At 38.2% G+C, this 72089-nt stretch overlaps 1 protein-coding gene across 1 annotated transcript; it reads left to right on the forward strand.

The window, feature by feature from the left end:
- The first annotated feature begins 24023 nt into the window (after positions 1-24023).
- LOC124370144 lies at positions 24024-26282 on the forward strand. Its single transcript, XM_046828433.1, has 2 exons — positions 24024-24274; positions 24556-26282. Exons 1-2 carry the CDS (start codon positions 24039-24041, stop codon positions 25970-25972), a joined length of 1653 nt encoding a protein of 550 aa, XP_046684389.1. The 5' UTR covers positions 24024-24038; the 3' UTR covers positions 25973-26282.
- The last annotated feature ends 45807 nt before the right edge of the window (positions 26283-72089 follow it).

The following is a 72089-nucleotide window of genomic DNA, read 5'->3' on the forward strand; positions in this document are numbered from 1 at the left end:
TCTTATTTGTAGTTCTGAGATTGAAAATAATGTCAGGCCTATTGATGTAACGAATCAAACTGCAGAAACTTGGGAAAAAGCGGAGAGAATGATGGAATGGAGTTTGTACATAGTTTTTCTTTCTTAGAAACTCCTGGTCAAGGCACTGTAACTTAGATCCAATGACTGCCAAGCCTATAAGTTATTTTAGTTTATTCTTCACTAGCACTCTGTTATAACTATTTGTTACTGAAACTAATAGGTATGCCACACAAACCCTTACCTCAAGAGGCAACAATCTCTCTCCTCACAGTAAGTTTAGATCTTGGGTTCCAGTTTCACTAATCGAAATAAAAGCATTCATTGCGGTTTTGTTGAACATGGGATTAATAAGGAAACCAACAATAAAATCTTACTGGTCTCAAACTAGCTCCCAGTCAACGCCTTGGTTTTGTAAAATGTTTGTGCGGTCAAAATTTGAGTCTATACTCTCATTTTTCCATATGATAGACAACAGTAAGCACCCGAAAAGCAATGAACCTGGATATGAACTCAAAAGTTTCAACCCCTGCAAGACCATTGTAACCGCATGTTTCAGTATTTCTATACTGGACATCAACAACTGTCAATAGTTGTTAATACTACGAAAAGCCTAGTATTAACTGTCAATAGTCGAAAGTCTTTTTGGAACAAAAAATCAGACCAGTCTTATGCAGTACATGCCTAATAAGCACCACCACCGCTGGGGCATAAAACTTTGGGTTTTGTGCGATGCTGTAAGTAAGTACTGCCTAAGTTTCTTTTGCTATAAAGGAGCTAGGTCACAGGAAGATAAAGATGAAATTAAAAACAAAGGCCTTGCATATACAGTTGCGTCTAAGCTTCTATCACTTTGTAGTTTAATAGAGGCTACCAAATGTTTACAGACAATTTTTTTACCACCATTCCTCTTGCTCAAATGCTGTATTCTAAAAACACCTTCATGACAGGAAATGTCGGCAGGAACCTGAAAGGTTTGCCAAATGAAATAAAATCTCAGTTAGAACCTGGACAATCAGTCTACTTAAAAAGGAGAATACTGTCATGTTAGCCTACCGCCACAACAAAAATCAAAAGCGACCAGTTCTTCTCATGTCTTTGAAACCAGATGTTAGAAACGTAGAAATAACCAAAAGGAGACGAGGGAGAGAAACAACAGAAATGAAACCTGCAATAATACAGGATTACAATAAATACATGGGAGGAATAGACCACTTTGACATGATGCTCTACAGTTACTTAGATGAGCGAAAGACCATCAAATATTGGAAAAAAGTAACGTTCAACCTTTTTGCTAGGATGGTTTTGAATGCCTATGTGCTGTACAAGGAAAATTCTACAAACAATAATATAATGTCAAGGTACCAATTTATTGTCAGTATTATTGATAGCATATCAAATGAATGGTTGACATTCAAACAGCAAAATATTCCTGGCTGTGGTGATGGCAATGGTAAACATCTTGGACTTGAAAGGTTGGCTGTAAATAAGGTAAATACCTATTGGGTATGCACAACAAAGGGAAAGGACTACAATAAATCAAGGAAAAAAATCAAGATTATAGTGTGCAACCGATGTAAAGAAGGATGCCATTCAGTTTGTTTTGTCAAAAATGTATGCAAATAAATATAAAGCAAATGTGTATATAGTGTAAATAACTTCTGTGAGTTAAAAAATTAAACGGTTTTTTTCTATAAAGACAATAAATTAAGAAATAGATACTGACAACTTCATAGTACAATGTAAGTGTTTCCAGTATGTTTAAATAAGATGCATGTTGCATGTTTATGATTGTGTACATTCAATAAAATACCAAATATTTTTGTTTTGCAAATGTGTGTACCATTACTTTATTTATTATACAAATAACATGTTTTTTTTGGCATTCTTACTCATTATGTGAGGGGGGAATAAAATAGTAGTGTTTCCCACGGTAAAAACATGTCTTGTCTTTTTGTTTTATTACAAAAAATGTAAATTTAGCAAAACAAATTTTTTTAATTATACAAATTTTAGTAAGTACTAATTTTAATTTATACTACTATAGTATAATACTTATGGTTTTCCATGCAGAATTTAATTCCGAACACAACAGTACCAAAATTATAAAGATATATTGAATACAAGTCCAGATATGATTGTTTTTCCAAATACGTGTATATGTACGTATATGTAATGTTTTTCCTCATTGGGTACTGAGCAGTTTTGGAACAAAGTGCTTAGAAAACATGATATATTTTTGGCACACACTAATTTTTTGGCGCTGGTCATAAAAGGGTTAAATTTTACGTTGTCGCAGGTTAAGTGTAAGAAAGGGCCATGCGGCCCTAACTTTGCCGGTATACAAATTCATTTCATTTATATAGGCTAATATAGGGCCTCTATCACTTCAAGCATTGTTCTTTTCTGTTTACATAACTAGAAGTACTAATATAAATCAGTATTATTGGTTTTTTTTACAGGTATGCACCGATATGACGCAGGGATGGTGGTACAGATCTTGCGTCATTATACTGGTGGCAGTGGCCCGAATGTCCACACCAGGCGTGGACATCACAATGAGACATTTCATGTGACAATGGGTGACATTATGTTGTTTTATCTCTTAAACGTATTACTATTTCAGTTTGTTTTGTCCTTTTATCAGGAGATAAGTGTTAACTCTGACCATTTCATAATAAATGATATTTGTAACATAGATATAAAAGGTAGGAAGGCCTAAGTTACAACAGAAACAGTGCAAGTAGATGAGAATGAAGTTTGGGTTTGGTTGGGAAATAGTGTAAACTTAACAAATTTTTTACTTCTTTATTCTTTTTATTTATACAAGTTTTTTTTTCTTTCTTTCTTTAGTTATACTTGTCATTTTTAGTGTCTTGTTGTTTTTGATACTATTATTTTGTGAAATTTTGAAACAAATTTCACATCTACAAAATAACTTATTCGTAATTTTCAAGTAAGTATTATGTTTTTCTTACCTTAGTTTAAGCATTATTAAGATTAGCGACTTATTAGAAGCCTAGTATTACATTATACAGGTTAAGCATATGTTTTTGTTAAGAAAGGTTAGATTTTTCATTCTATGGGGAGACTTTGCTCCAAAAAAACTACCCACTTCACTATATTTTTTACTTCTGCAAAACATGTTATATGCATTGATGTTTTCAGGTGTAAAACATCGACATTTAACATCGATGTTATTGAGCCATCGATATAATGTGGTCAATATTACCACCAATGTCATCGATGGTAATAAGTTGGCACATCGATGTCAACTACTACTGAGTTCTAAAAATCTGGTTTTGTTTCAGAATGCCAAGAACGTACAAAAGAAAACAAGGATCTAGGCGATATTGTGATTACAGTTTAGATAAGCTAAACCATTGCTTAGAAGCACTAAAAAACAAAGACATTACTCAGCGACAAGCGGAGGCAATCTATAAAATACCCCGTCGAACTCTAATTAACAAGCTCAAAACAGGTACCGGTAATCAACATGTGAAAAAAACCAGGATATCAACAAATATTCTCACAAGAAGATGAAGATGCTTTTGAAAAATATATTGTTGGATTTTGTGAATTCGGCTTTTCTTTAACAAGTTATGATTTACGGATGATAGTATATTCATATTTAAACAGAATGGGTTGAGTAATTAAGAGATTTACGAACAATGTTCCAGGCAATGAATGGGTGCAGTCCTTTCTCAAACGGCATCCAAAACTGAATGGCTCCAGGTTGGCTTCTAACATAAAAAGAAGTCGGGCTCAGATTGATGCTGATGTTCTCTGTGAATACATTGACAATTTAACTCCATTGCAGCTGGTGTACCTCCATCGAACATTTTTAATTACGATGAATCAAACCTTACAGACAACCCTGGGAAGAAAAGAGTAATCGCAAAAAGTAAATATTCAGAACGGACTTTAATAGCAGCAAAACCAGTATATCAAATAATGATGTGTGGAAGTGCGGCAGGTGATCTACTTCCTCCTTACGTTGTTTACCGTTCAGGTAAACTATGGGATTTGTGGACTGAAAATGGACCAGCTGGAGCCCGTTAAAATAATAGCACTTCTGGATGGTTTGATTCCAATATATTCACAGATTGGTTCCAAAGTTTACTTTTACCGAAATTGAAGAAATTAGATGGAAAGAAAATTGTTATTGGTGATAACTTGTCTTCACACATTACTCCTGAAGTATTACAGCTATGTGAACAAAATGAAATATCGTTTGTGTGCTTACCCTGTAATGGTACACATCTAACACAGCCACCCACTTGATGTGGCATTTTTTCCCCCGATGAAGAAAGCTTGGCGAAAGATTTTAACAGAATGGAAGGAAAATGCTGGTATTAAAAGTGGAAATCATGAAAAGTCAGTTTCCTCGTCTTTTGAAAAAGCTTATGGATGAAATAGAACCAATTTCAAAAAACAATATGATGTCTGGTTTTAGAAAATGTGGAATCTATCAAATTAGCTTAGAAGAACTATTAAAAAGGCTTCCACAAACAACTAAAGATCCTGAAGGATTAGTTGAAGATTCATTTCTGAAATCCTTGGAAGAAAAACGTAAGCAGTGGATGGAAACAACAGGGAAAAAGCAAAGGAGAAAGGCATTGCAAGTTGCTGCCGGAACGAGTATTGGATTGAATGATTTGAACACTCAAAATAGTACTAATTCTCCTTCTACATCATACAAGATTGTAAAAAGAAAACTATCTGCCAGTAAAACCCTATAAGAATGAAGAAATAAACTTAACATAAGCTCTCATTCTTAAAGAAAACTAAAGAAAATAACTATTGTGATGACGACGATGATGATGACATAGACGACCTCTTAAATGAAGTAGAAATATTTGATTCGGAGAAGGCGGATGAATATAATCTAATTTCTGTGGCTGAAGGAAACAAGTCTGTAACTGAGCTTTTACAGTTGAAAGAAGTTTTAAAAGAAGTTGGTGAGCACGTAATTTTCACATATGAGGGTGAAATTTTCCCAGGGAAAAATTTGTTGGTCATAATGACAAAGAAGTAAAAATAAGTTCGATGCAACGCTCACTGAAGTCCTGGAAATGACCAACCGCAGAAGACAACCATAATTACTTATGGGAGGACATACTTGAAGGAATAAATGCACCAAAGAAAATTTCCAAGCGTGGTTTCTATTAAGTACCAGAGCTAAAACATAGTCTTTGGAACTAATTTATGTTGTTTTGAAACTATTTTTATGTTTTCAACTAATTACTTTGTGAAGGTTACTATTTTTTTCATCACCAATATAAAAATACATTCAGTATTACAATTACATCTGGAGCATTCTATACTCTATTATCACCCTACAATGCACCTAATATAAGTTTTTGGTTGGTTTTACTGATACTTGTTATGTTGAAGCAAAGTACACACCTTCCATTGGTAGGCTTTGCTGCAATTTTTAACAATTAATAAATCAAGCTTTTTAAAAATATAATACAAAGAAATTATCATAGATTAATTAAGTGACTCATATATAATTTAACAGAATTAGTTTTAAATTTTATACAGTTTTAAATTTAACAGAAATTAACATTTTCCATCTTGAGTATCAAGAAATGGAGCAAAGTAACCCCGATTGACGGTACTGTACTAGTATCCTATACATTTATTTTATTAGTTTAAGTTGAAATTTTGGCTAAAAGTTTGAAGTGGCTAAAGTAAATAATTACCAAAGTTTCTAGTAGGCTAAACAAAGAATTTCAATGTCAATTAAGCACTTTTATATTGGACATGTAGAATATTGAAAAAATTATATATGAATGTTAATTTTAGTGTACATCTTTTATGATTGTTTTAGGTTTGAGATGTAAAATGTAACAATATACCTGCATCTGTCACAAACTTCAACTCAAATACAATTGCATTTTTAGTATATTTACAGGTCTATCATTACATTGGTAACAAGGTTTATATATATATATATCGTACAATACACCAAAACATGTTTTCTGGTTAGTGTAAAAGTGGGATAAATTCTCTTTCATGATTTTTCCTAAAGACAGCAGCACTGTTTGTTTACACTTACAAAACCTAGTTTTTATTAGAAACAAAGTTGTATAATTCAGACTTCCCACTCTGTAACCTTTGGGCGGTTATATGGCAAATCCCATCAGCTTTAATGTCTTTCTATCTTGATAAAAGTTTGAAAGATATTCTGGGAATGGAAGATACAAGTGACGAAGAATATGATAGTGATAAGGATAAAGAGTATCAACCAAACTTCAGTGATAGCAGCTCTTATTCTGCAGGTAAGAGTATATTAATTTATAATTAAGTGTTAATTTATAATTAATTAATTTTGTAGGTTATGTTTCAGATTATCAACATTGTATTGAACTATTTTAAACAACTACCCATAACCCTTGTGCCCTTTAAACAGTGAGAAATCTATACAATATTAGGGTTATTGTTGAACCCAAAAAATACCTTGGCCTACGCCTTGTCTAATATCATTGATTTTTTCAGATGAACATGATGACCATAGCTACAACAGACCTATTCGATTGTATCATCCGAAAAAGCCGTCAGAAAAAAGTGTACCAAGTTGCAAAGGCCCTTAAAACTCATCAGATGTTTGATGCCACCCACTATGCTGATTCTGAGGAAAACTTGCCTGGGCCCTCAGGAATGCAAAATACCAATGGAGATGTTCCTAAACTATCAGGTAGGCTCTTAACACTACTCCTTGATATAAGTTGTGTGTTTCTGACAGTAATGAACAAAAATGAACTAGATAAGTCCTGTGTTGTTCAGATCAAATTGGAATTTCCCAAATTGTAGTATCGCTTCCGGGTATTTTCTCACACTGTTTACTAGGCTTATCTTACAAACAAAAATGTGTATAGGCCTATAGGTCTATATGAATTTGTATTTGTTTCAGAAAACTAGTTTACTGAAGATCTCCTGAGTACTGATGATTCTTCAGAGACACCAAATGAAAATGTAGCTTCCAATGACCAGTTAGGCAGATCTCACATGGGTGATGCTCCACTACATGTTGAAAATCCACATCCTTTGCCGGTGCTCATTGAAAATGAGGATTCTGGGGCTCATAAACCTCGCAAGAGATTTCGAAGGTCTGATGAATCTAATCGTTCTACTGCAAAACGCCTTAGGAATTCTGGTGAATCTTACAAAAATTATAAAGGTGCTGAGATAGAAGGTAAGGTCTTTGAGAATAAAGATTGTAAATGTCGCCTTAAGTGATTTGAATCTATAACCTATGAGCAGAGGCACAAGAATTTCAAGAACTTCTATGGCATGGCTGACTTTACTAAGCAAAATGCTTATCTCAATGGCCTAATCCATCAAGCACCAGTAGCTGTAAGAAAGCCCAAAGATGGTAGCAAGACCGAAAGACAGGCCTCTAATAAATATTTCATACAGGTTGCAGGAAAAACAGTCAATGTTTGCAAGACATACTTTTTAGATACATTTAGTACCTCAAATGGCAGAGTTTCCAGATTATTAACTAAAATTTACAATGGAAAACCCTCAGGCGAAGACCTTCGGGAAAAGCATGTTCCAGTAAAGAAGACTCCCGAAAACAAAATACAAGATATAGTTGATCACATAAACAATTTTCCAGCTTTCCAGAGTCATTACACTCGGAAAGACAATCCCAATAGATAATACGTCAGCCCAGAGCTCAACATTAGAAAATTGTACCAATTGCACAGAGAATGCTGTACAACACTTGGTTTTTTACCCGAAAAAGAACACATCTACAGATATATTTTTAACACCAAATTTAACCTTCACTTTCGCGTCACCAGGAAAGATACATGTAAGGTGTGTGATAAATTTAAAATAACAGCAGATGTAGAAACTGGCCCACAGAAAAAAGCTACCTTAAAATTTGAGCATGAAATCCATTTGCGTTAAGCTGAAAAGGCTAGATCTGCAATGAAGAATGAAGGAGACACGGCCAAAGAAAAAAAGATGAACTGTTAGCATTGAGTATAGATCTCCAGAAAGCTCTTCCCTTTCCTAAGCTGACAGTGTCTGATGCGTACTACAGGCGAAACATGTATTGTTATAACTTAGATGTGCATGACCTTGCTAACAATAATGCTGCAATGTATGTTTGGGATGAATGTACAGCTTCTCGAAAATCTCAAGAAATCGCTTCTGCAATTTTAAAACACTTATCGTTGCATGTTAGCAACCAAAATCATATAATAATTTACAGTGACACTTGCACTGGACAGAATCGGAACATAAAGGTTGCCCTAGCTCTGATGAAGTTTGTTCAAGACAGCCCCTCTGTTAATATAGTAGAACAAAAATTTCTTGTATCAGGACACTCCTATTTGCCCAATGATTCTGATTTTGGTCTCATTGAACAATGTGCAAAAATGGTATCCATCTACGTTCCTGATGATTGGTACAGCGCAATGGTGTCAGCAAGAAAAACAATAGTTTCAGAGTAGTTCAGATGGCAGCACCAGATTTTCTTTCCACTTAAAATTTAGAAAAGGCCATTGTTAAGAGGACTAAAAACACAGCTGGAAGTTAATTGGCTATCGTTTCAGTGGATTCGGTATGACAAAACTAAACCTTTTGAGATCTTGTACAAGACAAGACTAGATGATGACGAACCTTTTAGTACTTTGAACGTACGCCCTAATACATCAGCTAAGGGTCGTCCTAGGTCTCTCTTGCCCGATCAAGACCAACTTTACAAAGAACCCAGAATAATTAATACTTTGAAAAAAAGCATGATCTTCCTCCTAAAGTATATTCCTCCAAATCACCATGCCTACTTCAGGAACATAAAAAGTTCGTACACAGCGGAAGACACCAACTTTCTGAATGTCGAAGAGGACATCCTAGAGGACACTCCAGAGGAGGAAGAAAATTTGCAGTGAAGCCAATAAGTTTTCTTCTATTGTAAAATATTTTCTGTAATTTTTGTTTCAATTTTTCATTTAAATACAATCAGCTAAATATAAATTAAACAGGTTTAGTAGTTAAAACTTATTTTTACCTGTTACATTTTGTGAGTTTTATTTAGAGTAAAAGTGGTATAACTCATTTGAACACACTATTATTACGGTTATCTGTTAAAGAATTAACAATTTCAACAGTTCCATTAGTTAAAATAGACTTTTGTTACCATCATCCAGCAATTAATATATATATATATATATATATACAAAATGTGGGAGGAACAATTTACGTAAATCAGTTGTTGTTCGTGTGAGACAAACACCAGTTAATGAGAAAATAAGTGTAATAACTGGAAAACTGATCTTGAATAATGTTGGCGTAGAAGATATTTGCAGATGTAATGAGTAATGGCAATACTGAGGAAGCAAAAAATGTGTTAAAGAGATTTTCAATTCTCTGCACATTGTCAACACACACAAAAATCATAGAGATAATTAATAAGATTCATTAGAAAACATATAGATGAAATAAAGTGTAACATAATCAGACAGAAAAATAACATTTCGTCTAATGTAGAGCCAAATGCAGGTGAGCAAGGAAACATAGAGATAATTTGATAAGATTCATTAGAAAACATATAGATGAAATAAAGTGTAACATAATCAGACAGAAAAATAACATTTCGTCTAATGTAGAGCCAAATGCAGGTGAGCAAGGAAACAAGTTTGCAGGATCATGTAATTCGTATAATGAGCTTGAAAAATCAAGTAGTTCTTATGATTGCAATAATCTTACCTTGGAAGCCAACAATGTATTACATTTTAGTACTACGTTGCCAGATACTTCAATTCAAAATAGTGTAAATCATTGTGAAGCGAGTCCTAAAAGCACACCTTGTCCTTTTAAATATGAAAATAAGGCAAACAACGTTAAAATAGTATGTTTGGAAATTGAAAACAACAAACATAGATTACTCGACATGAAATCAGCTATCTAGGTTTTGTACTATGTAATCATTGTTACCTGGACGATGAACTTACGGTTACAAAAATGTACAAGTTATTTATAGAAAAATATTTTGAGCTATTAGGAATACTACCTTTACTTTACTTTAACTCTTTAACTACTTTAACTCTTTGCGGCACAGTGATGCAAAACATGCACCACTTAGTACTTTAATTTTCTGCTTGGAGAGCTGTAAGCCAGCCATGTTCCAGTTGGCATTTAATAGTTCCATAACCATCCGCAAGATGGCAGGAACTGTCCATTGGTGAAATAAATCAGCTGATTGTCTGAGTTTCAGTGGTGCATGTGCTAAAACACGTGGTTGAAGACATCAACACAATTTTTTTATTCTTTTCGGTAAGTATAATAATAATTAAACTTAAATAGATTATATGTAACTTACTGGTGCTTTAGGCCTACAAATTACTAGTTGTAAGCATATAAAAAACTGTTTATAACTTGGTAATTTTATGTTTTCTGGTGGTGCAAACTTTGCATCACTATGCATCACGAGTACCTACATAGCTAAATTAAATTCCTGTGTTTGGAATATGTTTTGCCATTATTCAAGTTGTTTTATAAAAGTAATAAGTTTCAATAGCTGATTTATCGAAAAAAAAAAAAAAAAAAAAACATTAAGGTCTCAAAAAACTGTCTAACTTTTATTATTTTGATGGAAACACGCAAGAAATAAACAGAAATAATGGGTAGCTTACACAAAACATTTATTTGGAGGAAGATGGCGCAAAACCATCTTACACAAAGGGACATTGAGAAAGAACTAACTATTTGTCATAACATACCTTCTGACTGTGAATCTGTAGATGGTTTGTAGGATGATGATGAGGAAATCCCTGAGGCTATATGCGATAACGCAGTTGGTTACAACTTATATGTTGACATATCATAAACAGTTGATTTCAATTTTACAATGGACGAATTATTAAGCCAAGACATGGACAATGGCTATGCTGATGTCGATACAATAGCTCATATTGTAATCGATGTTCCATCGAGGTCATCGCAAACACATGAAGCAATTTCTGATGTAAAAGGCCAAGTTCCCTTGGACATTCTGCATACCACTAACATCAACTACTCCATTGCAGAACCACACTCATCAACAATTAACCCTTTAGTGCAGTCCTCTAGTACACACGTTGCTAATGTGAATGATAAGAATAAACAAACATCTACAAAAACAATCCTATCATCCAGCAAACGAGCTTCTAAACGAAAAAGGAAAACAAATGATACGCACTCACCATCCCCATCACATGTCAGAGAAAATATAAATGACACCTCTCCTTCCAATGCCAAGATAGCTAAAAAAACCCAAACCTAAGAACTCTCGCCCAGACCCAATTTATGACACATAAATATTCCTTCTCCATAAGGTATTATGGATGGACCATCAGGGCCTGCAAAATTTATTTGTGATTTGGAATCTAAAGAACCTGTTGACCTTTTCAGACACTTTTTTATGCAAATCTAATTAATCACATTACCTTTCAGACCAATCTTTATGCGCAACAAAGAGGTAAAAGGTTCACACCAACAACCAATGAAGAAATTGAAATATTTTTGGGAATTAATATCTTGATGGGAATCAAAAAGCTGCCTAGTTATAAACTATTGGTCTGTTGATGAAGATCTCCATGATCCGTATATCAGTAAGCTTATGCCTGTCAATAGATTCAGCTGGCTTCTTGGTAACATTCATCTGAATGACAATTCCGTAATGTCTGGCAGAGATAGTCCAGATTATGATAAACTGCTTAAAATTCGTCCTTACTTAGATAAAATGACAAAAAATTTCAAAAACCATTTTGAAGCTGGGCCTGTAATTGTCATTGATGAATCAATGATTAGATTTAAAGGAAGGTCCTCTTTAAAACAGTACCTTCCTAAGAAGCCCACCAAAAGAGGGTATAAACTATGGATGATGGCTGACAAATCCGGTTATTATCTAAAATTTTGCACAAGTGTCTGCCTGTAACACGGGTTGACCTCAAAACATTTAGAAGGAAGATAGTTCATGGCCTTGCAAGTAAAAACATTGTGCAGGTTAATGCCAGGCTGACCGAAGAAATAAATTTTAACAGGAATAAGCCAAATGTCCCTTTGGAGGTGAGGCACTCAGGTTCAAGTCACCAACCTTCCAGAACAACAAGAAGACGTTGTGCAGCCTGCAGTACCAGAGAAGAACCTGCTCAAACAATGTGGATAGGCACCGTTTGCCAGGTTCCTTTGTGTCTGGGAAAGAATAAAACTTGTTTCCAGAAGTACCATGGACAGAAAGTATATTAGTTAAAACTTGAGGTTTAAAAATTTTATTGTTTTGAGACTCTAAATAAATTATGTTTAATTTAGTACAATTTTGATATCATGTAAATAAATATTTTGTTATTTGTAATAAACAAACATTTTTTTATTAATCCTCTGCATTTACGTAATACCATTTTAATTTGGTTAGATGTAAGAATTTGCGTTGTTTCCGTAAAAATAATTAAGCCCATGGTGATACATGAGTCGTCAAATTCCAAAACGTCCTATGTCCATTTTTTTTGGAAAGTGATGTTTTGGTGGTTTATGGAAGCAGAACATCCACTGCATAAGTAACAACAGCATTTGTATTCCAAAACGTCCTCTTTCCTATTTAAAATTAATATTGAAAGTGGCACCAATTTCCAAAACGTCCTTTGTCCACTTTAACAATTCCAACATGGCGGACATAAACTCTACAGAATCAAATTGTCCTATCTTCAGCTTGGTAAGTATGCCGTCACATCCTTCCAGTTTCAAAGTGTCCTTTGTTTAAGTAAGGGTATGCTGTTGGTTTTAGTACTTATTTCTCTAACAATGTATTATTTAGAGCATTATTCATGTTTAAAACATGTAGTGGCAACCCTGCTGAAAATAAAAAAACAGCTGTAAAGATTTTTAGACGATGCATGAAAGCAGAAAGTAAAACTGAACATAACCTTTCTTTCGGTGTGTTATGCTAGTATCTTTGAAGATTACTAAAGTTTTCTTGCTGAATGTTTAAGTTGTTTTGTGTTATCTCGACAAAATACTATGTTTATTGAAAACTAAAGTAATTAAACAATTTGTACTTTTAGTGTCCAGTGAAAAGAACTAACAATAAACAAATGGATAGTCAAGAAGAGATTGAAGTTCTCCAAACTGGGAAGGTGCAACCAGCGGCCGAAGGTAAAGCTAGGAAAAGAAAGTTAAATGTAGAACAATGGAAAAAGAATCAAAATAAGAAAAAAAGATACTCTTCTAAGCAATTACCTACTTGCCAGCACAAAAATGCCAAATTTAAATGTACTACATTAACAATGCAAGATATCCGCAAGTTTCGTGAATGTTTTTATGAAACAAAATCTAAAATTGATCAGGATAATAAAATAATTTTGTATTCTTCATGCGAGTCTCCTGCAAGATATAGAGCTAGAGGCGATAGGAAACATGTCAATGAAGTTAGCAATGCATTTTACATTCCAATTTCTCGACAAGGTGTTAAAAGTAAGGTTCAAGTTTGTAAGACAGTATTTTGTAAGATCTTGGGTATTACTGAAAAAAGAGCCCAGAGAGTGTGTAAACGGCATTTTAGTACAGGCTCATTAGCTACTGATAATCGTGGAGGTGACCATCGATCTCAAGCGATGGTACAACAGAGAGGAGGTGTGAAAAGGTTTATTGAAAATTTAGTTCCTTTGGAAAAACATTATTGCAGAGCTCGTCAGTCCTGGAGAGTGTACTTACCCAGCCATTTAACTATAAGTTCTCTTTGTGAAGAATACAATAAAACCATAGAAGATCATATTAAAGTTTAGTATGAATTCTTTAGAGGTATTTTCATTAAAGATTACAATATTGGATTTGGATCACCAGCGACTGACCAATGCTCAAAACGCCTTCAATTTAAAGAAAGGTTTAAGTCTGGAGAAAACTGTTCAGTTGAATACAATGTGCACAAAAAAAGAGCAAATTCATTTTATGTTTTGCTAAAGGAAGCTAATGAGGGTGAAATAACGTTCACCTTTGATTGTCAAAAAAATTTGGTACTGCCAAAAGTCACTGACCAAGCTTGTTATTACAGCCGTCAGTTCTACTTGTATAACTTTACTGTTTGTGAAGGCACTTCCAAAGAAAATCTTAGTAAAGAAAAAGTGTCAATTTTTACATGGACTGAAGCCGATAACAAAAAAGGCTCAACACAGATTGCATCAGCTGTGTACCACAAGCTCTGTAACACAAACATGGATGGATATAAATTTGTTCGTCTTTTCGCTGATGGAGCTGGCGGACAAAACAAAAATTCTATTTTGATTTTCATGTTGATGCATTGGTTATCAAACCGTGCTCCTGGTAACATCAAAGGAATAAAGTTAACCTTTCCAGTGGCAGGACATTCATACTTGCCGCCCGATAGGATTTTTGGACTCATTGAAAGAGACCTAAAAAAAATTGAAACAATCATACAGCCTGAGGAGTACTATAATGTTTTACAGAAGCATGGGACTGTTCTGAAAATATCTACCGACTTTGAATTTTATGACTGGAAAACACCAGCCCAAACTGTCATGAAAACTTCGGCTAACTGGCACTTTAGTTTTGCTCCTACAAAACGATTCATTATCACCCGAGGGAAGGCTCCACCAACTTCAGTTCTTGTCCAAGGAGAACCTGCTTACATGTTTGATACTGGAACTGCTAAAAAGGTTTTCAAGCCATCAATGGATGTAAATAGTGCTCCAACACTTGAAACAAAGTGTCTTTTGTCCAAGTTATACAGTTCCAAAATGTCTTTTGTCCCTCTTACAGTTCCAAAACGTCTTTTGTTCAATCTTACTTTGCTTTTTATGAACAACATACACATAATTAGACTATTTAATCATATTTATTGTGTTCAAATATTTATTTGCTATTTTTTAAAACATAATTAGCTTATTTTGAAGTGTAGAAAAATATTTTAAAGAAAAATCTTGATTTCCCACAAATTTTACTAAGTGGACAAAGGACGTTTTGGAATTTGACGACTCACATATTTTACACCACCTAAGTATTCAGCTGGCGTGGTGATGCATTTAATGCATCACCTGGTTGTTGCTATAATATGCATAGTATATGGTAAAAATGATGTTCACAGCTTATTCTTAAGGCCAACCAAACCAAAAAGTTAAGTTTTACTCATTTTTATTACTATGACATTTTCCGTGCCACATGGGGGTTGAAATGTCTTCAATATCCGTGCCGCAAAGAGTTAAGACAACTTTAACTACAGATTTGGACGTCCCCCAACTTGATTGATGTATGCCCAACTTGTGAGGAATTGAACACAAAAATAAAATAACTATTTTTAAATGATGCAGCAAAACGTGTGGCCGTAGCAGAAATAATGGTCCATAAGCGACGAGCGCGTAAGTTTTACATGAAGTATGAAGATATAATAAGAGGAAGAGAAGGAGACAGAGGAGAAAATAACATGAGGCCGAAAATATATAATCTAAGAAAGGCGAGATGGGGAATGCTGACAAGAGATTTAAGAATCATGAATGAATCCCTGATGGATAATACTATGGAGGGGAAAGATGTAAATAAATATGTTAATATAATGCAAAAGGAGATTGTAAGAGCTTGTGACAGGGCTATACCGTTAAGTACTGGGAAGGAAAAGATGGTAGAATGGTGGACGGAGGAGATTAGAATAAGAAGGAGTGAGACAAGGGAAAGGAGAAGGATATGGCAAAAAAAGAAATTGGAAGAAGATAGAAGGATGCATAATAGAGAAAGGAATAAATATATAGAAGAAATTAGAAAGGAAAAGATGAAGCTACGGGATAAGATGGTGGAAGAAGGGGAGGAAGACCCATGGGGAAGGATGAATAAAATAATTATGAAGACAGAGAAAGTGGCAACGAAATTGATAAGTTTGAAAAAGGAAGATGGCGAATTTACGAAGGATGTGAGAGACATAATGGAATATATGCTGGATAAGTTAATTCCAGAAGATGATGAAGAGGCAGATACAGAAGGACAAAAGGAACTAAGGAAGAGATATTAGGAGGATGGTGAAGGAGAGGATGAAAGAGAATTTGTGATGGAGGAGCTAAATTAGCAGTTAAAAGAATAAAGAACAAAAAAGCACGAGGTATAGGTATAGATGGAATTAAAGGTGAGATAATAAAGAGAGAATACGAGACAATAAATGAGTGTGTGCTAAGAGCTCTGAACAAGATGATGAGGCAAGAGATCTTTCCGGATGCTTGGAAAGAGGGAAATCTAAAAGTGTTCATAAAAGGTGAAGGTAAAGACGAAGCTGAGGTGAGATCTTAAAGACCCGTGACGCTGCTGCCCGTACTGGGCAAGTGGCAGAAAGGATGATTGGGAATAGACTGGGGAGTAGAATAAGAGAGGAGGGGAAACTGAGCTTGGAACAATATGGATACAGAGAAGGAGTTGGGACAATAGATGTGCTGAGAAGAATAAGAAAGATAAGAAGTTATTTCTCTGGAAGAAGGCTGAGTTTTGTGCAATTGAAGACGAAGGTGGGAAAGGTGTTGAAGAGAGGGTGCCCCCAGGGATCGGTTCTCGGACCGCTCCTATGGGCGGTACTTTTTGATGGCTTACTCAAACTTGATCTGGGTGAGAGGATAAACATCTTAGCGCATGTGGATGACGCTCTTGTGCTGGCAAGAGGGAGGTGGAAGCAAAGACGAAGACTGCAATGGAGGGAACCTTGGAATGGTTAAAAGAAAGTAAACTGATGTTATCGGAACAAAAGACTGGCAGTTGTGTTGAAAGAGAAGATGGAAAGAAAACCGGTGATTGAGGTAGATGGAAAAATAATAAAAACGGATACAAAGACGAAGTATCTGGGAGTGGTGATTGAAGAAGGAATGAGATATAAAGAGCACTTAACACAGACAAGACAAAAAGTAATAAATATGATGGGAGTGATAGAAGGCATCTAAAGGCGAAGAAGGGTCTACCTGATTCGCAAATGATGACTATATATAAAGGTTTGGTTGAACCCGTAATGCTGTATGGTTGCGAACTGTGGGGGGAAAAGATAAAAAAGAAACATTTAGCAAGAATTACCAACTCCTCCACTAACTCCCATTCATTCACCATATCAATCACGTTACTTGTCACCATCGTAATATCAATATTTGAGCTCCTCCCTCTATCCTCAAAGGTCAACCATTCCATCTCTCTAATACAGCTGTCCATCTGCATCATTTCCATGTATTCTTCCACTTTTTCTCCTTTCTCATCAGTCCTCCCACTGAACCACTTCTCCGATTTCGCATTTATGTCAGCACAGCATATAATCTTTCTCCCTCCTCTCTTTATCCTTTCTAACTTCCTCAATTTCTCATCAAAATACTCTGCCGGACTACAGTAAAGGCTTACCACTGTATCTGAATCTGCTGTTTCCGACTCTGTCTGAGTCAATCCTCCTCCTTCCTTTAATCTTCTTCTTTCTCTTGCTCTTATCTCTATTTCTCTTCTCTCCGCTTCACTTGGAGTTCTTTTCTCTCTCTCAGCCTCCGACTCTCCCTCATCCTCTCCTTCATGTCCTTCTCCTTCTTCTCAATAGGTGCAGCAGTAACTGTATGAGCCGGAACTGGTCTATCAGTAAAACATGATGGCATGAAATCTGCGTCTGTAAATATATCTGGATTTAAAGGCCAAATTCCCGATACTCTAAATTGTGACATTATGTTATTTGAGGAGGTAACATTCAAAAGCTCACATGTCCAAAATTGAAAAAAATCGAGCTGAGCACTGATTATAAACTGTTAGTGAATGTCTTTATGACTACACATCTTTTCCAGTCAAAAGCTCACACAATCTATTTTAAATCAATATATAAATATCACTTTCCAAGCAAAACCTCACTTATTTTATTGACAGTTCCAAGCAAAACCTCACATGTACCAAGAGCCAATAGGAGCACGCCTTGCAGGTCACGTGACCTGTCAAAGACGTGTCAGCTGTTTTTTTATAGCTGTCCATCAGTTTGAGGTTATGCACTGTAGATTTTGCATTTACAATAGTAGTCATAGTGTTTTCATGTGAAAATATGGAAAATATTACCTGTGAAAGTGGTGTATTAGTTAAAAATACGTCTCAAGGAAGTAGGAAGAAGTTTAAGAAACCTACAAAGCGTGAAATTGCTAAGAATGTAAGACATTCTGCTCCATCTGGTTGCAATGTTTTTACCCCGTGTAAACATAATACTAAGGTATTTCAGTGCTGTAAAGTGCGCCCTCAGGATGCATTGAACTATCGAAAAAACTTGTACTGTTCTTCTAACAAACAACTACAAGATCAAAAAGTAAGTAGACTTATTTCACATTCTGGAGTAAAGCGTCAGAGATCCCGCACAACTAATTGCCTAGGCCTAGGCCTACCTAAAAAAAGTAAATCTCACAGCTTTTCGGCTCATTACGTGTTTCCTGTGGCTAATGGAAGTAATATCACAGTCTGCAAATCATTTTTTCTGCACTTAACTAAATTCAAATCAGACAGGGTTAGGCAAATTTTGAAGAAACTTCGTCTTGGCAAGGACTTTGTAGAAAACCGAGGTGGGGATCGAGTAAGTGGTAAGAGTATTCTAAAGAAAAATTCTGTTAGAGAATTTATAGGTAATTTAAAAGGTTCAGAGAGCCATTACAGCAGGAAAAAAAACCAAAAGAGTCTACCTCAGTAGTGACCTGTCAATTAAAAAGTTGTGGACTATTTATGATAGCTCTACAATTTCCAATGATCTTAAAGTCACAAAATCTATGTTTAGACGTATATTCTGCAATGAGTTCAATATCGGATTCAAATCCCCAGCATCGGACATCTGCAACAGGTTCAGAGTCTTCCACGAACACCTGTACAACAAGCATTCTATGCAAGGCAGCTGAGCCTATACAATGTTTGTATTACGGATGTGAATACAAAGAAGCCTGAATTTTTTATGTGGTCTGAAGAGCAGGCGGGACGTGGATCTACAGAAGTTGGGTCTGCTCTGATAAATTTTTTGAGCTCCTACAAATTCGATGAATCTATCACCCATCTTAGACTTTTCTGTGATGGGTGCACGGGCCAAAATAAGAATAACCATATTTTGCATTGTTTGATGTACTTTTTGGCTAAAACGGAAGGGAACTTGGAGACAATTTCAATTACTTTTCCTGTCCGTGGACATTCTTTTTTACCCGCAGACAGAGTGTTTGGCAGAGTAGAAAGAATATTGAAGAAAAAACCAACAATAATAAATAAAGAGGAATATTTGGAAGAGTATAGGAAAGTGGGTCCTGTCAAAGTTCTAGGCACTGACTGGAATCTAAAGGATTTGAAGAGTTTGGGGGGGAAAGAAGGTTTTCTCAAACCATTAGCTATGATCAGTGAAAAAAAGAGAATATTTATGACAAAGAAAGTATCCTCTAAAGGCACCATCTCAGTGAGGGTAAAAGCCAACGAATATTTTAGGTTCGAGGATGAAAACCTTAAACAGTTAACCCTACTAAAAAAGGGAATGAATTGGGCAACTATTTTAAAGGCTCCGCTTCGAGAAGTGCCTTTGATTCACCCTATTACCAATGCAAAGAAAAAGGATGTTGATGGCCTATTGAACATCCTGTTTGGTGAACATTGGGGTAGGGATGAAAGCCTCTCCTGGTACAATGATATAATACACGGAGAAAATACACCAACCATTGAGGAAGAGATCGAGGTGCCCCAGTGTGACTGCCTAGAAGACGATTGTGCGCTTCACATTTAGTGTAAAGACTTATTAAAACACAATGAGAGATTTTCATTTCACTTTATACATGATTTTTTAATTCCTAGAATATAAATTCAACTCTTTAATATTCTTTAAGTAATTTATCTTTTTGGTATTTTAACTTTGTGGTGTTAAATAATATAATATTGTAATCTGTATATAATGTTCTTATTAACCTTTACCTAGACATAAATTTGTGCTTACTTAAGTTTAATTTATCATTCAATTACTGCAAATGAATCCAGTCAAAACAACACAAAATGAACCTCAGTTCTGAACAAAAGCTCACATGTCCCAAAGATTCAAACAAAACCTCACATGTCCAAAATTTAAACCTAAATATTTAGTGAACCTAGCACATTTTAGGCTCGAAAGCTTTAGAAAATGTGTTTTGGGGACAAGGAAAAGGTGTAGGGCAGCTTATTTTTTGTTTCAATTAACAAGGTTGCTGGAGAAGAGTTTTTCTCTTTTCGTGTAAATTTTGATTTGATGGACATGTGAGGTTTTGAATGTTACCTCCTCATTTGGTGTTAGTGCTAGTGGCGTTGCAGTTGTTAAAATAGATGGAATGTCATATATTGTCAAGGGCCTTGTATTTGAGGATATCCAAGAATCACATGCCGTATTGATGTATTTCTTTAAAGGTCCATAAATACACTCCGGTCCAATGGTTGCATTTTATGGCTGCAATGAGGTGGAAAAGACAACAGTGTTATACCATTTTCTTTACAATAATCTAGGACATCAGCGGAGAGATGAGAGACGTGGTTGTCTAGAAGGAGAAGACATGGGCGATCCTTAGAACACCGGGCGTAGTCCACAAAGTGATGAGCAAATTTAAAAAAGTTTTGTTCCACCATCCATCCTGATGGATTTGCATCCCCGGCACAACCAGTGGGTCCGTCACGAATGAAGTGGTCCTTGTAGTTTTTCCTTGGAAACACAATAAATAGAGGTATGCTGTTCCCGGCAGCGTTTACTGCAAACGCCACCGTGATCAAAGATCCACGCTCTGCAGAAGTCATTTTTCCTATTTGTCTGAAGCCACGGCGGGCTACAATCCTGTCTGGTCTTTGGACAGCTGTCACTCCCGTCTTGTCTACATTCCATATATCGTTTGCACCTAGCTTTACTCGCTTCAGCACAGTTTTAAAATTAGGGAAAAACATGTCAACGTTATTTTTGTTGAAACTGGTAGCACAGGACATGATAGCTTGTTGGTTGTGGAGATCTAATCGAAATTTGTTTCTTTTAATAAATGTTGTGAACCAGTCTGGGCCTGCCTTTCTTGTCTCTGACCAGTTAGGTGGTATTTTACGATTGCATGCAACTGCGTATGTGTAAGCAAAGCTCCTGACTTCTTTGGGGGACAGACTAAAGTAGATGTCGGTAGCTTGTATTAAAGTCAACCAGCATCTTCTCTTGGTCGGGATCAAACACCTGCACATATCAAACCCAATAGAATTAGTTCTCTCATAGGTTATTTGTGCATATGCGTCATAACTTGCTCCCAATAACAATAAATTATGGTGCTAAGTATTAAAAAAAACTAACCTAATTCATAGCTCTAATTTTAATAAATATTAGATAAAATTTTAAACTAACTTACACTGTAATTTCTGGCGTAACCAAATATTGCCCATGGAAGTGGTATGCCCACCTCTGTTGGAGCATCAGGGATATCATTGGAGCCACCAGGTGTTTGTCTATCATCCGGTGTAGCAGCACTCGCAATAGAGGCTACTGTACGTTTTGTGTACTTTTTACAGTAATTCATAGGTTCTGGCAACTTCTCGAATAGTTCTACCTCCATGAACAACTTTTACAGCTTCCATCATGACGTCAACTGTATAAGTGCCTCTTTTCGTCTTTCTTTTGTAATTTCGGATCATGATTCATCTGAAAATAAACCTTATATATAATAAAAATTTTTTTGATCAGGTGATCGGGGCACGTTTTCGAGCCCGGGGCAGGTTTTCGCGCCCCGAAAACTTGCCCCATGCTGTATTCGAAAACCTGCTCCGTTGCCATTGTTTGACTTCAACTTAACCTCAAAAATTACACAATCGTGTTTATGAAAAATGGGAATATCATTATGTGAAGGAGAAAACGCTTAATCTAGTAATACTAATTATAAAATGTTAACTAAACTTTTAGATGAATAAGCTTAATTTATGTAAATGATCAACATTTACTCACCAGCTGTAAAACAACAAAATTCACGACACTGTCCGAACGGAGATTTCTAAACATCTGAAAAACACGTGGCCACTGCGTCCTGGATCGATAAACCCCTCTGTCCGACTGGTGGCGCAACCTGTCCCACGATTGACGAACTATAATCGAAAGAAAACTTGCCCCGTGCGAATATTTCTTTTCTATAAAAAAATCTAAAAAAAATTATCTTTGGAAGAGAAAGGTGTAAAAAGGTTAAGAATATTTCTGAATTTAACAAATGGCATTATAGTAAAGGTAAAAAACAAGCACATTGTAAGGAATGTATTAGAGAAATCTTTTTTAGACCAGTTCATTGCGTTCGTGGAAACAAATTCAACAATTATATGATCTTCAAAGACATTTACAAACAAAATATCATTCAAGATTTTAGTAAAATTTAATAAAATTATCATCATGTAATTTCAATATTTTATAAATTAGTCGAGATTCTATCATATTTGTAGTAAAATGATTTCCGTTGTATAAAATATTTAAAGATTCTTTCATTTGATTATAAAGATTTATACTATTTGGATAACCAAATGTTACCATTTCTGGGTAATCAATTTCAAGTTCATTCAATCTTTTCGGTATTTCTCTTTTTTGAGCTCTGATAACATAATTAGGATATTCTGAGCCGGGGCTCAGTTTGGACATTTTTTGTCTTTTACCTTTCTCACCTCGGCCACCTTTGTCAGTCGGTGGGGGAGTCACTCCGTCAAAGTATTGATTATTTTCTGCCTGGATGGACTGATTGGTCGAGGTCAGGTGGTTGACCTTGACTGTTTACTGACCAGCTGTTTACCGGCAGCGGCTACTGTTCGGAGCGGTCGGACACGTTCGGCAGAAGCGACTTGATTCTCTGGCTGTTCACTGCTCGTCCTGATGCCCTTGGCTGGCTAATTCTTCTACTTTCGGCAGGGTCCCCGTGAGTGCCGTTAACGGGACTGGTGCGGCGAATCTACCCAAACAGCACTGGACCCAAAATTGAATGCCCGCGCCCTGCCAGCGCTACTGTACCGGCATCCAACTGGAGTGTCTGTATTCGTCTTGAACAAGGTTGGATCCAAAATGTTTTTCTTTCTTCTTGCACTGAACTTGAGAGGATTGGGTTGTATGGAGCGCTGCCAGATATTATATCTGGAGGAGGGCCAGTGTTAAGCTACCTAGTATGTATTTAGTTTACTGACATGATCTGTAGGGGAGGATTTCACCTTTAATTCGGATTTGTGGAGGCAACTAAGTCCCCGCCTGTTTTGAAAATCGGCTTTAAATATTTTTTTTAATTTTTTCCGCTACAAACTTGAAACAAAATTACTTTTAAAAAATAGGGGGCCTGGAAATTCTACAACCTTTTCCCTCCCCTCAGTTCATAAAAAATTACCAGTTAAAAATTTTATATTTACTACTGCCGTACCTGATATTATGTTATTTATATACCAAATTGCTGTATATTATGTTATTTATATATCAAATTTCTATTTATTATGTTATTGTTAATATTGGAATTATACCTATTGTTGTTATTTAGTTTGTAAGTTACGCGGTGCACCGTGGTGCTGCAGTTAATTGTATTTTGTATGAAAATGTTTGCCACCTAATAATTGAGTCGCCAAATGCCAAAACAGGCTAAATCCAAAATTTAAAAAAGTTGAGATATTGATGACATTGAGTTCTGTATTACCTAGGCTACAGATTTGTCACTTCAAAATGTTCCAAAACCAGTTAAAAACTGTTTAAAATTAATATTTAAAAGTGAAGGTTGTTCCAAAATCAGTTATATCCTATAGCCATTCGGTTCCAAAAACAGTCATATCTGCACAGATGACAATGTTCCAAAACCAGCTATATCAAACTACAATAACTTACAATGTTTCATGTTTCTGTGTCAAAATAAGTTAAATCCCAAAAGACTTTTCCTATAGGGAACTGCTGATCATTTTCCTTCTGAATTAATTGTTTATTTTGTTGGCTAATTTTAAATTTCAAAGGCTAAAATAGTGTTATAAGAAGCAATAGCACTCAATTATTTAACATTATTTTAAAAGCTCCGGATTTGTTGTGTGTCATAAACATGGAGGCTGAACATACAGGAGGTATTTTAGAAGGTAGTGAAGGCGTTGGTATTGATATTATAAATGCTGAAGTTGTAATTGTTCAACAAGAAAATGTCAATATAATGGACATAACAGTGGAAACTCCACAAAATGTGGAACAAGTAGAGTTGGTAGAAGAGATGCCTGGCCCTTTGGCAAAGAAAAGGAAGAAAAACGAAAGAGCATGGAAGAAAACTGTTGCAAAAGTTGCTAGGTAAGTTAACAACATTTGGTAAAGAAAACTAAACTAGCCTAATCTTAACACTCATTTGAACTAAAATAACCTAACCTCAACTAAGCTAACCTAACCTCAACTAAACTAACCTATAACCGCAACTAAACTACTTAATCTCAACCAGCCTAAAGTAATTCAGCTTAGGCCCTAACTTAACTACAACAGTTTTTGACAACGTTTGCGATCTATAATTTGTTTTTATTACAGGTTAGTATTTTTTTAAAGGTATAGGAGAACTAATAATCCCTATTTTGTTTTAGACACCGCCCGAAGGGATTTCCACAGATGCCTAGTTGTAAACATTCGGCCAAAAGTAAGTACCGCTGCGCAGAACTTTCCCTGCAGGATGTTAGAAAGATACATCAGCAATACTATAAAGACGCTGACCTTCAATCAAAGAAGAATTTTATTCTTCAGCACGTCATTGTTTCCTCAGCAAAAAGGACTCGTCTTCCAGAAGGTATCAAATCAAAAAGAAATGTAAGTACTGACTTTTTCTTACCTAAAATGAGGAACAACAAAACTGAGAATGTTAAAGTATGTCGGGCAGCACTACTTACAATTTTGCAAGAGAGTAAAAACCGAGTGCAATTGATTTGCAAAAAGTACCTGGAAACAGGCGTCGTACCTTTGGAGACTCGTGGAGGAGCACGCCAAGTTGATAAATATAATATAAAGAAAGACAGCATCAAATCTTTTATTAAAACATTTATTCCAGTACAAAAACACTATTGCAGAGCGAAAAACAAGCATAGGCAATACCTTCCAAGTGAGCTTAACATTACAAAAATGTGGAAAATGTATATTGAGCAGCATCCAACTGAAGAATTAAAGTGTGAGTATGACTTTTTCAGGCTGGTTTTTTCTGAGAACTTTAACATTGGTTTTGACGCTCCGTACACTGATAAGTGTTCAACCTGCACAAGGCTTGAGTGTGAACTAGCCACAGAAAAAGATGCAGGCAAGCGTGAAACACTAAAGCTAAACCTAAAAGCCCACAAAGTCCGTGCAGACAAATTCTACAAACTTTTGCAAGAAAATAATGATAAAGAGCTTATTCTGAGCTATGATTGTCAGAAAAATCTTGTCCTTCCTAAAATACCGGACCAAGCCGCATACTATAAGCGCCAGCTATATCTATATAATTTTGTGATTTGTGAGGGACATTCTAAAGTCCTCTTGAATTCAGAAAACACCTTTTCTTACCTCTGGACTGAAAACCAGTATGCAAAAGGGTCCAGTCAAATTGCATCTGCTGTTTACCACAGGTTAACAAGCGCTAACATGGAAAATGTCACCACAGTCAAACTTTTCTCTGACGGCTGTGGTGGCCAAAACAAGAACACAACTGTTGTCGGTATGATTGCTCATTGGCTCCTGAAAGATGCACCTAAACATGTTACTAAAGTTGTACTACTCTTTCCGGTAGTCGGCCATTCTTTCATTCCCCCTGATAGAGTGTTTGGAGTACTTGAAAGGAAATTTCAAGATCTGAGTGTAATCAACAATCCCAATGAGTACACTGAAATAATTGAAAAGCACTGTACTGTTGTGAAACTTGGGACGGATTGCCCTGTGAGTGATTGGAAAACTCTAACCGATGCTGTTCTAAAAAAAACCAGGACAATGGCATTTTCAATTTCAAAAGGCCAAGAAATTTATCTTTTCAAGAAGTAAAAGTAATCCAAACTCCATCCTGGTACAAGGAGAAGCAAACTATGTATTTGAAATCGGCGAGAGTAAGTCAGTAATGAAAAGGGGGAAAAATTTTGACAATGCAGTTTTGAGAGTGATACAAGAAGGACACCCAGTGAAACAAGTAAAAATCAATGATGTGAAATGCTTGCTAAATCTCCACTATGGAAATGACTGGCAACGGGAGCCAAAGTTGAAGTTTTTCAAGGACTTATTCCAGCTACCTACCACCAATCAAGGCGAAGAAGATGATGATGATGATTTTGAAATAAATGAAGAGGATGAGCCTATGATTGAGTAAAAATATTTTTAATAAACGACACATTTATTTTATAAACTCTGTAGATAAATAAATTCATGGTTTTGTATTGAAAATGAATACGATTGTGTTCATTAATCCTAACCTAACTTTACCTAACAATATAGGCTACAATGTTTTGAGAAAAAAGGATTTAATAATATAAGGTTCTGTTTTTAACTTATTTTGGAATGGTAAACGCAATTTAACTGGTTTTGGAACCAAAGTTAAAAAGCAAATGGCGGAGAGTAAGTTTCCAAAAGCAGCTAAATCATAGTTACTGTTCCAAAACAAGCTATGCCATATATTTAATCGGCTGCAGTAATTATAACTTTTGTACCATTTTTTAGCAATTTTAAAACAATATAACTAATTTTTTAACCTTTTTTTTAAAACAAAAATCATAAAAATGTAATGGATGTGAGAAAAGCAATCAGTTTTTGGCATTTATCTAAAAAACTTGCAGAGTGGATTTAGCTTGTTTTGGCATTTGGCGACTCAATTATATCATGTACTAGATATTTTGTCTCTCTTTGTCTGTCTTCCCACTAGTGGCATGTGGTTGTTTTTTTTATACTTTGCTCCGAGTTTGGGAGGGGCGCGCTTCCGATACCTCCTGTCTATTTTCGCTAACTCGGGACAAAATGGTAGCAGATCGTGGTTACGTGTTTTTACCCTCTGCGGGCCCGGAGTTTTTGTTTTGCCACTGGTGGTGAGAGGGATGAGTTGAAGTTGTTAGTTTGTGACTTTCTGCGCCTGTGTTCTCTCGCTGTGCTATTTTTCGCTGATCTACAGGAAGTGTGTGAACTTGTTTATTTATTTTCTGATTATTGTTACTTGTGTGCTTTTGTTATACCTTGCCATCGTTGTTTTTTTCTGGTTTTGTTCTGGTACGGCGTAGTGTTTTATTGTGGTATTTTTGATTCGCTGCCGTGTTTCGTGGACGGCAGGAATTCTTGGGACCCTGCTGAGAGTGTTGTTTCACTGCGTTATTCACTTGTCGCCTTTGTTATTGCTTAGTTAGTAGTTGACTTCGAGTCAGTGTGTTGCTTGTTAGTCTGTGTCTTTTATTTTGTTATCATGCCTGTCTCTCTCTGGTGCCTGAGTACTTGTTGAAGGAGGATCTCTATTTTGAATTGTTGGCTCGTGGGCTTACTCCAGGTTCCGACTGCGAGTCCATGCGGAAGCAACTGCGAGATAATATGGACCTGGACACGACCTGGCCTAGAGATTTGACGTTCCAGAAACAGAGGCCTATTTTGGAGGCTAAGTTGGAGACTTTTGAGAATAGTCAGGAGGACTGGTTGGAGTCGCCGCCCACTGGCCGAGAGAGGGCTAGGTATTTGTCCCGGCTTACCCATCTACATATGAGGCTGTCGGTACTTAGAGCCAAGCTTTCTAGTTCTGGTGATAAGGAGTGGTTGGAGGAACGCATCACCTTGGTTGACGGCCTGCTGACTGTACTCGAGAGGGACGAGGGGGCAAAGGCTCCTGAAAAAACTGCGGTTGACTCCGCTGCGGCTGTTAAGGGTGAATGCCGGATCCCTGGGTCAGTTGTTGCAGACTTTGATTTGGACGTGGCGTCGGGGGTGTCTGGTGTGGACGGGGCCCGGGGGCCTGTGACCCAAATGCCTGCTGGATCTGGAGGACTGTGGACTGTGGTGACGGGATCCTTTGTTCAGTATCACAAGCTTCCAAACCCACTTACCCCGTTGCTGCAGCGACTACCAACGGTGGATGGTCTAGATACTGAAGCCTTGCTGCGGTTTCTATCTGAGATCCTGCGACTGCATGACTTGCCTGGTCTTCAGGGAGCGAGCTTCCTGCATGTCATCTCTCCGTTTTGTAGGCCACCTTTGGGTGACTGTCTGGTTCGAGTTTTTCAGAGGGGTGGTACCCTGGATGATTTTCATAGGGAGGCATTGGATTTCTTTGTTCCTGGTCCGTTGAGGGAACGTCTCCGTGTGGAGAAATTCTTTAGGCCTCAGGGCAACGAAGAGAGTTTGGCAAAGTTTGTGGCCGAGGTGAGAGACACTGTTAGTGTGTTAAGGCTCGATATCCTCGAAAGTACTGTGGTCACCAACATTCTTGAGGGTCTCAATCCTGAAGAGAGGTCCCGTCTGGTTTTTGCTGGTCGCCCTTCCACCTTTTCTGAACTGGACCGTCTGTGCATTGCTTCGCGCAGCGTGCAGTTTGCTGACCGGCAGAGGGCGGAGAGGAACATTCATCGTTCCATCCAGCCCTCCAGGGCTGTCACGGCCGTACAGAATCCCGTGGCTGGGCCACATCACTCAGGTGGGCTTCGTCTACCCATCTGCTATGCCTGTGGTGAATGAGGTCATACTCGTCGGGAGTGTCCTAGGAGATATCGCACTGGTCCAAAAAAACTAGATCAAAGGGGGGTTTTATCTGAAGTTCCCCCGAGGTCTAAGAAAAAATTTCAAAAAAATAGTACCTGTGCGAAAAATTTGATTAATAGTCTGGACACTATGAGCCTAGCAGAGAAGGGAAACCTACGGCTTAGGACAGCATCTTCGGTGTGCCCTTATATCAATATCTTAGTGGGAGACTCAGTGCATAAGGCCCTAGTTGATTCCGGGTCAGCCTGTAGCCTCATCTCTTCCCGTCTTTTTGAAGCCATTTCAAGGTTAGGTTTGGTGAAGCACACCGAGGAGTCTTCTTTAACTTGCTGGACTGATTCTAATTCCCCGCTTCCAATTTCGAGGAAGGCTTCAATCAAGTTTACGGTTGAATGTTTTTCATGGGTGTGGAGCTTCCTTGTAGCCCAGGACCTGAGCATGGATTGTATTTTGGGGGCGGATTTTGTTCAAAAGACTGGATAATTTCAAATCGACACCGCAGGTTTGTGAGGTGGAGTGTGAGGAAGGTTCTGCCCCTGGGGACCCGTTCGGTCACTTGGATGAGGAGCAAGCTGGGGTTCTCCGTGAGCTTTGCTCAAGATTTCCGGAGGTCCTCACACCCAAGCTCAGTTCTACCCATCTTATTGAATATGAAATTCGTCTGACTGACACTCAGCCAGTACGCTCCCACTCATACAAGTTGGCTCCTCTAAAGATGGAGGTTATGCGTGGTATCATTAAGGATCTCTTGGATCAAGGAGTTATTGAGCCCTTAAACTCATCGTATGCCAGTCCAGCGTTCTTGGTTCCAAAGCCGAATGGAAAAAATCGTATGGTGGTCGACCTAAGAAAACTTAATGCCAAGATTGAAATAGACTCAGTGCCTCTCCCCGATCTCCATTCTGCTTTTGATTGGTTCGGTAAGGCCAAATCTTTCACTATATTAGATTTGAACCAAGCCTATCATCAGATTCCGTTGAAGAAAGAATCACGTCCTCTCACGGCCTTCTGTGTTCCGTGGAATTTGTATCAGTACCGATCTGTGCCTATGGGGCTAGCTGTGGGGGCCCAAACGTTAACTAGGTTGCTTGACTCCATCTTCCACGATGTGAAGTTCAGGTATGTCTTTAATTATCTTGATGACCTTCTGGTCTACAGTGAGTCTTTCACGGAACACGTTAAACATCTTGAGGAGGTCTTGGTTAGGTTGGGTAGGGCTGGCCTTACAGTCAATCCGGAGAAGGTGTCTTACGCCAAGTCTGAAATATCGTTTCTCGGTCACCTCGTGTCGTCTAGGGGTTTATCTATAGATCCTGCCAGGACCCAAGGCATTCGGGATTTTCCTCCTCCGAAGGATGCCAAGGGTGTTGCCAGATTCATCGGCATGGTTAATTTCTACCGTAGGTCTATTCCGGACTTTGCCGAGGTGGCCGCCCCTCTGAACGTTTTAAGAAGGAAAGACGCAAAGTTCGTTTGGGGTGAAGATCAGGAACGAGCTTTTCAACTGCTTAGGGAGGCAATTATCCAACCTCCTGTGCTGCAAATACCGGACTTTAGTAGGCCCTTCATCTTGCAGACTGACTCCTCATCCTGTGCTGTAGGAGCTGTGCTTTCTCAAGAGTTCGACGGCGCTCGGCAACCAATAGCTTTTGCATCTAGGACTTTGACCCTTCAGGAAAAGAAATCTTCTATTTATGAGCTGGAGTGTCTGGCGGTCGTTTTCGGCATGGATAAGTTTCGGAGGTTCCTAGAGCATTCCGAATTTCTGCTGGAAACTGACAATCAGGCTCTTTCCTGCCTATTGGCCCATCCTCGACAACTCGGGAAGATTGGTCGCTGGGTTGTCAAAATTGCGGCCTTTAAATTCAGGGTGCAGCACATTCGCGGCACCCAAAACGTCGTCGCCGATGCTCTTTCTAGAATGTATCATCTACCCAGCGATCCTGTTGATTCTCAAGCACCGTTGTGTGGGACCGTGCTGTTGGATTTCCCTGCTGCCTTTGAGAGTTTTGGCTCTCACCAACTTCAAGACCCCGAGTTGTCCAACATCATTGGTGAGCTCCAGGAGGGAGAAGCCAACTATCCTTACTTCTTGTCCAAGGGTGTCCTCTGCTGTCGTGCCCGACGCGGAGGTGGTCCCAAGAATGTTCTGCCGAGTGCCCTCATACCGATGGTCTTTTTCTATTTTCATGTTTCTCCCGTGGGCGGTCATTTAGGGATTTACAAGACCATCGCTAAAATCAGAGATAAGTTCATCTGGAAGACTATGGACAGAGACATTGCTGGTAGAGTACGAGCTTGTCATCTTTGGTCGGTCAGTAAACCATCACAAAATACCAAATTAGGACTTCTTTCCTCCGAGGTGGCGGAGCGGCTTCTAAAAAAAGTGTTCATTGACTATGTGGGACCCTTGCCCCGTAGCAAGTCAGGGAACACCTCCCTGCTTGTCGCTGTAGATGCTTTCTCTAAGTTTTGCTGATTGATTCCTCTTAGGAGTGCCACGGCGTCGCTTACCGTCAAGGCACTCAAGTCCCGCCTTCTACAGAATTTTGGAGTGCCCGCCACCTTCGTCTCAGACAACGGCACACAATTCATGTCGAGGGAGTTTCATCGCTTCTGTTTTGGGCATGGAATCAAACATGTTACGACATCTCCTTACTACCCCCAGCCTTCTCATGCTGAGCGGTTCAACCGCAATTTCAGAGCCGCCCTCATCGCTTATCACGCTGAGAAACAAACTACCTGGGATGAAAACCTGAGCTGGCTTCAGTTAGCCTTCAATTCTGCTCTTCACGAGAGTCATTTTTCCACGCCTTTTCAGGTCATGTTTAGTCGTCCTCCTTCTGATCCCTTGTCTAATCTCTGGAGTCTGGATAGTCTTCTACCAGTGCCTGGTACTCCCAATGTGAGTGACACTTGGGAGGCAGTCAGGGTTAAGCTCCTACAGTCTAGGGAAAGGGTGAGGAGAAAATTCAATAAAGGAGGTATTGCTAACCCCTTCCAGGTGCGGGATCTTGTCTTTTGTAAGACCCATCCGGTCAGTTCGGCCGTGGATAAACGGGCAGCCAAACTTTGCTATCGGTGGACAGGTCCCCACCGGATTCTTTGTTTTCTCTCCCCAGTCACTGCTGAGTTGGTTGATCCCGTATCGGGGAGGTTGTGGCGGAAGGCCCACGTTTCTCATCTGAAGGCCTTCCGCGGTGACACCTCTGGTCATGCTCTGGATACTGGTGCGGCTGCGGGGGTGTCCAGGGACTGATCACCCCTGGTTTTCCCTGTGGTGTCGTTTTACTCTCTTTCTGTTTTCTTCCTTCTCCAAGAGAGGCGCCTCTCAATATTTCAGGAGGATCGTGTTTTATCTGCCTCCTGCTCAGGACTTCGTTTCCTGTTAGGGTTCTCGACTTCCCGTATCCTGTACCAGTGCTTGTTGGTTCTTCTTTCAGTGGGGGAGAGGTTTTGTTTGGGGTTGCACCCTTTTTAGTGGGGGAGGTTGAGCCGGAGCTCAGTTTGGACATTTTTTGTCTTTTACCTTTCTCACCTCGGCCACCTTTGTCAGTCGGTGGGGGAGTCACCCCGTCAAAGTATTGATTATTTTCTGCCTGGATGGACTGATTGGTCGAGGTCAGGTGGTTGACCTTGACTGTTTACTGACCAGCTGTTTACCGGCAGTGGCTACTGTTCGGAGCGGTCGGACACGTTCGGCAGAAGCAACTTGATTCTCTGGCTGTTCACTGCTCGTCCTGATGACCTTGGCTGGCTAATTCTTCTACTTTCGGCAGGGTCCCCGTGAGTGCCGTCAACGGGACTGGTGCCGCGAATCTACCCAAACAGCACTGGACCCAAAATTGAATGCCCGCGCCCTGCCAGCGCTACTGTACCGGCATCCAACTGGAGTGTCTGTATTCGTCTTGAACAAGGTTGGATCCAAAATGTTTTTCTTTCTTCTTGCACTGAACTTGAGAGGATTGGGTTGTATGGAGCGCTGCCAGATATATCTGGAGGAGGGCCAGTGTTAAGCTACCTAGTATGTATTTAGTTTAGGAACATGATCTGTAGGGGAGGATTTCACCTTTAATTCGGATTCGTGGAGGCAACTAAGCCCCCGCCTCTTTCGAAAATGGGCTTTAAATATTTTTTTTAATTTTTCGGCTACAAACTTGAAACAATTCCTACATGTGATTCTTCTCAATTAACACAAATATGTGGTGTTTTTTCTTATCAAAATCTTTACAAACAAGGTCTGGTTTCATTAAATCAATTTTTGCACTTTGTTTTGTAATTATTTCAGTTTTTATTTCATCTTTAATTTGCAAGTGTTTAATTTCGTCCTCTAAATATTTAATCTTGTTTGTACTCACCAAATTTACGAATACTTGGCAAAACTTCTTCTAAAACCCAATCATCAAATAATTCTGCTATCTTCATTTAAGATTTCAAAATTAGAGAATATATGCCTGGTTCATTAATGAAAATAGTGTCAGGATGTAATTTTTGTAAGGGCATCGTTTCGATACCCTTCAGATCTTTAAATGTTTTCTTATATTTCTCTTTAACACGTTCTCTAATTGCTTGTTTTGTATTTGCTTTGAACCAAAATTCATTATTTTCATCAACAATCGTAAAGATATATATGTTATTGAATGTAAGTTGATTATTGAGTAGATCCACAACTGTCTTAATTTAGATAGAAATAAAATTTATCAAGCAATTATTATTTTGACTGTAAAGACCAGATTCATTGATGAAAATAGTGCCAGGATGTAATTTTTTTAAAGTTGACGATTCGTTACCCCTTTTGTTTGTAATTTTTTTTTCTATAATTTTCTGATGACCTAAGTGTTTTTCGCAAAAAAAACAAAGAAAATCTATACTTTTCTTTAACAATCCATCGATTTATTTGAGGGAATACCACTTCTAACACCAAATATGTCGTGCCACAACAGCACGCGACGTGGGTTTAGGGCAAAATAATTAAAATAGTCGAGTCAGGAGCATACTACTTTATTAAAAGTATATAAAAACATGTACAAACAAAAGGGGTAACGAACCGTCAACTGTAAAAAAAATTACATCCTGGCACTATTTTCATCAATGAATCTGGTCTTTACAGTCAAAATAATAATTGCTTGTTAAATTTTATTTCTATCTAAATTAAGACAGTTGTGGATCTACTCAATAATCAACTTACATTCAATAACAAATATATCGTTACGATTGTTGATGAAAATAATGAGTTTTGGTTCAAAGCAAATACAAAACAAGCAATTAGAGAACATGTTAAAGAGAAATATAAGAAAACATTTAAAGATCTGAAGGGTATCGAAACGATGCCCTTACAAAAATTACATCCTGACACTATTTTCATTAATGAACCAGGCATATATTCTCTAATTTTGAAATCTTAAATGAAGATAGCAGAATTATTTGAAGATTGGGTTTTAGAAGAAGTTTTGCCAAGTATTCGTAAATTTGGTGAGTACAAACAAGATTAAATATTTTAGAGGACGAAATTAAACACTTGCAAATTAAAGATGAAATAAAAACTGAAATAATTACAAAACAAAGTGCAAAAATTGATTTAATGAAACCAGACCTTGTTTGTAAAGATTTTGATAAGAAAAAACACCACATATTTGTGTTAATTGAGAAGAATCACATGTGGGAATATCCTTATTATGTTATCAGAGCTCAAAAAAGAGAAATACCGAAAAGATTGAATGAACTTGAAATTGATTACCCAGAAATGGTAACATTTGGTGATCCAAATAGTATAAATCTTTATAATCAAATGAAAGAATCTTTGTCTATTTTATACAACGGAAATCATTTTACTACAAATATGATATAATCTCGACTGATTTATAAAATATCGAAATTAGAGGAAGGTCGCCTAAATCGTACCGCCTCCTAAATCGTACCACCGCGATTTTAACAAGAAATAGAACTACTACAGCACTCTTGCGGCGCTAGGAGGAAGTAGCCATTACTAGAAAATGTGAGACAAGGTTGTCTGTGTGCAGTTGATCTCTACGTTTTTGTGAACGATTCCTTGTTTTGGAGCTAGTTGATGGTGTTTTGGAACCTTTTTCATAAGAGATTAATGACTGTCAAGGTACGTACTAATAAAAGCCAGCAGTAGTTCGTAGAAATAGCACTAATATAGAGTATTTTGATATACCAGTTTACGTTGCCATGTGTGTTTGAGGTTAGTAATAAGGTTATATTTGCCGCGAGACCAAGTTGCCTAAATCGTACCTCTAATGGTATCCCAAATCCTACCGGTACGATTTGGGAGCCCATTACATTCCATGTTTCATATTTGCGATTTGTTGTATGTAAATAACTATGGATTGCTTAAATTAATTTGTTTCTTAGTAAGTAAAACAAGTTAACACAATATTAAAGCGTAACACAATTTATTATTGTGTTTCAGAATAGCAAAAAGAAAGTATGGAGCGTGGGATGAAGAGGATATGGAAAGAGCCATAGCTGCTTACAGAAACGGAGATATGGGATTTAATCAATGTTGCGGACAGTATGGATTCCCGAAACCAACACTTAAGCGCCATTTAGGCAACAAAAATGTTAACGCTAACGAGGGTAAAAAAGCGATGGGGCGTCAAACTACACTACCTCCCGATGTAGAGCAACAGCTTGTTGACCATATAAAAAAACTAGAGGCGTGTTTTTTTGGAATGACGATAACAGACGTTCGTAGGCTTGCATTTCAAATCGCCGTGAGAAGAGGTATCCCCCACGTATTTAATGCGGAAAAACAAATCGTTGGAAAGAAGTGGTATTACAACTTCATGAAACGCCATAAGGACATCTCTCTTCGTGAACCTCAGGCAACATCATTGGCTAGAGCAAAAGGATTTTCTAAAGAAAACGTCAATGAATTCTTTGAAATTTTGAAAACAACTGCTGATGAAAATAATATTGATGCTACTACTCTTTTCAACGTTGACGAGACAGGCGTAAGTTCTATTCAAAATAAATGTCAGAAGGTGGTAGCTGAAAAGGGGAAGCGTGCTGTGGGTACAATATCTAGTGCAGAAAGAGGAGTCAATACAACTGTTGTGTGCTGTTCAAGTGCAGCAGGGATGTATGTTCCACCCCTTATTATTTTCAAAAGAATGAGAATGTGTGACGATTTGAAGGTAGGAGCTCCACCTGGAAGTGTGGTTGATATATCAGAGAATGGATGGATAAACTCTGAGTTGTTTGTTAAGTGGCTTCGCCACTTCATTGCCACTGTGAAGCCAAGCAAAGAGAGACAAGTTCTTCTCCTTCTTGATGGCCACAGTCTTTAATAAGCCGTAATTTGTTGTTGACGACTGCCCGCCATTCGCTATTCCATTTGGCTTTCAGTTTGCCCTTCACTACCGGGATAGTGTCGGAAGAAATCATCCGTGCGGTGTAAGGCTGGAGTTGTAATGCTTCCTTAGCTCCTCTATCTGCCAGCTCGTTTCCGGATACTCCAATATGTCCAGGTACCCAGACAAGAAAGACAGCAACACCTTCGGACTGGAGGGAAGACAAGGAGTGCCATATTTCGCGGATGATAATGTGTTTGGAATACATATCGCTGATGGCTTGTATACCACTAAGGGAGTCGCTGCAGATAACCAATTTTTTTGTCATAGGAAAAGTTATATTTAGGGCCTTTTGGATGGCTGTTAATTCAGCCGTGAAAATGGAAGAGTCGTTGGGGAGACGAAATCCGTATCGTCTTACCCCGGTGACAAAAGCACATCCAGTTCTACAACGTTCCTTTGACCCGTCAGTATAGACAACATCGCAAGGTGCGAGGCTGCCTAGTATTTGACGGAATTCTTGTTGGTAGACTGTTTCTGGAGTGGAGACTTTTTTAAACCTAGAGAGATTTAAAATAATTTTTGGCATTGAGACGCTCCAGGGTGGGATATCACATTAATGAACGACTTTAAACTGGTAATTGTTTAGCCCTATTTCATAAGCGTAGGATTTGGCCCTAACGCCTAAGGGTAAAGGAAGATTTGGTCTCGCTAGGAAAGAATTATAGAGTGGATTTCGCAGGACCGGTTCAAATGCAGGGTTGTCTGGCTTCCCTGAAAGAGCGTGAACATAGTTCAGGGACAGTTGTTGCCGTCTATGCGAAAGAGGAGGTTCTCCTGTTTCTGCAAGAAGACTATTAATAGGAGAAGATCGAAAAGCTCCAGTGGCCAGTCTTAAGGCAGAATTATGGGCAGGGTCAAGCATTTTTAGAGCACTGGGTCTTGCGGACCCATATGCTTGACATCCATAGTCTAAACAAGAACGGAAGGTGGCTTTGTAAAATCTGAGAATGCACGTCCTGTCAGCTCCCCATTTTGTTCCGCTAAGGGCTCTAAGTATATTCAAGCGTTTCATGCATCGATCTTTTAGGTCTCTCAGGTGAGGCACCCAAGTTAGCCGGGTATCAAACGTGAGACCCAGGAATTTTATTTCCTCGACGTTTGGTATTCTCTGTCCCATCAAAGTTAGTGTTGGCTTCTCCATGGTTTGGAGCCTAGAAAAGACCATGCACTTAGTTTTCGATGGGGAAAAAGAAAAAACCCGTTACTCTAGACCACTGTTCAAGCCGGTTTATAGTCAACTGCAAAGTTCTTTCAGATGTAGACAGTTTCTTTGCCGAGATAAAAATAGCAAAATCGTCTACAAACAAAGAACAGCGTACAGGAGGTATAACGTACGATGCAATTTCATTTATTGCAATGGTAAATAGAGTGCAGCTTAACACACTTCCTTGCGGGATTCCATTTTCTTGAACAAGAGGATCAGAAAGAGTTTTCCCGAGTCTTACTTGAATGGTTCTGTCAGACAAAAAGCCATTTATGAATGCCACCATGTGACCACCAACACCCCAAGATATTAGTTTATTTACAATACCCCTTCTCCATGCAGTGTCATAGGCTTTCGACAGGTCAAAGAAAACAGCAGCTAAGTGTTTTCCTTGAATAAAAGAGTTAAGGATGAAAGTCTCCAAACACAACAGATGGTCAGCAGTAGACCTGCCCGGCCGAAATCCACACTGAGCAGTCGCCAGAAGATTGTTTTTTTCCAAATACCACACAAGCCTTCTATTGACCATTCTTTCAAGGACTTTGCAGAGGCAACTAGTAAGGGATATAGGCCGATAGCTACTTGGAGACGCTCTATCCTGGCCCGGTTTATGTAGAGCGATAATATGTGAACGACGCCAAGATGTAGGAAATACATTTTCTAAATAAATTCTGTTATATAACGTTAAAAGGTCTTTCTTAATTTCCTCCGTCAGGTTCCGCAACATGGCATAATGTATATTGTCAGGACCTGGTGCGGAGTTTGATGTGGCCTTAAGGGACAAATCGAGTTCATTTATAGTAAAGGGAAGGTTTAAAGGGGAGTCGTTATTTCGATTTAAATTAATAGGCAACCTTTCCTGACCAGCTTTAAAATGTTGAAAGTCGAGGCAATATGACGACGTCTTAGAAACTTGCTCAAAGTGAGCCGAAAACAAGTTGGCAACTGTTTGAGGATCTGTCACTATATCGCCACGACGTTCTAGACCAATTATGGAAGGTGGAGAGAGCCTGCTGCAAACTGAACGTAGCTTTTTCCAAAGATCAGACGTAGGAGTAGTTCTCTTTATTTTATCAATATAGTCTAACCAGGACTGTCGCCGACTCAACCTGAAAATTTGCCTTGCCTTTGCTCTCGATCTTCTGTAATTTTCAAGATTTTGTGCCGTAGGACGTCTGTTAAATACCTTAAGACATTTTCTACGGTCTTTTAGAGCCTTCGAACATTCCTCTGACCACCACGGAACTGCGTGATGACTTTGTTTCCCTGAGGACTTGGGAATGCTCAATTCGGCCGCTGACAGAAGAGCTTATGTAAACGATACAGTTAGTATTTCAATGTCAGTATTTTGTGTATTAATAGTTAGAGGATTTAAGCTACTTCTAAATTCATTCCAATCCGCTTTCTGAATTTTCCACCTTGGAGACCTGTCGATTGCAGAAGGAAGCGATTGAAAGGCTACGGTAATGGGCGCATGGTCACTCCCTGACAGGTCGGGAAGAACGGACCAGTGGACCCTGGTTCCCAAACACGGACTGCATATCGACAAATCAATTGCCGACCACACGCCGGTCCTAGGACACATGTAGGTGGCCGACCCGTCATTGAGTAAGACCGTTTGCACCTCATCCCACAACCCCGAAAACATGTTACCCCTTTGACTACAATGACTGGAACCCCAGGAACGATGATGTGCGTTGAAATCGCCAACAATCAAGAACGGAGAGGGAAGCTGAGTGATTAGATCACGCATATCGTCAAGGACTAGGTCGTAAGGTAGAGGTGGGATGTATATAGAGCAGATTGTTATTTTAATAGGAATGTTTATTGCTATTATAATTGCTTGTAGATTTGTGACGATGTTCAAGACTCTGGCGTTCAAACAAGAATCTGAAAGGATCGCAACACCGCCACAGGCTATTTCTTGCTGGTGATCTAATCGAAACGTGTCATAACCATTGATTTTAAGTGGTATGTGAGGAGCTAATTTAGTTTCTTGAATACAGATTATTTTGGGCCTTTTAGTATTTATAAGTAGTTTTAAATCCTCTAAATGACTTCTTAAACCATTAATATTCCATTGAATAAGCATGATTTTATTTTATTATTATAATGCATGCAATATTTTACTTCTTTACTACATAGTGATTTTTTTTCTTTGTTTTGTTACAGGTCGGAAAGTTCCACCTAACGTTTGGAACTCCGTCCGGAGCTCCAAAGGATCCTTAGCTGTGCCATCATCATTGATGGACAGTTGAGATGACTTAGATGATGACGTGTTACGGTTCTTAACAGGCGCTTTTGACCTGTTATCGACTTTAGTTTGAATATTCTTCTTAAGCTTTTCTGACAATTTCTTTCTCTCTTCTAAACTTTAGGCAGGTTTCAAATTTTGCTGAACTTTATCTCTGTATGTAAGACCTCCTGGTAAAGGTTTAACATAAGACTGTACATTAGGTTTAGATGAGGTCTGAAAGTCTCGGGGAGATTTACTGGGCAGGACCACAGACTGTTCCCCAGCACCTGCGGCGAGGTGCTGAACTAGAGCAGCCACCTGCTCAGTCAATGCACGCACCATACCCTCCAAGACTGTACATGAGGAACACTGTGCGGTCTGAACAGGGACAGATACAGCTTCAGAGTAGGAAACTCCTTTTTTTGGAGTTGGGGCAATCCTCCTCCTGTACTCTTTACGCGCCTCGTTAAAAGAAAGCTTTTCTATAGTCATGATTTTTAATATTTCTCTTTCTTCTTTAAAAATATTACACTCGCTTGAATATGCTGGATGTTTTCCCTTGCAATTTATGCATTGCGTCTCATTTTTGCACCCCTCCTCTTGGTGTCCTTCATCACCACAGAGGGAACACGTCTCCGGGTTCGAACACACTTTACTTGAGTGCCCGAACCTCTGGCAGCGGAAACACCGCTGGGGGTTTTTAAAATACGGCCGCACGGACAGAGACAAATATCCGGCTTTGATGGTTTCTGGTGGATGGGGTTTTGCAAAGGTTATAATGATCACCCGGGGTAGGAACCTTTACCCCATTATCGGTCCGAACAATCCTGACCACATCTGTCACCATCTCGCACTGCAGCTCATCCTTTATTTCCTCTTCACTGCAGTCCATAAGGTCTCGACAGAAAACGATTCCCTTGGAAGAGTTCAGAGAGGCATGGGGCTGCACAGTAATCGCTACCTGGTCGAAAAAGCTCGTGATTTTAAGGAACTTCTTGGATTGGATGCAATTTGCAGCCTCCACCAGGATAGTTCCATTCCTCAGCTTCCTTATAGATTTAGGTTGCCCTCCACAGGCTACTAAAGATTTGTGGATAAGGAACGGGCTCACCTTAGTCAAAGTTTTTCCATCTTCCTTATGACTTAGCACAAGAAATACGGAGTAGGCATATTTATCTCATCGTCGGTTTGTTTATTTTCCATTTTTCTTTTGATCGAGCTCACAGTCTGAGTCAGACAACTGCCGTTTCTTCTCCAGATCACTTTGATCTCTTGCTACTACACTTTGCCCTAGTTTTGGGGTGGTTTCGGTTTCCATAGGTATTTTAACCAGCGCATCGTGTGTAAGGGTGCAGGCCGAGATACACCGGGAACGGGCACGCCCTCGATAAAACTGGGTCCCGTGGGAGCCCAGGTTAATCTACCCCAGATCCCCGGGGCCCGGTGTTGACTCGTTTAACCACACTGGGTATACTCGCACGGCCTGGGCTCGCACGTTGCAACAGGAGCTCCGATACTCCTGCTCAATACACACTTCCTGACCAAGGACATCGAAGTGGCTGGCTTCTGAACCAGTACATGACTTACGCCTCGGCAGAGGCAAGCTCACATCAGCTCTCACCGAAACCAGATAGGGCATCTAGTGCCGGCTTAAGCACTCCCAGCGAGCCATGTACTGGAACGGTCAAAGGACGGGTACTTAAAAGACCCTGGAGGGGGATTTGGTAGGAATTAGGGAATGGTTAGGTGGGATGAGGCAGTTTAACGTCATACCCAGGACGGCAACATAAAAAGAAGTCGGGCTCAGAATGATGCTGATGTTCTCTGTGAATACATTGACAATTTAACTCCTATTGCAGCTGGTGTACCTCCATCGAACATTTTTAATTACGATGAATCAAACCTTACAGACAACCCTGGGAAGAGAAGAGTAATCGCAAAAAATAAATATTCAGAACGGACTTTAATAGCAGCAAAACCAGTATATCAATAATGATGTGTGGAAGTGCGGCAGGTGATCTACTTCCTCCTTACGTTGTTTACCGTTCAGGTAAACTATGGGATTTGTGGACTGAAAATGGACCAGCTGGAGCCCGTTAAAATAATAGCACTTCTGGATGGTTTGATTCCAATATATTTACAGATTGGTTCCAAAGTTTACTTTTACCGAAATTGAAGAAATTAGATGGAAAGAAAATTTTTATTGGTGATAACTTGTCTTCACACATTACTCCTGTTTTGTTTATATATACACACATATATATTTATGTTTTTTTCAATAAACACTGAATCGTACAATACACCAAAACATGTTTTCTGGTTAGTGTAAAAGTGGGATAAATTCTCGTTCATGATTTTTCCTAAAGACAGCAGCACTGTTTGTTTACACTTACAAAACCTAGTTTTTATTAGAAACAAAGTTGTATAATTCAGACTTCCCACTCTGTAACCTTTGGGCGGTTATATGGCAAATATCCCATCAGCTTTAATGTCTTTCTATCTTGATAAAAGTGTGAAAGATATTCTGGGAATGGAAGATACAAGTGACGAAGAATATGATAGTGATAAGGATAAAGAGTATCAACCAAACTTCAGTGATAGCAGCTCTTATTCTGCAGGTAAGAGTACATTAATTTATAATTAAGTGTTAATTTTAAGTGTTAATTTATAATTAATTAATGTTGTAGGTTATGTTTCAGATTATCAACATTGTATTGAACTATTTTAAACAACTACCCATAACCCTTGTGCCCTTTAAACAGTGAGAAATCTATACAATATTAGGGTTATTGTTGAACCCATAAAAATACCTTGGCCTACGCCTTGTCTAATATCATTGATTTTTTCAGATGAACATGATGACCATAGCTACAACAGACCTATTCGATTGTATCATCGGAAAAAGCCGTCAGAAAAAAGTGTACCAAGTTGCAAAGGCCCTTAAAACTTATCAGATGTTTGATGCCACCCACTATGCTGATTCTGAGGAAAACTTGCCTGGGCCCTCAGGAATGCAAAATGCCAATGGGGTAGGCTCTTAACACTACTCCTTGATATAAGTTGTGTGTTTCTGACAGTAATGAACAAATATGAACTAGATAAGTCCTGTGTTGTTCAGATCAAATTGGAATTTCCCAAATTGTAGTATCGCTTCCGGGTATTTTCTCACACTGTTTACTAGGCTTATCTTACAAACAAAAATGTGTATAGGCCTATAGGTCTATATGAATTTGTATTTGTTTCAGAAAACTAGTTTACTGAAGATCTCCTGAGTACTGATGATTCTTCAGAGACACCAAATGAAAATGTAGCTTCCAATGACCAGTTAGGCAGATCTCACATGGGTGATGCTCCACTACATGTTGAAAATCCACATCCTTTGCCGGTGCTCATTGAAAATGAGGATTCTGGGGCTCATAAACCTCGCAAGAGATTTCGAAGGTCTGATGAATCTAAACGTTCTACTGCAAAACGCCTTAGGAATTCTGGTGAATCTTACAAAAATTATAAAGGTGCTGAGATAGAAGGTAAGGTCTTTGAGAATAAAGATTGTAAATGTCGCTTTAAGTGCTTTGAACCTATAACCTATGAGCAGAGGCACACTTTATTCAAGAATTGTTATGGCATGGCTGACTTTACTAAGCAAAATGCTTATCTCGATGGCCTAATCCATCAAGCACCAGTAGCTGTAAGAAAGCCCAAAGATGGTAGCAAGACCGAAAGACAGGCCTCTAATAAATATTTCCTACAGGTTGCAGGAAAAACAGTCAATGTTTGCAAGACATACATTTTAGATACATTTAGTACCTAAAATGGCAGAGTTTCCAGATTATTAACTAAAATTTACAATGGAAAACCCTCAGGCGAAAACCTTCGGGAAAAGCATGTTCCAGCAAAGAAGACTCCCGAAAACAAAATACAAGATATAGTTGATCACATAAACAATTTTCCAGCTTTCTGGAGTCAATGCACTCGGAAAGACAATCCCAATAGAAAGTACCTCAGCCCAGAGCCAACATTAGAAAAATGTACCAATTGTACAATTGTACAGCACTTGGTGTTTTACCCGAAAAAGAACACATCTACAGATATATTTTTAACACCAAATTAAACCTTCACTTTCACGTCACCAGAAAAGATACATGTAAGGTGTGTGATAAATTTAAAATAACAGCAGATGTAGAAACTGGCCCACAGAAAAAATTTACCTTAAAAGTTCAGCATGAAATCCATTTGCATAAAGCTGAAAAGGCTAGATCTGCAATGAAGAATGAAGGAGACACGGCCAAAGAAAAAAAGATGAACTGTTAACATTAAGTATATATCTCCAGAAAGCTCATCCCTTTCCTAAGCTGACAGTGTCTGATGCGTACTACAGGCGAAACATGTATTGTTATAACTTAGATGTGCATGACCTTGCTAACAATAATGCTGCAATGTATGTTTGGGATGAATGTACAGCTTCTCGAAAATCTCAAGAAACCTTCACTTTCACGTCACCGGAAAAGATACATGTAAGGTGTGTGATAAATTTAAAATAACAGCAGATGTAGAAAGTGGCCCACAGAAAAAATCTACCTTAAAAGTTCAGCATGAAATCCATTTGCGTAAAGCTGAAAAGGCTAGATCTGCAATGAAGAATGAAGGAGACACGGCCAAAGAAAAAAAGATGAACTGTTAACATTAAGTATATATCTCCAGAAAGCTCTTCCCTTTCCTAAGCTGACAGTGTCTGATGCGTACTACAGGCGAAACATGTATTGTTATAACTTAGGTGTGCATGATCTTGCTAACAATAATGCTGCAATGTATGTTTGGGATGAATGTACAGCTTCTCGAAAATCTCAAGAAATCGCTTCTCCAATTTTAAAACACTTATCGTTGCATGTTAACAACCAAAATCATATAATAATTTACAATGACACTTGCACTGGACAGAATCGGAACATAAAGGTTGCCCAAGCTCTGATGAAGTTTGTTGAAGACAGCCCCTCTGTTAATATAGTAGAACAAAAATTTCTTGTATCAGGACACTCCTATTTGCCCAATGATTCTGATTTTGGTCTCGTTGAACAATGTGCAAAAATGAAATCCATCTACGTTCCTGATGATTGGTACAGCGCAATGGTGTCAGCAAGAAAAACAATAGTTTTATAGTAGTTCAGATGGCAGCACCAGATTTTCTTTCCACTTAAAATTTAGAAAAGGCCATTATTAGGAGGACTAAAAACATAGCTGGAAAGTTAATTGGCTATCGTTTCAGTGGATTCGGTATGACAAAAGTAAACCTTTTGAGATCTTGTACAAGACAAGACTAGATGATGACGAACCTTTTAGTACTTTGAACGTACGCCCTAATACATCAGCTAAGGGTCGTCCTAGGTCTCTCTTGCCCGATCAAGACCAACTTTACAAAGAACCCAGAATAATTAATACTTTGAAAAAAGGCATGATCTTCCTCCTAAAGTATATTCCTCCAATCTACCATGCCTACTTCAGGAACATAAAAAGTTCGTACACAGCGGAAGACACCAACTTTCTGAATGTCGAAGAGGACATCCTAGAGGACACTCCAGAGGAGGAAGAAAATTTGCAGTGAAGCCAATAAGTTTTCTTCTATTGTAAAATATTTTCTGTAATTTTTGTTTCAATTTTTCATTTAAATACAATTAGCTAAATATAAATTAAACAGGTTTAGTAGTTAAAACTTATTTTTACCTGTTACATTTTGTGAGTTTTATTTAGAGTAAAAGTGGTATAACTCATTTGAACACTATTATTACGGTTATCCGTTAAAGAATTAACAATTTCAACAGTTCCATTTTAGTTAAAATAGACTTTTGTTAACATCATCCAGCAATTAAAAAATTTTTCACATGAAACCTAATTTTTTGGACCTGATGGGATAAAACGCTCTGTCCTGAAAAGTTGTAGTAAAGTGAGATATACCATTTTGACTTTCACCACCTCATATATATGTGCATATACAAAATGTGGGAGGAACAATTTACGTAAATCAGTAGTTCGTGTGAGACAAACACCAGTTAATGAGAAAATAAGTGTAATAACTGGAAAACTGATCTTGAATAATGTTGGCGTAGAAGATATTTGCACATGTAATGGCAATACCGAGGAAGCGAAAAAATGTGTTTGAGAGATTCTTAATTCTCTGCACATTCTCAACACACAAAAACATAGAGATAATTTGATAAGATTCATTAGAAAACATATAGATGAAATAAAGTGTAACATAATCAGACAGAAAAATAACATTTCGTCTAATGTAGAGCCAAATGCAGGTGAGCAAGGAAACATAGAGATAATTTGATAAGATTCATTAGAAAACATATAGATGAAATAAAGTGTAACATAATCAGACAGAAAAATAACATTTCGTCTAATGTAGAGCCAAATGCAGGTGAGCAAGGAAACATAGAGATAATTTGATAAGATTCATTAGAAAACATATAGATGAAATAAAGTGTAACATAATCAGACAGAAAAATAACATTTCGTCTAATGTAGAGCCAAATGCAGGTGAGCAAGGAAACATAGAGATAATTTGATAAGATTCATTAGAAAACATATAGATGCAATAAAGTGTAACATAATCAGACAGAAAAATAACATTTCGTCTAATGTAGAGCCAAATGCAGGTGAGCAAGGAAACATAGAGATAATTTGATAAGATTCATTAGAAAACATATAGATGAAATAAAGTGTAACATAATCAGACAGAAAAATAACATTTCGTCTAATGTAGAGCCAAATGCAGGTGAGCAAGGAAACATAGAGATAATTTGATAAGATTCATTAGAAAACATATAGATGCAATAAAGTGTAACATAATCAGACAGAAAAATAACATTTCGTCTAATGTAGAGCCAAATGCAGGTGAGCAAGGAAACATAGAGATAATTTGATAAGATTCATTAGAAAACATATATATGAAATAAAGTGTAACTTAATCAGACAGAAAAATAACATTTCGTCTAATGTAGAGCCAAATGCAGGTGAGCAAGGAAACAAGTTTGCAGGACCATGTAATTCGTATAATGAGCTTGAAAAATCAGGTAGTTCTTATGATTGCAATAATTTGACCTTGGAAGGCAACAATGTACTACATTTTAGTACTACGTTGCCAGATACTTCAAAATAGTGTAAACCATTGTAAAGCGAGTCCTAAAAGCACAACTTGTCCTTTTAAATATGAAAATAAGACAAACAACGTTAAAATAGTATGTTTAGAAATTGAAAACAACAAACCTAGATTACTCGACATGAAATCAGATCTAGAAGATAGATTACCGGTAACAGTTAATTTTAAGATTGAAAAAGAGGGAGATTTAAAACTAAGCAAATCACTTCCAAAAACAAGACTAATCTTTAAAAACTGTAACAAGCTAATTGAATGAGTGAGTGGAAAAAGGATAAAATTCCAAAAAATAGGAAAATGAATTGAGATAGTAGAACTGTTTAAAGTTCCAGAACGCATCTTTTGAGTAGAAAAAGGACAAATTTCTTATGTTCTATGATGTAGTAACACGGATATAAATTATAAGTTGAGTGGAAGACGGATAAGATTCCTACACCGGTCTTGGCCAGCAAGCAGGCTAGTCTGACCCAGAACCAGCGGCTGGTGAATGCCAGCGGGCTAGTGTTTACTAGCCACAATCGGAAGTTGAAAATGTTAAGCCGCGGTCAGACTAGGCTGTTTAGTAGCCGCTACTAACCAGCCGCTGGTAATATTGCCAGCAAGCAGCCTAGTCTGACCCAGAACCAGCGGATGCCAGCGAGCAGGCTAGTCTGACCCAGAACCAGCGGCTGGTGAATGCCAGCAAGCAGCCTAGTCTGACCCAGAACCAGCAGATGCCAGCGAGCAGGCTAGTCTGACCCAGAACCAGCGGCTGGTGAATGCCAGCGAGCAGCCTAGTCTGACCCAGAACCAGCGGTTGGTGAATGCCAGCGCGCTAGTGTTTACTAGCCACAATCGGAAGTTGAACATGTTTAACTTTTTAGAATTGCCTACCCTCCGCTGGCAGTCACGTGATCTCCTAGTAGCTTACAAGCGACTGGTGAATTAACACGTGTCTAGTTTGCAAGCAGTGTTGGTTTCGTTAACAGTATTTTCTATTCATTTTTTTTGTTAACAGTGAATATGGTCGACAGTAGCAAGTGGTCGGGTAAAGACATAATTACTTTCCTAGATATATTCCGAAATTATCCTTGTCTGTGGGATGCTTCATGTGCAGACTATATCAACAGAAATGCCAAAGACTAAGCATATAAGGAGCTATTGAAGAAACTTGAAGAACGAGAACTGAAAGCAGATTTGGCTTCACTGAAGAAAAAAATTAAAAGTTTAAGAGATACATATAGAAATGAAGTGTACAAAATAAAAAAGTCAAAGGAGAGTGGTGCGGGAGCAGATGACGTCTACAAACCTAGACTGGTGTGGTTCTCGACAGCCCAAATGTTCTGGAGCCAAATGTTGATCGTGACTCATCATTGAATCTGGTAAGTTTAAAATTATAGCAACATACCTTAGATTTGTGTTTGAAAAATAAAACTTAAACATTAACTTTATTCTTACAAAGTAATTTTTATCACTTGTATACATTTGTTAACTTAACTATTCATAAAGGTTTGTTTAATATTTAACGAAATTTTCACAAAACATGTCAAGTATGGGCCTATACAGGAGCAAAATATTGGGGTTTTAGTAAAAATTCTTTTGACAATTTTTAAAAGTTACCCCTCATTTTTTCTAAAACCAACGAAAACTATTACTTATGCGTCAAAGTTTCTGCCAGTTACTGTTTATAGGTTTTTTTAGTACAAATTTAATCTTCTTAAACGAGTCTAAAAACTAATCTAGTACGGTAATCGTGGAATTTTAAAGGTAGAGACAATTAGAAAAAAAACTTTTAGAAAAAGAAATTTATTTCTGTAAATTTATTTGGTAAAATGGTGTAAATACAAACACTGTCAATTTTCCTAAGAAACAAACATTTCTACGTGTATGTATCAGATAGTTCTTAGGCGAATTAGTCGCTTTCAGTACATTCATGTCCGATGGATTTCATCTGCCAAGGAACAGCCAAGGTAGTTGTAAACTCCTTGGTAAACCACTCTCGTAGATCATTTCCTTCTTGTTTGTAATTGTTGGATGCATACAGTCTGTGTAATGGAGACATAGTGTTTGAGTCTAGGCGCCATTCACCTGGGTTAATGATTCCTGTCATCAAGTCCTCTTCATCAACTGGTCCCGGGGTCAAATACGTCTGTGATGATGTCATTCTTAACCAGTTGTGCAGTGCACAACTTGCTTTTACAAGAATTTCCACTGTATCCACGTCCAACGGAATAGGTCTGCTGAATATGCGAAAACGGCTGGCCAAGATACCAAAGGCGTTTTCAGCTACACGCCTAACTCGAGATAGTCTGTAATTGAAAATCTTCTCTTCCACAGAGAGACCTCTATGTGAATATGGTTTCAACATGTAAGACGTGAGACCAAATGCATCGTCCGCAACGCAAAGTCCTCCTATAGGCCAGTTTAAAAGATTTCTCTCAAGAGCAATTTTCAAAGTGGAATTGTTGTAAATGGTACTATCATTAGATCTGCCATCACATCCAACGTCAATATATCTGAAGCAGTATTCTGCATCCACCATGGCAAACAAAACAATACTATATGTCCCCTTGTAGTTATAAAATAGAGAAATGATGTTTGGTGGTCGTTGAATTCTGATGTGTTTTCTGTCCACTGCCCCACAGCAATCAGGAAAGTTCCACTTACATTCAAACGACTTTTGAATTTGTTTCCATTCAGCTATTCTATCCGGTACCTTAAATAGAACGGACAAAAGTAACAATTGTAATTTTCTTAAATATACAGGGTGTTCCGTAAGTAAATACCAAAACTTCGTAGCTTGGTTCTTTGGGTCAAAATAAGCAAAAACGTTGATCAAAACGTCACAAAAGTTCTATCTTGCTTTGTTTCCCGTCTGTCGGCCTGTAAAGATATCGAACAATATTTACAGACTTTCGTCTTTCTTCGTACGAAATCTGGACAGACTGACAGACGGGAAACCACGCGAGATAAGACTTTTGTCAATATGAACTTTTTTGCCTATTTTGACCTAACGAACCAAATTACAAAGTTCTTAGTTACGGAACACTGTAATTTTTTAAAATAAATAAATCGTACAACACTTAAAATTATATTTACAATAAGGTGAATAAAATATACATTCGTACAGTTAGAGAATGACTTTCATTTCATTCAATAAGTAATTCTTTAATTGGGCCTGATAAGTGACTGGTGAAAATCGGTAGCCTTTTTCATATTTGAGGCCATGAGATGCCAAGTGGGATAAGTGCACTTTTTGGTCAAAGTGAGTTAAGCACAGGAATGCACAGTTTAAGATATAGAAAATTTGGTAGACAAGTGAGATAAGTGAAAATAGTGACAAGTGCTGCTATCTAGAAGATATTGTGAGAACAATCTCAACAATCAGCTGATTTCAGTTAATGGCCAAGTGGGATAAGAAAGTTTCAGAAGCCAAGTAGTGTGAGTACCACATGTCTCAGTTGGCTTCCAAACAAGACTGGATTTCTTAGTTTGTGCAAAATCATGGACCTTCTGGAAATGGAGCATTATTTGAGTTCTTCTGAAGAGGCATTATTCCCAGGTAACACATTTTTATAATTTTAATTGTAACTTTATTACGTCTGGTGCAAAAAAATGAGTGTTATGCACTTGGTTATAAAATATTTCTTCTAAAATATTAGTATAACCTCAAAAGATAAATTGGTGAGATAGAGATTCAATGGCCATAAATATCTGGTTTTAAGGCAAAAGCTTTATTTGCATACTTATTAAAGGTAGTCAAAATTTACAAATCTGACCAACACAGACTATTTTAGCCATAAACTATAAACCAATTACGTTACTTAGGCTTAAACTTTCTCTGTTGCTTTTATTTTTTTAGGTAATAGTTTACTTTAGCTACTTCGCATGAAACAGTGATTTTCCTTATTGAAAGTAATTAAAACGTGTTTAAGAAAGCAATAATGAAAAATAAAAGTCATCTTTAGCTACAGTGGTGTTAATACATAAGTAGGCTACATTATTGTTACCTTCATATTTCTTATTTTCCTTTTATGTACTATTTTTAAATTAAAATCTGGAGTTTTCCTTACATTGAGGGTTTATCCCTCATGCAAGAATCATTCTTAGTAGGTCTTTCCTCGTACTTTTCTTCATTATTGCTTTTCTAAGCACTTTTTAAGTACGTACTTTCCACAGAGAAAATCACAATTTCATGCGAAGTACCGTAGCTAAAGTAAACATTTACCATGTTTTAGATTAATAAAGTTTTATAATAAAGTTAGTAAAAAAAGTTTTAAAAATAAACATAAAATTTAAATACTTCACCAAAAAATTCAATTCTAAATTTGTGTGTACAAAAAACATTAGACCATGCTATAATTAAAAAATTTTATTGATATATGTACAAGTAAACCGCGCTATACTTAAGTTTAGCCTACAAGTTTCAATAAACCATAACTTACATAAATATTTATACCCAAAATCTACTTCCAGGAGATGATGGGGATGATCAAGACAAGACCTATGAGCCTGAATCGTCAGAAAGTGACAGCAGTGACGAAGAGCAATTAGCTAACGTTGAACCAGCTGAAATCGAGCGCCCAAGGAAAAGGCAATGTAAAGAAGGGATGTGGAAAAGGAAAAGGGCGTCCACATTGAGAAATAGTGGTCTGGAGTATAAGGATCGGAAAGGTAGACTTCATGCAGCGAAAAAAACAATTGAGTATGCTCATTAGTGCAGGTATGGCTGTAATGATAAGTTTAATGATGAACAACGGTCTCAGATTTTCAATCAATACTGGGCACTTGATAACTGGAATTTACAAACATCTTTCCTGTTCAATTCAGTTGCTACAAATGAAGTAGTTAGAAAAAAACTTAATGAAAAAAAAATAAATAAGAATGTGGCGATCAGTACAGTTTTTGGGGGAAAAGAGTTTGCAAAAAGTTCTTTGTAAAAACTCTTGGCATATCTAATCGACGCCCGACGGCTGGATTATGTTGTTCAAAAAAAGCTACAAAGTACATGTGCTGGAGTCTCTCCAAAGGATTTGAGAGGTAAGCTATACCAGGTAATAAATTACCTGATGATAAGTTGATGAGGTAATTGGTCACATTCGGTCCTTTCCAGTCTACATAAGTCACTATTCTCGTAACAAAAATCCGCATGTGCGCTATTTAGATTCAAGTTTAAACTTGAAGTTGATGTACAATAAGTATAAAGAACAGTGCCAAGAAACAATAAATCTTCTGTAAAAGAAAGCTTTTATCGTTACATTTTAATACTAAATTCAATTACAGCTTCCAGAAACCCACCACTGACACTTGTAACACATGTGACTTATTGAAAAATCAAATCGATCATGCAAAAACTCCTGGTCAGAAATCTGAGCTTCTCACCAAGAAGGAATTGCACCTTAGAAAAGCTGAAAGTGCGCGTAAAGCAAAAGAAGAAGCAGTGACATTAGTAAATCAAGATGAGTCCAAAGTTGTCATAGTCTTTGATCTCCAAAAAAATTACCAACACCAGTTCTGCAATGTAGTAAAGTATATTACTGTCGGCAATTGTGGACATATAACCTGTGCATACACAATGCATGTACAGGAGAAGCAACTATGTTCACGTGGGATGAAAGCCAATATTCTAGAGGCTGCCTAGCAATTGCTTCTTGCATATTAAAGTTTGTAAACAGTTTGCCCCCTACAGTTAATCACGTAATCGCTTTCAGTGACAACTGTGGGGGACAAAATAAGAGCTCTCTGACTGTAAAGTGTTGGTCATGGTTAACACAATCAACAAATATTAAATTGGTTTACCATAAATTCTTTGTTCCGTATCATTCCTTTAAGGAATGTGATAGGGACTTCGGTGTGATCGAGAAGGCCAAGAGATACAACTCAAGATAGATTTTTATTCCTCTTCACTGGAGTGAGATCATCGCAAAGAGTAGTAAAAAGTTCATGGTAGTCAAAATGGCAGATGAAGATTTTATTAATTTACAGCCAATATTGCCTTATTTGTCAAAGATATAGTAGGAATCAGTAAATTTCATTGGCTAAAATTCAGAAAAGACCAACATTTCACTCTTTTTTATAGTTCTTCTGTGGTAACAGAAACTGTTTGTTTTGATAAAATGAATATTGCTGCTAAAAACATAGTCAATAACAAAGAAGTAGCAGTCCTTCCTCCACTTGGAATCAACAGACAAAAAAACAAAATTCAGTACAAAAAGTACATTGACCTGCAAAACCTTCTACCTTTCATACCCCTGATTCACCATGATTTTTACATCAATCTACCACATCTTAAGAAAGGTGAACGTGTAACTAAGCCAACTACTGGCTTACAACTCTGGCTGGATTTTCAAAGGAGACAAATGAACCCCTTGAAAACGAGGAAATTGAATTTGATAAAGTAATGGAGTCTGAAGATGAAAGCATCATGTAACATATTGAGCTTAAGTTGACATCAATTAAATTAAATGTATAACATCACTTTGTATCACAAATAAATGTTATTTTCTCAGAAAATGTGTTGATTCTCATTTCTAAGAGTAATGTATTCCTTAAAAAACTGATTTACAGATAACTGTCGATCTGATGTAGAAACATATGTGGCCAACAGTACTGGTCACCTGATCTGAAAGGACAATAATTTAAAAAGTCAAGTGGGCTAAGTACTTGTTAATAAGCAGCCAAGTGAAGTAAGTTATGCCCTGAAGTAAATAAAACGGTAATATAAATCAAAATACTGATTTTCTGAGTTGATTTCTATGTCAAAATTATCTACATAACATAGAAAAATGACTACCAAAATATATTTTCAATCAAATACAAATTAAAGTTCTGCGGCGTAAAATACTTTAAACACATTTATCTCAAAATAGTGAAAAGTGCACTTATCCCACTTGGCATCTCATGGCCTCATTTTATTTATTTCCGTCTTGAAGTGTATATTTAGTTGTTATACGTTAAATTGTTGTTTTATCATTTGCTATTTTTTTTTTTTTTGAGGACAACATTACGGAGATGGCAATGCAAAATGAGGACTACGACTTTCCACCTGAGGCTACCGAAGACGTTTTGTTAGACGAACCGCCAGCAATCACCTCTGTCAAGACTAACGCTCCAAGCCCTTCAGAAAGAAATAAGTATTCAACGCCTTCAGCATTAGGTAATAAAGCAGCAAAAAGGTCTCCTGAAAAAATGCTACCCCCATCTCGTCACTTAAAGCATATTAAAACAACTTCAGGTAGTAAGAAACCTGAAACACGTTTTGAAAAGTCAGTGGATAAGTTGTATGATATAGGTAAATTAGCTGCTGAAAATGAAGACCAGTTTGACAAATATGGAAAGTATATTGCTAGCCAATTAAGGGAGATGCCACTAAGAAGTTTCATCTCTTTACAAAGTAAAATTAACACCCTCATCACAACAGAACGCTTCCTCTGTTTGGATACTGAGCAAGGACAGTCTTCCACGCAGCGCTCGCAGTCACCATACAGCAGCGGTAGCTCCTGTTCGACCCCGGCTAATCTACATTCTCAGATATCACCGTACAGCGGTAGCTCTTCTTCGACCCCGGCTGATCTACATTCTCAGATGTCACCATACAGTCACATCAGCTCTGACCAAACACAAGGTCTATACGACCAAGACGAAATTGGAGGTTTAGACATTTTATCCCAAGCCATGGTTGGAATGTGTGATGCGGGGACCCACCATGCCGATTTAAATAACTTTAAATAACTGACTGTCTATAAACAAAAATATTTCCAGTTTGTTTTATATAAAAAAATTAATTGTTATAGACAAAGTGAAGAAGATTTTTTTTTTTATTTTTTATATTTTTTTTTTATATAAGGGGCAAAAAAACGCTGAGGTTATCATTGCCCTCAAGAAAGAATTGACACCTACTCGTATTTGGTAGTGTCAATTAGGTACATAAAGATTACATTGTATATAACAAAAATAGGAATTACGACAAGTAGGTGAGTAAATAATTTATACTTAAAACTAGATAACAATAAATATAACAAGGGAAAGACTGTAGAGAGGTCTTAACCTATATAAGGACTAAAAGATAAATAGAACATAAATAAGGACAAGGTACATAACATTAATTAAATAAACTGTAAAAACTTAACACAATTTACTGCCACCAAGTTAGCTGTAAAGGGGCTAATTTGGCAGCTGTCAAGATAATGATACATAAAATTAAATAATAAAATTTATAAATATTAACAACAATAGATAATCGGAATAAATAAGTTTAACATTAAATTATATTTTATTAACCAGCGACGTTGTATTCAGAAAACACAGCAATCTTTGAGTTGCCGTCTCGTCATCACAAAGAATATCGTTCAACGAAGCCGGCAGATTCGAGTTGCGCCTATGTAACGAATAGCGAGGGCAGTCAACAAGCACATGTTTGACAGTAATGACAGTGTCACATGTGTCGCAGACCGGAGGATCATCTCTACTCATGAGGAAGCCATGTGTGAGAAGCGTGTGGCCTAGCCGCAGGCGACACAACACAACCTCCTCACGACGACTCAGGCGGTTCGCTGTTTCCCAGAGTCCAACGCAGTCTTTAATAAGCCGTAACTTATTGTTGACGACTGCCCGCCAATCGCTATTCCATTTGGTTCTCAGTTTGCCCTTCACTACCGGGGTAATGTCGGAAGAAATCATCCGTGCGGTGTAAGGCTGGAGTTGTAATGCTTCCTTAGCTCCTCTATCTGCCAGCTCGTTTCCGGATACTCCAATGTGTCCAGGTACCCAGACAAGGAAGACAGCAACACCTTCGGACTGAAGGGAAGACAAAGAGTGCCATATTTCGCGGATGATGATGTGTTTTGAAAACATGTCGCTGATGGCTTGTATACCACTAAGGGAGTCGCTGCAGATAACCAATTTTTTAGTCATAGGAAACGTTATATTTAGGGCCTTTTGGATGGCTGTTAATTCGGCCGTGAAAATGGAAGAGTCGTTGGGGAGACGAAATCCGTATCGTCTTACCCCAGTGACGAAAGCACATCCAGTTCTACAACGTTCCTTTTGACCCGTCAGTATAGACAACATCGCAAGGTGCGAGGCTGCCTAGTATTTGACGGAATTCTTGTTGGTAGACTGTTTCTGGAGTGGAGACTTTTTTAAACCTAGAGAGATTTAAAATAATTTTTGGCATTGAGACGCTCCAAGGTGGGATATTACATTGATGAACGATTTTAAACTGGTAATCGTTTAGGCCTATTTCATAAGCGTAGGATTTGGCCCTAACGCCTAAGGGTGAAGGAAGATTTGGTCTCGCTAGGAAAGAATTATAGAGTGGATTTCGCAGGACCGTTTCAAACGCAGGGTTTTCTGGCTTCCCTGAAAGAGCGTGAACATAGTTTTAGGGACAGTTGTTTGTTGTCTATGCGAAAGAGGGGGGTTCTCCCGTTCTCTGCGAGAAGACTGTTAATAGGAGAAGATCGAAAAGCTCCAGTGGCCAGTCTTAAAGCAGAATTATGGACTGGGTCAAGCATTTTGAGAGCACTGGGTCTTGCGGACCCATATGCTTGACATCCATAATCAGACAGGAACGAATGGTGGCTTTGTAGAACCTGAGCATGCATGTCCTGTCAGCCCCCCCATTTTGTTCCGCTTAAAGCTCTCAGTATGTTCAAGCGCTTCACGCATCGATCTTTTAGGTCTTTCAGGTGAGGCACACCAAGTTAGCCGGGTATCAAATGTGAGACCCAGGAATCTGATATTGTCACAAGTAGAGATTCTCTGACCCAGCAAAGAGAGCGTTGGCTGCTCAACGGTACGCATTCCTGGAGAAAACGTTGGCTTTTGTTTTAGGTGGCGAAAAAGAAAAAACCCGTAACTCCGCACCACTGCTCAAGCCTGTTGATGGTAAGCTGTAACGCTCTCTCCCCCACCGCTAGCTTCTTTGTAGAGATGTAAATAGAGAAAATCATCTACAAACAAAGAACAGCGCACAGGAGGGGTAACGCAGGATGAGATGTTATTGATTGCAATGGCAAAAAGGGTACAAGCTTAGAACGCTATCTTGTGGAATACCATTTTCCAGCGTGAATGAATCGGAAATGGTTGTCCCAAGTTTGACCTGTATGGTTCTTTCCGACAAGAAGCCCTGTATGAAAGAAACCATGTGGCCCCCTACACCCCAAGATATTAAAGCATTTAATATCCCCCCTTCTCCAAGCTCTGTCGTAAGCCTTGGAAATGTCGAAGAATACCGCGATCAACTGTTTTCTTTCAATTAAGGAATTCAGGATTGCCGATTCCAAGGCAAGTAGATGGTCACTTGTAGACCGGCCTTGTCGGAATCCGCACTGGGAAGGTGAGAGAAGATTATTTTTCTCCAGAAACCAAACAAGACGTCTGTTGACCATCCTTTTCCAGTACTTTGCAGAGACTGCTAGTAAGCGAAATTGGTCTATAGCTTCCTGGAGAAGTTCTATCTTGGCCCGGTTTTTGGAGAGCGATAATGTGTGAGCGACGCCAAGAATTAGGGAATGTGTGTTCTAAATATATTCTATTATATAATTTTAGAAGATCTTTGTTTTCCATCCTCCGTCAGGTTCCGCAACATGGCATAATGTATGTTATCGGGACCTGGAGCAGAATTTGATGTCGCCTTTAGTGATGAATCGAGTTCATCAATGGTAAAGGGAAGGTTTAAAGGAGAGTTGTTATTAATATTTAAATTTAGAGCATGTCTTTCTGTATTTGTTTTGAAATTTTGAAACTCCCTATTGTAAGATGACGTTTTTTTGAAATTTCCGCAAAATGTGAGCCGAGTAAATTAGAAACTGTCAAGGGATCAGTTACCACATCGGTACCATTTTTCAGAGCAATAAGAGCAGGTGGGGAGGTCTTACAGCAAACAGATCGAAGCTTCCTCCAAACATCAGATGCAGGAGTAGTACGTTTTATTTGATCTGTGTAGTCCAGCCAGGACTGCCGCCGTCTTTGTCTAAAAACCTGTCTTGCTTTTGCCCGTGCTCTTCTGTACCTACTTAAATTTTCTTCATTCGGTGATCTGTTGAATTGTCTTAAACATTTTTCGACGTTCCTTATAGAGCCGCCGAACATTCTTCAGACCACCAAGAAACCTGGCGTTTTGTTTGGTGAACCCGAGGATTTTGGAATGCTTCGCTCTGCGGATGTTATAAATATTAGATGTAAATAATTCAGTGTGCTGTATTTATGTCGTTTAAATTCGATATTAGTAGTTTTGAGAAACTATGTTCTTTTTGTACTCGTTCCAGTCAGCCCTCTTAATTTTCCACCTGGGACACTTGCCTGTCAAAGACGGAAAGGATTGAAAAGCCACGGCAATGGGCGCATGGTCACTCCCTGACAGGTCGGGAAGTACGGACCAATGCACTCGAGTTGCCACGACCGGACTGCAGACCTGACAGGTCGATTGCCGACCATATGCCAGTCCTAGGGCACATGTAAGTGGCCGACTCGTCATTGAGAATGACCGCCTTCCACTTCATCCCACAATCCCGCAACCATGTTACCCCTCCGAATCAGAATGGCTGGAACCCCAAGAGCGATGGTGTGCATTTGAAATCACCAACCATCAAGAAAGGAGAAGGGAGTTGGCTGTACAGATCACGTAGATCATCAAGAGATAAATCAAAAGGAATATATATGGAATATATATGGAGCAGATGGTTAATTTAAACGGAACATCGATTGATACTGCTACTCGCCTGGAGGTTTGTGACAATGTTCAAGGCTCTAGCATTAACAGAAGAATCTGCTAGAATAGCCACACCTCCACAGGCAATTTGTTGGTGATGATCTAGGCGAAAGATGTCATAACCATTTTGTTTGAAACGAGTATGAGGAGACAATTTTTGTCTCTTGTAGGCAAATAACTTTAGGTTTTTAGAAGTAATTTGAAGTCTTCAAAGTGGCTTCTCAAACCAATGTTAATATTCCATTGTAACAGCATTTTAATATTATATTAATATATTTTATTTTTGTGCTAGTTCATCGTATTTTTTTTTTTCTTTGTTAGATACAGGACGGAAGTTACCTTTGAACAGTTTGGAACTCTGTCTGTATCTCCAAAGGGTCCCTCAACCATATCATCATCAAGTGATAATTGGGAGGATCTGGACGAGGATGGATTAGTCTTTTCACTAAGAATTTAGATCTATGTTCTGATTTTGCTTGTATGTTCTTTTTTAGTTTGTCGGCGAGTTTTTTCCTCTCTTCCAAAGATAAGGCGGGTTTTTCGTATTGTTGTTTGGCACCTTATCTCTGAAAGTAGGAGTAACTGTTGAGCGAGCTTGAATCTGTGTGCTGGACTTTGTATGGGGCGTGTGGACTGCTTGGGAAGGATTACTGGTGGAATGCCAACGGATGTTGTCCGTACCGGCTGCAAGCTGCTTAACCAAAGCAGCAACCTGCTCTGTTAAATTGAGCACCATACCCTCCCAAGGCGGTACATGACGGGCACTGTGCGGATTGGACTGGGGCTGAAGCAGCTTCGGAGTATGAGACTCCCTTTTAGGGGTTGGAGCGATTCTTCTCCTGTACTCTTTGCGGGCTTTCGTTAAAGGAGAGTTTGTTAAGAGTAGGCCTAACGATCTTCAATACTTCCTTTTCCTCTAAGTAAACTCTACACTCCTTCGAAGTGGCCGCTTGTTTGCCCTTACAGTTCACGCATCTGACGTCGTTTCTTGCAACCTTCCTCTTGGTGGCCTTCATCGCCGCAACGGGAACAAGTCTCAGGGCCCGAGCACGTCTTAGGTAGAGTGCCCCGAATCTCTGACAACGGAAACACCGCTGCGGATTTTTAAAGTATGGCCGTACAGTCAGGGACAAGTACCCAGCCTTAATAGTTTTTTGGAGGTTGGGGAAAAGCAAAGGTCAGAATTAGACCAGGAGTAGGAACCTTTTTCCCATTCTCCGTCCGAAGCATCCTGACCACATCGGTTACCATTTCGCATTGCAGCTCGTCCTTGAGTTCTTCCTCACTACACTCCATCAGGTCACGGCAGAAGACGATCCCCTTGGAGGTGTTCAGTGAAGGAGTGCGGTTGAACGACGACTTCCACCTGATCAAAAAAGCTTGTCATCTGAAGGAACTTCCTGGCTTGGATGTAGTTTGCAGCCTCCACCAAGATAGTTCCATTTCTCAGTTTGCTTACAGATTTAGGCTGACCGCCTGAGGAAACTAAAGCTTTGTTTATTAAGAAAGGACTAACCTTCGTTAGAGTTTTGCCCTCATCCTTATGGCTAACGATTAGGTATAGTGGAGTTTGGAACGTTCATATTTTCTGCATTTACTTTTTCTTCCACTTTCCTTTGTTTTATGTATGATTCATTTTCAGAATCCGACAACTGTCTCTTTTTCTCTGGATCGTTATCTCTTACTCCGAATTCTTGCCCTAAGGGTGGTGTGGTTGTAATATCCATAGATAAGGTCACCAGCGCATCGTGTTAAGTAGTGCGGGCCGATTCCACCGGGAGCGGGCATGCCCTCGGGTGTCCCACAGACCGTAGCTTGGGGGACAACCCTACCTCAGTTTCCCCGAGGCCCGATTTCCATCGATTACCAAGTCGGGAATACGCGCACAACTTGGACTCGCACGTGGCAACAGGGGCTCCGACACCCCTGTCCTACTGAAACACTTCCTGACCAAGGACCGAAGTGGCTGGCTTCTGAACCAGCACATGACTTACGCCTCGGCAGAGGACAAGCTCACATCAGCTCTCACCGACACCAGATAGGGCATCTAGTGCCGGCTTAAGCACTCCCAGCGAGCCATGCACTGGAACGGTCCAGAGGACGGGTACTTAAAAGACCCTGGAGGGGGATTTGGTAGGAATTAGGAAATGGTTAGGTGGGAAGAGGCAGTTTAACGTCATACCCAGGACGAGGTGAAGAAGATTAATAAACTACATTATTGTTTACAGTAAAATGTGCTTATAAATTCTTGACCTAGGCCTCCTTTACTCTCCTTTTAAGACAAAAATCCCTTGTTGGTTTTTTCAGAAAAAATCAACTATTTACTATTTGATAGGCCAACTAAAAATACAAATAGGGTTAAATAATGTACCTACTACTGTGCCTTTATAAACTGATGTAAAACCTCGTAAATGCCGCTCAACACTTCTGGAACGAACACTAAAATTGAGTTATGAGGAACTCTAAACAGGTAGGCCAAAGACTTGTAGCTGTCTCCAGTTGCTAGATAACGTAAAGTTATTTTTAGTTTTGATTTACTTGGAATAGCCTGACGGAATTTGGTGTCTTTTTTCTGGATAAGCGGAGTGACTAACTCTAATAGCTCTTTAAATTTAGGAACTGACATTCTTAAAATGTATGCATAAGATGACGGATCTTCCAATTCTAGTTCTTTAAAAAGTCTTGCTGATGTCCCCAGATCGCTTCTTCTTAATATCCAGGATCTAACCCACCATCGCCTTTTCTTCCGTTTCAACATCTGTTCACACAACTCTTTAACTCCAATATTTAACACACGTCTCAGAACTTCACGACTCACACCAATAGATGTGCACACAACACATTATACACAATGTTTTCAAGTCATCAACAGCAACATACTGTACTAGCGGCTAGTCCTAAATTAATGTGAACTCTTCAGATCCTCTGGCTGATGGCGATATTTACCAGCGGCTGGTTAGTAGCGGCTGCTAAACAGCTTATAGCACGGGTCACACTAGGCTGATTGTAAGCCGCTGGCTATCAGCGGCTGGCAGTAGCGCCAGCAAGCAGCGGCTGGCAACCCGGTCACATTTCGCTTTTAACTCGCCTGGTTCTAGTTCTAGTCAGCATGTCGTCTGTGGGTCCACACGAGTAATTAAGCGATTATTAAGGATGTGTGTGAAGGAGCTTTGTGAGAAAATGCTCAACCGCAAGAAGAGACGTTGGTTGAGTAGACCTTGGATTATGAGAAGAGAAGAATTAGGAGCATCTGCAAGACTTCTCCAAAAGTTACAAGAAGAGGACCCAGAAACATACAGAAATGTTTTACGAATGTCAGCTCCTAAATTCCAAGAATTTCTGGAATTAGTTGAACCGTTGATTAAAAAACAAAATACCAAGTTCAGACAGGCGCTTCCGTATAAGATCAAGTTGGAAATTACCTTACGGTATCTCGCAACTGGAGATAGTTTTAGGTCTCTAGCGTTATTGTTTAGAGTGCCGCACAATTCGATCTCTGCCACTGACAACTCCATGCCAGAATACTTCCGCTGTTGGAAACCACACAAGCTTTGGCTTGTATACCTCGTTTGCACCAGCACCACTTTTTATAGATTTTTTTTATCTTACTCAGTTCTTTTCTGTAGGTGTCGCGTAAACTCTTAATCTTCTTTTTCAAGAGTTCAACTGTCGCAGGCATCCCAGCATTCATTACGTTTTCCAACAGTTTATTGTAGGCTGTCTCTCTGACATTCCTATTAAGGTAATCCTGTGATGAAACGTCCCACAAGCACGGATAATTTTGAAATAAATTCAAAAATTCAATGACCTGCTTCCCCGACCACTTCAACTCAGTCATTTTTACACTATAACTTAACAGTTACCTACGAAACAGCAGTAGCCAAACGAACCCAATGAACAAAACAAAGGATGGAAACACAAAACCACGTGTAGTTTACTCGCCGCTGACACGCTACTGGGGTGGTCAGATTGCGCTGCAAGCTGGCGCCAGCTTGTGCGAATGAATCACGTGACCTGCTAGTTGCCGCTACCTGCGACCAAAAGTTGGACATGTTCAACTTTTGGTCGCAGGTAGCGGCAACTAGCAGGTCACGTGATTCATTCGCACAAGCTCGCGCCAGCTTGCAGCGCAATCTGACCACCCCAGTAGCGTGTCAGCGGCGAGTAAACTACACGTGGTTTTGTGTTTCCATCCTTTGTTTTGTTCATTGGGTTCATTTAGCTACTGCTGTTTCGTATGTAACTGTTAATTTATATTGTAGAAATGGCTGAGTTGAAGTGGTCGGGGAAGCAGGTCATTGAATTTTTTAATTTATTTCAAAATTATCCGTGCTTGTGGGCCGTTTCATCACAGGATTACCTTAATAGGAATGTCAAAGAGACAGACTACAATAAACTGTTGGAAAACGTAATGAATGCTGGGATGCCTGCGACAGTTGAACTCTTGAAAAAGAAGATTAAGAGTTTACGCGACACCTACAGAAAAGAACTGAGTAAGATAAAAAAATCTATAAAAAGTGGTGCTGGTGCAAACGAGGTAAACAAGCCAAAGCTTGTGTGGTTTCCAACAGCGGAAGTATTCTGGTATGGACCTGTCAGTGGAAGAGATTCTTCTTCTAATATGGTAAGTAGATCATTTCTTGAGTAGCATAATACATGTTGTTACAATTAATTATGATAAAATAAACTACGTCTCACAACACTACTACACAATATATTTACACTTATATTATACTTTTATACAAGACCTTAAATATACAAAAGGATGACAAAAGGATAGCCTTGTACCATCATTTTTTTACATTTACCGTCTTGCATGTAAGTGCAGTATAAGTGTAAACATAGTATGAAGTGTCGTGAGACGTAGGTTCTTTTAACCTGTTTATTGCAAGAAGGTAAATTATTTTTCAAATTTCTAAATATTGTTATAATATTATTTTAATGTCATTAATACATAGGCCTACATGTTATTACATAATCTTTTACAAAATCGTAAATGTAAATTATTACTAATTTCAACGCGCCTTTTTAATTAAAAAAGGCCACAAAATTAGAGGCACTCTTTCCTGATTTTCAACTCACTCACTGTTTTCTTCTCCCTCACTGTTGTCATACGGTTCTATACCAATTGACGTCATCTGCCATGGAACAGAAAAGCTTGTCATGAACTGATGCATGTACCACTGCCGTACCTGCTCCCCAATATTTGACCATAATTATTTGATGAGTAGAGGCGGCCTACTGGGGACATTAAAGTCGGTACATCTCGCCAAGCACCTGGAGTTATCGTTTTTGTGTTTAAGTCTTCCTCATCCACAGAACCTGAAGGGAAGTATGTTTTAGAAGACGACTGCCTAAGCCAGTTGTGGATAGCACAAGTTGATTTCACTAGAGTTTCTATTGTCCCCACATTGAGTGGTATAGGCGTGTTAAAAACGCGAAACCTATTAGCCAAAATGCCAAATGCATTTTCAGCAACGCGTCTTGCCCTGGATAATCGATAATTAAAGACTCTTTCTTCTACTGTTAGTCCTCTGTGAGAAAATGGTTTCAAACAATATGGTGTTAGACAAAAGGCGTCATCTGCTACACAAAGTCCTCCATTTGGCCAATTCAGGAGGTTTTGCTCGAGTGCTATCTTTAAAGTAGAGTTCTTAAATACTGTACTGTCATTGGCTCTGCCATCTTGTCCAACATCTATAAATCTGAAACAATAGTCCGCATCGACCATGGCAAACAATATAATACTATATGTTCCCTTGTAGTTGTAAAACATTTTGGATTTCATTCCACTGGCACGTTGTCCTTCCAGGTACCTGGAAGTAAATTATAATGTTAATGTACTCTTATATAGATAACTATAAACTTTTAAATACTACGGTAATCAATTGTAATATTTACAACTTATTCATTTGCAAACCTACCGCTAGGCATAAACTGACCAGAGTGTTAAACATATTTAAAAAATCATGTTGACTTTGCATTCTGGAAATCCTTTCGATCGACGTAGGTCTACAAGTAAATAAATTAAATATACAGGGTATACATTGTAGACATAACAATAAACAAAAAAATTACATATGAATATATCTTCTAAAACCAATATTTTTCTGACTGTATGTGGTGTTTACATTATTTCAAATCTCTTACAAATCTCTTGAGTTATTAACTTAAAGCTTGGTACATGTACAGATATGATGCCAAATAGGACCTATTTAGGTATGGAGTAAAACATGTACTAAGTTTCATATTGGTACCTTGAGGTTAGTAAGATAATTATGTGAAGATCACATACAGATGGACAGACATAAACCGAGAGGTATTAGGACATATCTTTATATGAACTTTTGTGCTTATTTTTATATGTAGAATTACATATTACATTTTTGGAACACTTTTTCTGAACAACCGGTAATCATATTTATTAGTTTATATTAGTTTTTTGACGAAATTATTGTCGGTATATATTGTTTTCAGGATCTAACGCAGATGTCAATGGCTGAAGGTCATCGTGAATCGAGCAGTGACACTGAAAACATGTCTGAACAGGGAGCCTCACAAGTAGTCAAACCTCTGGTACTAGGGTGAGTCATGCTCCGCGCCGCCATCTTGGTCTAGGTTCGGGCTGTCGAGGCTGCTTCACCGAGCGCCTCCCATGGCCTATCTAGGTTTTATACTATGTAATCATTGCCAAGTAAGTCATTGATTGAGAAGCATAATGGGACATATGTTTAGGGAAAGAGTTGATGTGGTTATGTATTTTAAGAACTACATTAGGAGCCAATACATTTCCTCTGTTTCCATGCTTTCCACGGCCATCTTGTGGTGATTTACAAGTTTGAAACAGTTGTGTCAAACGGGCTACAGCCTTATTAGATACGGCATGTAAACTGCCATAGGCCTGGCGACAAACCTGAACTCTTTCATTCCCTTTCATTGCAAAAAATGTAAATGAGGCAGTAGCTTGTTTTGAGGCTGCTGTCTTTGGTCGTGCAACATCACGCCTCTCGATTACGCCTTGTAAATAAACATCTCCCTCATTTTTTGCCTACCGTTATATAAGTTACTTTTCGTCTGGCGAAAAAGTTGCCATACAAAGTTTCCGACAAGTACAGTCTGGGCCGGTCGTTTTAGCCTCAAATAGTTTGCCCTTATCGGTAACAAACTCTTCACTTTTCCTTTTTGCTATTTTCATCATTTCATTGGTATATAAATGTTTATTTACCTTGCCAATCTTGCGCCTAGGCTCATCTGCGTCTTGCTCTGAATGTGACATTTTAATAAATGAACAAGTCACTTAAATAAGACCCAACTACTGTTAACACTGCTCTGCACACGGTACGTTAGCAGTCTGAACATAACCTCAAACACGCAGTTAAACACATTGTGAGACAAGCTACAAATAAAGGAAAACATCTGTTTCTCAATATCTACAGCTACAATGCGAAACTAGCGCTCAATCGTTAATAAATAGGATTAGAATCGAACCCATTTTTAGTTGATCGGAAATAGGACAATATTCCCATACACTCAGTGACTTCAAACCGGTGCGCGGCAAAAGCCGCAGTCAGACTAAGGACGGGTCACACTAGAGTGATTGTAAGCCGCTGGCTATCAGCGGCTGGCAGTAGCGCCAGCAAGCAGCGGCTGGCAACCCGGTCACATTTCGCTTTTAACTCGCCTGGTTCTAGTTCTAGTCAGCATGTCGTCTGTGGGTCCACGTAAACGAGTAATTAAGCGATTATTAAGGATGTGTGTGAAGGAGCTTTGTGAGAAAATGCTCAACCGCAAGAAGAGACGTTGGTGAAGTAGACCTTGGATTATGAGAAGAGAAGAATTAGGAGCATCTGCAAGACTTCTCCAAGAGTTACAAGAAGAGGACCCAGAAACATACAGAAATGTTTTACGAATGCCAGCTCCTCAATTCCAAGAATTGCTGGAATTAGTTGAACCGTTGATTAAAAAACAAAATACCAAGTTCAAACAGGCGCTTCCGTGTAAGATCAAGTTGGAAATTACCTTACGATATCTCGCAACTGGAGATAGTTTTAGGTCTCTAGCGTTGTTGTTTAGAGTGCCGCATAATTCGATCTCGGTGTTTTTACCAACAGTTCTTGCTGCTATATTTGAAGTTCTTCAAACATTTATTAAGGTAACCAGCATTACCTTATTATCAATATTTCCATAACAATTTTACATCTATTCTTAAATTGTATTGTAATTAAACCATATGCTAAACATAGCTTATAATTATTGTTTTCAATTAATAAATAAGGAGTTAGCTATTAGATCACTTTAGGTGGGACACCCGTTATATATCATTGCAAGTTGGGTATTTAATGAAGTTGTATTTCACATTTTATTAATTCATATTATTTATTGTTGTATATATATTTCACACTCTTAGCTTTCATCATCAATACATTATTATCATCAATCCATGTTCGTATTGACTTTCAAAGGATAGATGCCAACCAATGCTTTGGAGAGAATATCTAAACTAGGAGGAGGTTCTTCGTTGTCCAAGCATGTGTTATCGGATAGTTCCGAATACAGATTTTCAAAATCGTTGTTTGAAGTGATGTTTGAACCACTTGTGTCATCAACTTCATCATTAAAAATACTTTGTGATAGTGGTTCACTGGTATTTGCATTTAAAGATGCGAGCCTCTCCTCAGTAATGAGGTTTTGAAACTTGCTTTGAAGTATAATAAAACTTCTCAAAGGGAGCTGTCGCAACTGGGACGCAATATGTTGACCGAACTTGTCATACTGGTCTTCTGTGTCATCAGAGGTCATTCTTGCTATTGAGTGCAATTTATCTACTGCACTTTCAAATCTAGTCGGTGTGCGTCTATTAATTGGCTGCATTTTAAACACCTTTGCACGTTGTGGAGGTTCCATGTTTGTGGATGGACGCTTTTTCGATGATGAAGGTGAAGCTTGATTAGAAGTAGATTGCATGGGACGTGATTTTTTTTGTACCGAGCGCCAACGCCACCCGCTAACCAGTCCAGAGCCCAGCAACAGCAACCCAGTAACCCCTCAGGCCTCAGACTCAGTGGGAGTATTGTCACTGCACCTGCACTGTTACGCTTTGTTTTACAAATACCAACTAACTGTGTTGCTTACGGCTGCTTCAAAAAAGGAAAAATTAGTGGCATCACTTATCACAGGTGAGAATAAACGTAGCTATTCATTTTAAGGTAAATTTTAAACGGTTTGCTAAAATTCTATTAAACAAAATATGAATAACGTATAAGTGGCAAATGAAAACCTAACTACCTAATTACGATTTATTAAATTAACTTCTTATCTACTTACTAAGACTGTGGATGCATAAAGTTTTTGTTTACAGGATTAATTCTCTTGTTACTTTACATTAAATAATATATCTGATTGTATTATTACAATATATTTGTGCTTAAAATAGTTAGTTTGCTTTCCAGATCAAAAATTTGTTCCTTATAATACTATAATGGTTGGTTGTTCTCGTCCCACTAAATGGGGTTTTAAACCACTGAGTAAAATTCAAAATATTCCATTAAGAGGAGGAGTGAGTGAAGAGCAAGAGATAGGAAAGTGTTCCCCTTATTAACAAGAGTAAATAAATAACGGATTTATGATGTATGACAATCCTACTACAATTTCCTTTAGCGATTTTATTATTTTATACGGGAAATCAAATATTGAATTATTTGAAATATTAACTTACAGTTTATTTAATGTGGTTTTATTTTCAGGTTTCCCAAGAATCCAGCGATTCGCCAGCAGTGGACTAATGCCGTGAAGAAGAAGGATTAGCAGCCGACAAAGAGTAGTCTGCTATGTTCATCGCATTTCAGGGAAGTTGACATCGACAGAACTTCTCTGTCGTGTGTGCGAATTAGAGAAGAAGGAGCTGTGCCATGTATTTTTCTATCATTTTCCGAGGTGAGAGATTGTCCTTCAGTAAAAAGGCATGTCTTAGAGAGTAAAACCGAAGAAAGTGTTGAATCTCCGAGTAAGAAAATAAAATTGCAACTACACAAAGCACAAGGCAGTTTGATTACATGTAAAAAAAAAAAATTAAAGTTCTGCACCAATCTAAGAGGAGGTTAATAAAGAAGGTGGCAAAATTGGTAGACATCGTACAAACGCTTAAAGATAAGCTGCATTTTCAAAACGAACGATGGTCTTTTTTAACTTCTATTTCCAAAAACTCAGACTGCCTAGTAAAAAGGGCAAAAGAAAAAACATTAAATCCTGGTCTGAAGAAGGTGTATGATGAAAGACTAAAAGCTTTTGCTATCACTCTTCACTTTTTATTCCCAAAAGCCTATACTTTTTATTAGGAAGACTTTTAATTCTGCTTTGTCCCGAGGCACCCGAGGACCCTTAGGCGATGGTACTCTACCATAAATGCAGAACCTGGTTTTTCTGATGAAGTCTTCAGGGCTTTGAAAGAACACTCCGGCAATGTTGTAAACAGACCTATTTGTTGTTGGATGTTGGATTGTATGTCTGTACGAAATAAGTTAGAGTGGGATGGTAAACGTTTCCATGGAACCGTGAATGCAGGCACTACCCTTATTGATGATTATTCGGCTCCAGAAGCAACTGAAGCATTAGTTTTTCATTTAGTAGCCATTAATGCAAGTTGTAAAATTCCGGTAGGATATTTCTTTGTAAATTCAGTTAATGGGGAACAACTTAGTGGCTTAGTGAAACAGTGTTTGAGCCTACTTCATGATTCTAACATTACAATAGCTTCTCTAACTTGTGACGGAACTGCGTGCAATGTAGCAATGGCCGAAAATTAAGGTTGTTCCATTAAGTGTGAACAACTCAAACCTTGGTTTATACACCCTGACTCAGGAGAACAAGTGAATTTTTTATGGACCCTTGTCACATGTTAAAGTTGGTACGGAACACTTTAGGTGATTACAAGACATTGCGTGATGCTGACAATAGACTGATAGAATGGAAGTATATAGACAAGCTACACAACATTCAAAAACAGAAGGACTTCATTTAGGAAATAGGTTGACAAATAGTCATGTGGACTTCAAAAAACAAATAATGAAAGTAAAACTTGCTGCACAAGTCCTAAGTTCATCGGTTGCTGATTCCTTGAGTATCTACTTCAAAATAACCAAACAGACTTTAAAGAATGTTCTGCAACAATAGAATTTATAAGAATGTTTGACATGCTCTTCGATATCTTGAACTCTAGAAGTATACTGGGAAAGTATGGCAAACAAGCATTGCATCCATACAACTTTGAGCCCAGAAAATCCGTTTTGATGAAAGCTACGGACTACATTTCAAAACTTAAGGACAACACCGGCCAGCTGACAACGAAATTTAGGAGAAAGACTGGGTTTCTTGGCTTCCTAGTATGTATCGAAAGTACTTTGGCTACATATGAGCAGTTTGTAGGTAAAGGCCCGCTTAAATATTTACCGCTGTATAAAACTAGCCAAGATCACCTGGAACGTTTGTTCGGATATATACGTTCTCGCGGAGGCTATAATAATAACCGCTCATGGAGAGAGTTTACTGCCTCTTTGAGAAGAATTTTGCTACACAAAGAACTAGAGGAATCTGACACAGGAAATGCTCTAATTCTAAATAGGAGTTTGATTTTCTCAATAAACAAAAGAAACAAGAACGAAACTGATGAGATTAACTTCTCCACACCTAGCTGGAGGTCATTAGAGGACGACGATCGAGCTACCTCCAACAACAACGACCTGCTAGATGATGAAAGTATTGTAAATATTTTAGGGGCTACGACAGAAATAGGACGTGATATAGTCGAGTATGTGGCAGGATATGTGGCTAGGTCATTGAGGTCTAAAATAGTATGTGTGAGTTGTTGCGGTTTGTTAGTAAGTAGTATTACCAAGATAAACAGTTTAATTCACTCTAAGAACAGGGGTGGACTGGTTCAACCCTCTGAAAGTGTGGTTAAACTTTGTTTGCTTTGTGAATCAGAATTCAAAAGCTATGTAAATACTGATAAATTAATGACAACAAAAAACTTGCTTGTAGTAATGATTGTGCAAGTTATGAGAAAGTGTACTGACATTAACGTATTTGTCGGAAACCACAGTGTTGACCAACAACCGGAACAAAACCATATTATTTTGTTAATGAAAGCGTTGTGTAAGAAGTATTTCACAGTTCGCTTACTCAAGTATGCAAAAAATGTTAATGAGTTATTACATAAAAATGAAGTTAGAAGCCATTTAACTAAAGTAATAACGTTTTTAGTACAGTAAATTAAAACTCAACAACAGTAAGTTCCTGAGTTAGTTTTAAATCTTTTGTCATTTATCTAACAATATTCTTTTTCCATTAAATGTACAGTATTTGAAACTGAAATGAGTTGTTTTTTTATTATTTGTACCTGACCAAGTTTCCTGAGTCGTATTGAGACTTTTAATAAATGTTGTCAATGTGTCAAATATAAAACACATTTTACAAAATAAAATATACAGGACGAAAAGTACCTGTTTTGCAAATATTTAAATTATGAACAGTTACATGTAGTGTTGTAATTAAGTATTTAATAATTATGTAATAGTTAATAATAAGAGTTTTGGTTACAATGTTAGGAAGCGGCCTACGGAGCAGTGGCCAGGTTCGGAGTGCAATCCTGACGCGACTAGTGCCGCGGCCGTGTTGAATTACGCTTATCTTCAACCTGCCTTCCTGTCCAGAGTATAGTTCGTAAAAAATTTTTATTACAAAATAAGCTAAATTCAAGTGTTTATATACAATTTTGTCGCTTACAAAACTTCAATACCCAAAAAATTTAAAAAAAAATCCCCGCAGACCAACTTTTTCATGTCATGTTTTTAAAAACCATACAACCATTTTAACTTTAACTTGTAATATTAATTAGTAATAAAATTATTTTGCACAGTTTCTGTCCAACACTAATGTTTTGTCTGCATGCGAAGTTTCGAAATTTTAACTTCATTGTAAGTCGGTCAAACGACAGTGTATTTGAAAAGCGCCCATTAAAATTTTCTCCGTGTAAAGACTGCATTAGACACTTCTATACTTGACCATGATGGCGGCGTTGGCTTCAACTGCTTTAATGCTTGTTAGAGTCCACGGCCTATCTAGGTTTTATACTATGTAACCATTGTTACCTGGACGCTGAACTTACGGTTACAAAAATGTACAAGTTATTTATAGAAAAACATTTTGAGCTGTTAGGAATGGTGAAGTATGAATACTACCTACGCTACTTTAAAGACAACTTTGGCTACAGATTTGGACGTCCACAAGTTGATGTATGCCCAACCTGTGAGGAATTGAACACAAAAATAAAATCACCATTTTTAAATGATCCAGCAAAACGTGTGGCCGTAGCAGAACTAATGGTCCATAAGCGACGAGCACGTAAGTTTTATAATAAGATGCAAGATATAACAGAGCTAAGCAAACCTGATCCAAAAGTTATTGGAATAGTATTTGACTTTACGCACAATTTACCTGTTCCGTTTATGCCTGTGCAAGACATAAACTTGTTATAGGAAGTTGTGGTACTACGTATTTAACATACAAGATTTCAAAACACAACAGTCAGTTTTCTAGAACTACACAGAGGGGGAAGCTTACAAGGGTCCTAATGAGGTCTCCAGTTTCGTGTTGGACTATAATACCAAATATGTCCCAAAAGAAGTGGAGATCCCCCATGTTTTTTGTGAATCCACAAGTGGTCAAAACCGTAACCACACATTGAGTCATCTGTTAATGGCAATCTCCATGAGTGGAC

This window comes from Homalodisca vitripennis, unplaced genomic scaffold (genome assembly GCF_021130785.1).
Source record: "Homalodisca vitripennis isolate AUS2020 unplaced genomic scaffold, UT_GWSS_2.1 ScUCBcl_4;HRSCAF=275, whole genome shotgun sequence".
NCBI lineage: Eukaryota > Metazoa > Arthropoda > Insecta > Hemiptera > Cicadellidae > Homalodisca > Homalodisca vitripennis.

What these genes read in the sequence shown, in the direction of transcription:
- LOC124370144 (XM_046828433.1), top strand. Translation starts at nt 24,039, where the DNA reads ATGGAGGCTGAACATACAGGAGGTATTTTAGAAGGTAGTGAAGGCGTT. An exon ending in ACTGTTGCAAAAGTTGCTAG is followed by an intron (nt 24,275 to 24,555) that starts GTAAGTTAACAA and finishes ATTTTGTTTTAG; the next exon opens with ACACCGCCCGAAGGGATTTC.